This window comes from Capricornis sumatraensis, chromosome 2 (genome assembly GCF_032405125.1).
Source record: "Capricornis sumatraensis isolate serow.1 chromosome 2, serow.2, whole genome shotgun sequence".
In the NCBI taxonomy this organism is placed as follows: domain Eukaryota; kingdom Metazoa; phylum Chordata; class Mammalia; order Artiodactyla; family Bovidae; genus Capricornis; species Capricornis sumatraensis.
In genome coordinates this window covers 123524947-123597035 of record NC_091070.1, presented here as the reverse complement: position 1 = coordinate 123597035, position 72089 = coordinate 123524947, and the positions used below count along the sequence as shown (strand labels likewise).

The 72089-nt window shown below is 37.9% G+C and overlaps 1 protein-coding gene and 1 pseudogene across 1 annotated transcript; both read left to right on the top strand.

Annotated features, from left to right (window-relative positions):
- Positions 1 to 16438: 16438 nt before the first annotated feature.
- LOC138069256 (olfactory receptor 5J3-like) lies at positions 16439 to 37201 on the top strand (annotated as a pseudogene).
- Positions 37202 to 47552: 10351 nt separating this feature from the next.
- LOC138072583 (olfactory receptor 5J3-like) lies at positions 47553 to 48497 on the top strand. Its single transcript, XM_068963591.1, has one exon. The coding sequence runs from the start codon at positions 47553 to 47555 to the stop codon at positions 48495 to 48497; it is 945 nt and encodes a 314-aa protein (XP_068819692.1).
- The last annotated feature ends 23592 nt before the right edge of the window (positions 48498 to 72089 follow it).

Here is a 72089-nt window from a genome sequence, read left to right as displayed (position 1 = left end):
AGTCTCAGAACCATATAGGCTCAGATAGCATTACCCAACATTATTGATCACATGATTCACTAGATTTATTCTAAAAACAATTTGTTTGGAATAACTTTGAGATATTTCCAAAAATCATCTCCATTTACAAAGAATCATATTTTCCATATTTCAAAGAAAAGATTGCAGTCTCTGAAAATTTTTGAAAAGAGAAAATCAAGACTGGTTTTAAGTGCTGTTACAATTGGTGTATAGTTTTCCAAAGGGCCTGTTATACCTTTTGAATACAGATGATCAGCTTTATGTAAATTTTCCTTCTTTGACCCCCCTTTTTTTTAATCTCAGTGGTATTTCCCCTTTATTTCTTGGTACTCAACTGAGAGGTCCTCAGACTTCCCTTTTGCTCTATCTTATTCAGCTATTATATCCCAGTTATTAAAAGAAAGAATTTGAGGTTCCATTTTTTATAAGAAATCACCTTTATTAGCATGTATAAGAATATGATGCTTCCCAGGTGAGGCAGTGATACAGAATCTGCCTGCCAATGCAAGAGACACAAGAGACATGAGTTTGATCCCTGGATTGGGATGATCCCCTGGAGTAGGAAATGGCAACCCGCTCCAGTATTCTTGCCTGGAGAATCTCATGGAGGGAGGAGCCTGGCGGGTTAAGGTCCACGAGATTGCAAAGAGTCAGACGTGACTGAGCACACACACACACAAATATGATAATTGTCAGAAAAAGGATATCATCTTTAACTGCAGTCACTTTTAACTTTTCAAAAATTATTTTTATTTTTTAAACTTTTAATTTTATTTTGGGGAATAGCTGATTAACAAACAATGTTATGATAGTTTTAGGTGAACAGCAAAGAGACTCAGCCATACATACACATGTATCCATTGTCTCCCAAACTCCCTTCCCATCCAAACTGCCACATAACATTGAGCTATGTGCTATACAGTAGGGTAAGGTTGAATTTTTAAAATAAATTTTCTAACCATTTTTCATTTTGTCTACCTACACTTCCTTTAAGTGTTACTCTGTTGGGTAATGAGACTATTATGAGTTGCACTAAGTGACAGAGGTTGAGTAGCAGAAAAAAAAGCACACTGTAGAAAACATGGCTACATTACTTAATCGTTGTTATGACCCTGTTCAATTATCTAAGCCCTAGTTTCCTTATTTGTAAAATAGGGTTAATAATACTTAGTCTGTCTTCCTTACAAGATTTCTATAAGTCACAGTTGTTAAATGAATCTAAATATATCTTATCCCCGCCCTTCATTATTTAATAGCATTCAGTGTCCCTTTTCTTCCTTAATCTTTCCGATCTTTTTTGTCTGCTCATCCCCTTGCTTATTCTTCTTGTGTTTCACCTACTCCATTTTTTCATTATTGAGGGTCAGCAATCAGAACTTCATACACTATTCCAGGGGCTTTTATCTCTGACAGCACTGTAGTATTTCATTTCTAGTTCCCTCTTTGTTGAGGATTAATATTTTATTTTAAGACATCAATGCAATGCATGGTTCTACTGAATCATCTACACATGGTAAGAACATGTGAAATGTTTCTGAAGTTTATCTCAATACCTGATAAAGAGTTCGATTCTTAGCTTCCTGATAGTTTCATACCATTCTTGGGCTTAGAGATTAAGTTGTACACCATCTACTGTGCTGTAGAATAAACCTGAAGATGTTAAATTAGATCAGTGCAAGCACAGGTCCTCAGGACTTCCCAGGTACCACTAGTGGTAAAGAACCTGCCTACCAATGCAGGAGAGATAAGAGACGCGAGTTCGATCCCTGGGTCGGGAAGATGCCCTAAATTGGGGCATGGCAACCCACTCGAGTAGTCTTGCCTGGAGAATCCCATGGACAGAGGAACCTGGCAGGCTACAATCCATAGGGACTCAAAGAATGGGATATGATTGAAGCAACTTACACACACAAGCACAGGTGGCCAACAAATCCTCAATCACAACTTCTCCACTCTGAGAAGCATTCCTTTACTTATTCTGTGCCAATGTCAAAGTGACAATAGCTCCAAGGTGGTTCAATTTTTAATACTCTTTGATACAAACTTTTCAAAGACATTTTTAGAACCAGAATAGTTTTCATTTACTAATTATCAAGGATATATTGGATGATTGATAAATTTCTGTTAGCTGAATCATGGGTTTCTCTCAGTTGTTTGCCTCGTTCCTTACTTGGAAAATAATAAATTAGCAAGGTATGGTTTTGTTTTGCAGAAAGCACATTGCTCTTGTCCCAGTAGGCTACTTCTGTTAAAGTATTGGACAACTGAGTACACTAACCATCTTGCTTTAGAATGAAAGGAAGTATGGCAATTTGCAATACATTGAATTCCCACAGGAGTTTTCATAAATGAAAATTATAGATGCAATTCTCCAGATTCCTAACACACTGTTTAATATAACAAATTACAAAAGTGGACTAGAGATTCCCTGATTTTCATTCGTAACATTCTATCAAACATCTAGGCAAGAAATTTACTGCTGATTTTTCACATAGAACACTTACTGATTGCTTTTCTTTTTCTGATTGCTATGTCAGGCTCACTTTGGTGAAATAAATATCACAGGGAAAGGCTAAAGATATCCAAGTCCCCAGGCAACACCAAGTGCACTTTTTTTAAAAAAATTTACTTATTTTTAATTGGAGGATAATTGCTTTATATACTGTGTTGGTTTCTGCCATACATCAACATGAATCAGCCATAGGTATACATATGTCCCCTGGCTTTCCTTGGTGGTGGTGCTTTAGTCTCTGTTGTGTCTGACTCTTGTGACCCCATGGACTGTAGCTCACCAGACTCCTCTGTCCATGGAATTTCCCAAGCAAGAATACTGGAGTAGATTGCCATTTCCATCTCCAGGGGATCTTCCCAATCCAGGAACTGAACCTGGGTCTCCTGAATTGTAGATGGATTCTTTATCGACTGAGCTACATAAGCAAATGAAGCCATCATTACACCAAGATAATGAATATTTTCATCATGCCCAAAAGATTTCCTGTGCCAGTGTCACTTTCCCAAACCCGAGCAACCATTGATCTGATTTTTAAAACTATAATAAGTTTTCATCTTTTTAACAAATTTTTATAAATGGAATAAAACAGTAGTCTTTTAAAAAAATAGAATGGATATTCTATTGTGGGGATATACCACAATATATTTAACCATCTACTTGTTGATAAATATTTAAGTTGTATTTAAGTTTTTTTCAGTTTGGGGTCTTTACAAATAAAGATGCTATAAATAATTCATGTACTAGTCTTTGAGGAGACATACATTTTCTTTCTCTTGGGTAAATACCTACAAGTGATTTACTGGGTATTATGGATGAATCTTCAAATAATTATGTTGAGTATAAGAAGCCAGATTTTTTAAAAAAGACTACTGTATTATTCCATTTATAAAAATTTGTTAAAAAGAGAAAAACTCATTATAGTTTAAAAAATCAGATCAACTTAAAAATAACTTAAGAAGCTGCCAAACTGTTTTGTAAAGTGGCTGTTATTTTACATTTCTATTAGCAGTGTATTAGAGTTCCAGTTGCTACACATGCTTGACCAAACTTGGCTTGCTCAGTCTTTAATATTAGTCATACTAGAGGAGGTATATTAGTGTCTCATTTTGGTTTTAATTTACATTTTCTTAATGACTAATGATGTTGAATATATTTCATGTACTTATTTGCTATCATACATCCTCTTTGATGAAATGTTCAAATGTTTGCCCATTTTTTGATTGGGTTGTTTGTCTTCTTCTTGTTGAACTGAAAAAGGTTTTTGAATTCTAGATGCAGTCCTTTCTTGGATATATGTTTGCAAATGTTTTCTCCCAGTCTGTGGCTTTGCTTTGAGTTTCCTTTAGTGTCTTTTTGAAAAGAAAAATGATAAAATTTGGATGAAGGCAAATACATGAACATTTTCTTTTATAGCTTTTCCTTTTTTGTATCCTATTTATGAAATATTTGCCCAGCCAATGTCATTAAGATTTCTCCTATGCTTTATTTTGTGTGTATGTGTTCAGTTGCTCAGTCATGTCCGATTCTTTGCAATTCTCTGGACTGTAGCCCGCCAGGCTCCTCGTCCAAGGGACTTTTCAGGAAAGATCACTGGTGTGGGTTGCTACTTCCTCCTCCAGGAGATTTTCCCAACTCAGAGACGGAACTTGCATCTCCTGCATTGCAGACAGATTCTTTACCCACTGAGCTATAATTTTAATAATTTTGAATCTTATAATTAGGACTATGATCCATTATAAGATCATATTTTTACATAGTACACAAAAATTGTTTTCATTATTCTAGGTTTTTAGAATTTCCATATAAATTTAAAAACTGTCAGTGTCTTTTTTTTACTTTCTGTTATTTTGATTGAGATTAGGTAGAATCTATAGAGAAATTTGGGTAGCTAATTAACATCTAAACAATATTGACTCATCTTATACATAAATTAATCCTCATCTTTGTTCTTTTCAAAACAGTTTTGGCTGTTTGGAATCTTCTGCATTTTCATATAACATTTAGTATTTGTTTACAGTTTCTGCAAAAACTTGCTGGAGCTGCATAAATTCTATAGATCAATTTGGAAAGAAATGCTGTCTTAACAATAGTGAGCCTTCCAATGCAAGAATATTGACTGAATCTCCATTAATTTAGACGTTGAAAAAAAACTTTCTGCAATGTTTGTAACTTTCTGTGTATAAGATTTGCACTTCTATTAAATTTATTTCTAAACTTGGTATTCTTTTCAATGTTTTTATAAATGAAATATATTCAATTTTATTTTCAAATTATTAATTGCAGGAATATAAAAATATTTTTGTGTATTGATCATGTATCCTGTGCTCTTGCTGAACTCATTTGTTAGTTCTAGGAGTTATTTTGTTGCTGTTGTTGTAGTTTTTTAGATTCTCTAGGATGTTCTATGTAGACCATCATGTCATCAACACCTAGGCAGTTTTGCTTTTTTGTTTCTGATCTGCATGCCTTTTCTTTTCCCTTTCATTTTGTGCCAGCTAGAACCTCCAGTATAATTTGAATAGAAGTGGTGAGAGTGGACATCTTTGTCTTTTATCTGGTCCTAGAAGTAAAACCTTCAGCCTTTCTCCATTAAAACTAATGTTTCCTGCAGGAAACATTTTGTAGATGGCTTTTATCAGGTTGAGGAAACCTATCTTGCTCCACACTTGCTGAATTTTTATCATGAATAGGTATTCAGTTCAGTTCAGTTGCTCAGTCCTGTCCGACTTTTTGTGACCCTATGAATCATTTGTCAAATGTTTTTTCTATATATATTGTGATAATCATGTGGGTTTTGGCTATACTGTTCCAATATGGTGTATTACATTAATCAATACTTGGATGTTAAACCAACCTTGCATTCCTGGGATAAATACCACTTGATCATGGTGTATAATCATTTTTATATGTTCTTAGATTTTGTTTTCTAATATTTGCATCTATATTCATGATACTGGCTTGTAGTATTCTTTTCTTGTGATGTTTCTGCATAACTTTGGTATGATAATGATACTGACCTTATAGAGTAAGTTGAAAAGTGTTTCTTCTGCCTCTATTTTCTGAAAGAGTGTGTGGAGTAGTGGTATTATTTCTTTTTGAGTATTTGATACAGTTTGCTAGTGAGTGTATATAGGCCTGAACTTATCTTTGTGAAAAGACTGTTAACTAGGTATACTAAGGTATTTTATTTCTTCTTGAGTTAGTTTTGATAGTTTGTGTTTTTCTACAAATTTGGCCACTTCATCTAAGTTTTCTAATTTGTTAGCATAAAGTTTTTTCATAATTTTCCTTTATCATGATTTCAAGTTGACATATTTTCTTTTCTAATACAGATATTTAAAATCATAAAATTTCCTCTAAGTATTATTTTAGCAGCATCTCACAAATATTGGTGTTGTGTTTTCATACTTATTTTAAAATACTTTATAGTTTATTTCATAATTTCTTTGATTCACACATCATTTAGAAATATGTTTCTTAATTTCCAGATATTAGTGGAAATTTTCCAAATATTTTATTCTGTGGTTAATCTCTAATATAATTCCATTTTGGTTAGGGAACATACTTTGTATGATTTCAATCCTTGAAAATTATCATTATTTTATGGCTTAGTATGCAGTGTATCCTGGGGAATATTCCATGTACATTGAAAATAATGTGTATTTCTTCTGTCATTGCATGAAACATTGTAAGCTCCAAGAAACATTTTAATAGGTCAAAATTGTCATTAGTCTTCTATGTCCTGGTTGCTTTGCTGTCTAGTTGTTCTATCCATTACTGAAAATGACCTTTCCAATTATTATTGTATCATCTATTCCCCTCTTCAATTCTGTCAATTTTTGTTTCATATATTTTGGGGCTCTGTCAAGTACATACATATATACATATATTTACATATTTATAGTTATTATAACTTCCCTCTGAATTGAACTTTGTTTCATATAGAATGTCCCTCTTTGTCTTCAGAAGCTTTTTTTTTTGTCTTAAAGCCTATTTTTCTTGATAATAATCTAGTCATTTCAGTTCTTTTAGTTACTGTTTGCATGGTGTTTTACTTAGTGATTAGAAATATTTTCCATTATTTTACTTTAATCTATTTGTGGTTTTGAATCTAAAGTATGTCTCTTGTATAAACACACTTTCTATATAATTAGATGTATAAAATTGGATCCTAATTTTAATCCATCCTGACAACTTCTACCTTTAATTTGGAGTGCTTAATACACTTACATTAGATGTACTAAATAAAATGGTAGGATTTACATTGCCATTTTGAAATTTTTTTATATATTTGTCATTCTTTAATTATTGCCATCTTTTGTTTTATATATTTGTCTTTCTTTAATTATTGGCATCTTTTGTGTAAATATTATCAAGTGTATATTTAAATTCTTTTTCTTTTACTTTGGTAATTTGCTTTTTTACAAATTAGACTTTATTTTTGGAGATGTTTTAGTTTCACAGCAAAATTAATTGGAAGGCACAGACACTTTCATATACCTGGCCTTTTTACTATATATTTTAAAGCTATTTCCTTAGTGTTTGCTATGAGGATTGCAATATATATCTCAACTTAAATCAAACTATCTCAGATTAATACTAATTTATTTCCAGTGGTATACAGAAACTTTGCTTCACTATAACTCTCTTACTTTCCATTGTAAGCCCATTAGTGCAGATTTGTAATTATTATTTTACACAGAAGTCAAAATCAGTAAAGAGGAGTACATTTAAAATATTTTATAAGATTTTTTGTATTTACTTATTAAATACCTTTACTGGTGCTTTTATTTCTTCACGAGGATTTGAGTTGCTCTCTAGTGTCCTATCTTTTAAGCCTGAAGAACTCTCTTTAGTACATCTTGTAGAATAGGACTCTTTGTGATTAATTAACTCTACTTTGTTAATCTGAGGATGTCTAAATTTCTTCATTAAAATTTTTTTAACTTTTTCTTTTAAAATAATTGCACTTTTAAAAAAAAGTTATAATGATAGTACAGAGAGGTCCTATGTACCCTTTGACAAATTTTCCTAATTGGTTACATCTTATATGATTATAGTATGATATCAAAACCAGGAAACTGACATTATACATTATGATGTATGTGTCGAGTTCTGTGTTATCACACGTAGAGATCTGTGTAACTACCACTACAGTTAAGTTACAGAACTATCCTATCACCACAAGTATGTCCCTTATGTTACTTTTCAATAGACATGTCCTTCTTCCTAGACATTCTTAACTTGGGCAACCACTAATCTGTTCTCCATCTCTATAATTTTTCCTTCTGAGAATGTTATATAAATGAAATCGTACCATATACAGCCTTTTGAGATTGCCCTTTGGGGCTCAGAATAATGCCATTAAGGGGCTTCCCAGGTGTCTCAGTGGTACAAAATCTGTCTGCCAATGCAGGAGACACAAGAGATGTGGGTTTGATCCCTGGGTTGGAACGATCCACTGGAGTAGAAAATGGCAACAACCCACCCTAGTATTCTTGCCTGGAGAATCCCATGGAGACAAGAGCCTGGCAGGCTACAGTCTATGGGGTCACAAAGAGTCAGACAGGACTGAGGATGCATGCAGTACAATGCTATTAAGATCAATCCAAGTTGCCATGTGTATCAATAATTCATTTTTTGTTGCTGAGCAGTATTCCACAATTTAAGTTAACATGAAAGAGTTAGTCGGTTCTTTGTGACCCCATGAACTGTAGCCTGCCAGACTCTGTCCATGGAATTCTCCAGGCAAGAATAGTGGAGTAGGTAGCCATTCTCTTCTCCAGGGTATCTTCCCTATTCAGGGATTGAACCCAAGTCTCCTGCATTACAGGCAGATTCTTTATTGTCTGAGCCACCAGGAAGCCAATTGTAGAATATTTTGGTTATTTACAGTTTTTGGCTACTGTAAGTAAAACTGCCTTCAATGATCATGTACAAAGTTTAATGTGGATATTAGTATTCATTTCCCTAGGCTAACTGTCCCAGGGAGCAATTTCTGGCTTGTGTAGAAAATGTATATTTAGTTTCTAAAGAAATTTTTAAACAATTTTTCAGAATGGTTGTGTCATTTTATATTTCTACCAGAAATATGAGAGAGATCTATTTTCTCCACACTTTTGCTAATTTTTGGTACCATTATTTTTTATGTGAGCTATTCAACAGGTGTGATGTGATATCTCATCCTTGTCTTTATTTGTTCTTCCCTGGTGGTTGATGGTATTAAATATGATCTCTGATTAGTATAACCTCTTGTGAAATGTTTCTTCATGTATTTTGCCCATTTTCTAATTAGAATGTGTTTTCTTTACTGTTAAGTTTAAGACTCTTAAAAACATATTCTGAATCTTCTGTCAGCTAATGGTTTGAAAATATTTTTTCCATATCCATAACTTGTACTTTAATCCTTTAATCATTCTCAGAATAAAAGTTTTTAGTTTTGATGATCAATTTATCATTTTTTTCTTTTATGGATCAGACTTTTTATACCATGCCTGAAAAGTCTTCAACAATCATAGGTCCCCCAATTTTTCTCTTACTTTTCTCTACATGTTCACAGTTTGGTGGTTTAAATTTAACTATATGATCCATTTTGAGTTAATTTTTAAATAAGGTGTGATTTAGGCTGAGGTTCAGTTTAGAGGCTTTTTTTCTTGTTTGCCTGTGGATATCTAATTGCTCCAACATAATATTTAAAATTTTTATTTTATATTGGAATATAGTTGATTAACAAAGTTTTGTTCACTTCAGGTGTACAGCAAAATGATTCAATTAAACATATATCTATTGTTTTTTCAAGGGACTTCCTTGGTGGCTCAGTGATAAAAGAATCCTCCTGCCAAGCAGGTGATGTGGGTTTGACCCCCGGGTCAAAAAGATCTCCTGGAAGAGGACATGTCTACCCACTCCAGTATTCTTGCCTGGGAAATCCCAAGGACAGAGCAGCCTGGTGGGCTACAGTCCATGGGGTCACAAAGAGTCAGACATGACTGAGCAACTAACACACTTATAAACAAGATTAAGTTGCTGATCTTTCAATTTAAAATGCATTTCTAGTGTCCTTCATTTGTCCTCTCCTTTTCTCACAATTCCTTGTTTTGATATCATATTTGTGCGTAGATAATTTCCTACCTTTACTGTATGTTTGCCTTTACCAATAAGCTTTTCCATTCATAATTTTCTTGTTTCTAGTCATGGCCTTTTCTTTTCCACCTAGAGAAGTTCCTTTAGCATGTTATAAAACTGATCTGATGTTGCTCAGTTCTCTTAGCTTTTGCTTGCCAGTAAATGTTTTGATTTCTCCATTGAATATGAATGATAGCCTAGAGTTTTCTTAGTTGTGGGTTCTTCCCTTTTATTAAGTATATTGTGCCGTTCCCTTCTAGCCTGCAAAATTTCTGCCGAGAAATCAGCTGATAACCTATGGGAGTTCCTTTGTGTGTTACTTGTTGCTTTTCCCTTGTTGTTTTTAGTATTTTTGCTTTGTCTTTAATTTTTATCAGTTTGATTACTATGTGTCTTGATGTGTTCCTCTTTGGGTTTCTTTCCTGGGATTCTCAGCACTTTAGGGAGTTGAATAACTGTCTCCTTTCCCATATTAGGAAAAGTTTCTGGGACTTCCCAGGTGGCACTAGTGGTAAAGAATCAGCGTGCCAGTGCAGAAGATGCAAGAGACGTGGGTTTGATCCCTGGGTCAAGAAGATACCATGGAGTAAGAAATGGCAACCCACTCCAGTATTCTTGCCTGGAAAGTTCCATGGACAGAAGAGCCTGCCAGGCTCCAAGTCCATGGTCCCGCAAAGAGTTGGATATGACTGAGAGACTGAGCACGCACATTAGGAAAGTTTTCAGCTATTATCTCTTCAAATACTTTCTTAGGTCTTTTCTCTTTCTCTTCTCCTTCTATGACTTATATAATGCAAATGTTGGTGCATTAAATGTTGACCCAGAGGTCTCTCAGACTGTCTTAATTTCTTTTCATTTTTTCTCTTTATACTGTTCTGCATAAGTGGTTTCCACCATTCTGTCTTCCAGCTCGCTTATTTATTCTTCTGCTTAACTGATCCTTCTACTATGTTTTTCATTTCAATTACTGTATAACTCATCTGTTCTTTAGATTCTCTAGGTTTTTATGTTAAAGATTTTTTGTAACTTCTCAATCTATGCCTCTATTCTTTTTTCAAGATCTTGGATCGTCTTTACAATCATTACTCTGAATTCTTTTTCAGTAATATTGCCTATCTCTAATTACTTAGTTATTCCTCTGGGGTTTTATCCTGTTCTCCATCTGAGATCTTTTCCTCTGCCATGTCATTTTGTCTAGTTTCTGTGGCTGTGGTTTCTGTTTCACAGGCTGAAAGACTGTAGTTCTTGCTTCTGCTGTCTGCCTTCTGGTGGATGAGGCCATATAAGAAGTTTGTGCAGACTTCCTGGTGGGAGGGACTGGTTCCTGCCCACTGATGAGTGGAGCCTGGTCTTGTTTCTCTGGTGGTCTGGGCCATTCAACACAATTTATTTGAAAGACTACTTCCTCCATGAAATTTCCCTTGTACTTTTGTCAATAATCACTTGTGGTTAGTAGTGTGAGATTGTCTGGCTTCTCTATTATGCTCCATTAATCTATCCCTACACCAATTTATGGGGTTGCAAAGAGTCGGACACAACTGAGCAACTGAACTGAACACCAACACAACATAGTTTGGTTATAGGGTAGAGTTCTTCCCATTTTATTCTTCTTTTCAAAATGTTTTAGCTACTTCAGTTCATTTACTTTTCCATTTAAATTTTGAAATAATCTTGTCTCTTTACAAAATTTCTGCTGGAATTTTGATGAAGTAAAGTGAAGTGAAATTTGCTCAGTCATGTCCGACTCTTTGCGACCTCATGGACTATACAGTCCATGGCATTCTCAGGCCAGAATACTGGAGTGGATAGCCGTTCCCTCCTCCAGGGGATCTTCCCTACCTAGGGATCAAACTGGGGTCTCCTGCATTGCAGGCAGATTCTTTACCAGCTGAACTACTAGTGATTTTGATGGGAAACACATTAAACCTGTTTATCAGTTTGGGGAGAAGTGACATCTTTACTATATTGAGTCTTCCAATCATGAAAACAATATATCCCTCTACTTTTGTAGATCTTTATTTCTTTCATACTCATTTTTTTAGTTTTCATCATAAAAGTCTTTGTATATGTTTGGTTAAATTTTACAGCTAAACTTTTTTTTTTGGAAAAATTGCAGATGGTATTTATTATATCATTAATTTTGGTTTCCACTTGCTCGTTGATAGTACATAAATGTAATTTATTTCTGTTTGTTAATCTGTGACACTGCTCATTTCACTTATTAATTTTAGGATGTTTTGTTAACTTTTTTGTACTCAGATCATTGTATCATCAGAAAATAACAGTTTATTTTTTCATTCCCAGTACACCTGCTTTTTGTTTCCTTATCTTGCCTTGTTGATCTGACTAGAACTTCCAGTGAAATGTTGAATAAGGGTAGAGAGTAGGCATCCTTAACTTGTGCCTAATCTTAAGGGGAAAGCATTCAGTCTTTGACCACTAAGTATGTTAGATGTAGTTTTTTTGTAGCTTCTCATTATCACTTGATAAAGAGGAAGGTGAGTAAGGTTCCCTTTATTTCAGTTTTTTTTTGCCCTGAGAATTTATCATAAATGTGATTGAATTTTGTCAAATGCCTTTTCTGCATTGATTGATAAAATCTTGTAAATTTTCTGCCTTTCTGTTAACATGGTGAGTCACACAGGTTGATTTTCAATATTGTGCCACTAAAAAAAACCCACTTGGTATTAAGTGTATAATTCTTTTTATATAAATATTTCTGAATTATATATGCTAATGTTATTAACAATTTTCCCATCTATATTCATAAAGTATATTGATCTATAGTTTTCTTTCATTGTGATGTCTTATCTAGTGTTGGTGTTAGAGTAATACTTCATAAAATGAATTGCTAAGAGTTCCCTCCTCTTCTATTTTCTAAAAGAATTGTATGTTAATTCTTCTTTAAAAGTTTGGTGGAGTTCTCCAGTAAACATATATGGGAAGAGAGCTTTTTTATTTTGTATTTTTTTAAGTTAGAATTTAATTTCCTTCATAATTATAGATGAGACTAATTATTTTTAAAATATCACATAGGCCACGTAGTTTATACTTCTTCAGGAACTGACCCATTTTTATCTAAGTTGTCAAATTTATGCTTGGAGTTATTTGTAGTATTCCCTTACTGCCTATTTGATGTTTGCAGGGTCTGAATAATGTTCCTTGTTACATCACTGATATTGGTAATTTCTGTCTTTCTTTATCAATCTTTGGAGACAGGAATGGCAACCCAATCCAGCATTCTTGCCTGGAGAATTCCATGAACAGTGGAGTCGGGCAGGCTACAGTTAATGGGGTCACAAAGAGTTGGACACAGTTTTGCTTGTGTGTACTGAAGTTTGCCAGTTTTATCAATTAATTAAAAAAACGGTTTTTTAAAATAGATTTATCTATTATTTCCTGTTTTCAGTTTCACTGATTTCCATTCTTTGATACTTCATTCTTTCTTCTTCAGTTCAGTTCAGTTGCTCAGTCATGTCCGACTCTTTGCAACCCCATGAACCACAACGCTCCAGGCCTTCCTATCCATCAGCAACTCCTGGAGTCCACCCAAACCCATATCCATTGAGCTGGTGATGCCATCCAACCATCTCATCCTCTGTTGTCCACTTCTTGTCCTGCCCTCAATCTTTCCCAGCATCAGGGTCTTTTCAAATGAGTCAGCTCTTTGAATCAGGTAGCCAAAGTATTGGAGTTTCAGCTTCAACATCAGTCCTTCCAATGAACACCCAGGACTGATCTCCTTTAGGATGGACTGGTTGGATCTCCTTGCAGTCCAAGGGACTCTCAAGAGTCTTCTCCAACACCACAGTTCAAAAGCATCAATTCTTCAGCGCTCAGCTTTCTTTATAGTCCAACTCTCACATCCATACATGACCACTGGAAAAACCATAGCCTTGACTAGATGGACCTTTGTTGGTAAAGTAATGTCTCTGCTTTTTTAATATGCTGTCTAAGTTGGTCATAATCTTCCTTCTAAGAAGTAAGCGTCTTTTAATTTCATGGCTGCACTCTCCATCTGCTGTGATTTGGGAGCCCCAAAATATAAAGTCTGACACTGTTTCCCCATCTATTTGCCATGAAGTGGTGGGACTGGATGCCATGATATTAGTTTTCTGAATGTTGAGCTTTAAGCCAACTTTTCACTCTCCTCTTTCACTTTCATCAAGAGGCTCTTTAGTTCTTCTTCACTTTCTGCCATAAGGGTGGTGTCATCTGCATATCTGAGGTTATTGATATTTCTCCCAGCAATCTTGATTCTAGCCTGTGCTTCCTCCAGCCCAGAATTTCTCATGATGTACTCTGCATATGAGTTAAATAAGCAGGGTGACAATATACAGCCTTGACGTACTCCTTTTCCTATTTGGAACCAGTCTGTTGTTCCATCTCCAGTTCTAACTGTTGCTTCCTGACCTGCATATAGGTTTCTCAAGAGGCAGGACAGGTGGTCTGGTATTCCCATCTCTTGAAGGATTTTCCACAGTTTATTGTGATCCACACAGTCAAAGGCTTTGGCATAGTCAATAAAGCAAAAAGAGATGTTTTTCTGGAACTCTCTTGCTTTTTCGATGATCCAGTGGATGTTGGCAATTTGATCTCTGGTTCCTCTGCCTTTTCTAAAACCAGCTTGAACATCTGGAAGTTCACCGTTCACATATTGCTGAAGCCTGGCTTGGAGTATTTTGAGCATTACTTTACTAGCGTGTGAGATGAGTGCAATTGTGAGGCAGTTTTACTTAGGGTTTATTTTGCTCTTGTTTTTTCAATTTGTGTGTATGTGTAGACTTTAGATTAATAATTTTAGACTTTTTGTAATTAAGTATTTAGTGAATGAATTTCCCACTCAGCACTGCTTTAGATGCATCCCAGAAAGTTTGATATGTGTATCTTTATGTTTATTTCATTCAATGTATTTTCTTTGAGACTCCTACTTATGGACTATTTAGAAGTGTATTGTTTGCTCTTCAAGTGCTTGGAAACTTTACCATTATCTTTCTGATATTAGTTTCTAATGTGATTCTTTTGTGGATGGAGAACATACTCTGAATGATTTCAATTCTTGTAAATGTACTAAAGTTTGTTTTATACTCAAGATATAGTCTATCCCAGTATATGTTCTGTGGGCACTTGAAAGGAAGGTGGTATCTGATTTTGGATGGGTTGTTCCATATGTTTATGTTAGATCCTGTTGTTTGATTATGTTCCTGAGTTCTGACTTTCTGTCTGGTTGTTCAGTCAGTTGTTGAGAGATAACTGTATAGGACTTGCCTATTTTTCCTTTTAGTTCTAACAGTTTTTGTTTAATATTTATCAAAGCTCTGAGTTTTTTGGTGCATGCACATTTAGAATTACTTGGTCTTCCTGATAGATTGACTCATAATGATGTAATATTCCTCTCAACTTCTGGTAATTTTCTTTTCTCTGAAATATAATAATACAGCCATTCCTGCTGCCTTTTGGTTATTATTGCCAAGGAATATTTATTTTCATTCTTTTACTTTAAATGTCTCTTTGTTGTCACTTTTAATGCAAATTCTTATAGACACATACAGTTAGGCCATGTTTTTAAATCTACTGGACCAATCTGTCTTCTACTGATATACATAGGCCAATAGAATTTAAATGTTATATACTTTTTTATATGTTAAGGATTAATTTTGTCATATTATTTTTTGTTTCATATTTGTTTTTTCTCTTGTTTACTCTTCTAGAGGTTTTTCCCATGCCTTGAACTTTTCAAAATTCCACTTGGATTGACCTACAGTGTTTTGAGTATATCACTTTGTATAACATTTGTAGTGGTTGTCTAGACTGAGCTACTGAGCACACACACAGAGGTATAACATTATATACACATAACTTATCAGTCTACAGGTATCAATGTTTTATCAATTCAAGTGATACACAGAAATCTTACTATGCTTAACATCCTTTTATTCTCACCCATATATTACACAATTATCTTAAATATTTCCTCTATATATGCTAAAAACTATTTAAAAACCTAGGACAACAGCAGCCCCTCAGCCTGTCATAGCAGGAACCAACACCCATCAGCAGACCTTCACCATCCCTGTGACTGGTTGGCCCTGGTTTCACCCACTGAAGGGCAACACAAGTTTTGGGACATCCCAAACCTTACAGCCTGATGTGTCAAGTACTGGCCCTACCTACCAGCAGTCTGAATGACCCATGGACCTGCACCAAGGCCCCAGAGCCCATCTCTACTCACCTGTGGCCAGAACTAGCCCCAGGACCTGGCTTAACATACTGGTCAGCAGACGCCAGCCCTGGGACTTCCTGGAACCTGAATCCACTGACCAGTAAGCCAGCACTAGCTTGGCAGCTTCCTGGGGTTTCACTGACAGCTGCCTTAAGACCGAGCCCCACCAACCAGTGATTTGCAGCCCCGTACAGGCAAGACCTGGAAACCAACTAGACCAGGGCCAGCTATGCTTATTAGACCACTCACAGTAGTCAGCAAGCCACAAAAGAAGGACCCATACAACCCACATAGTGGACACCTCTAGTTCAAATGACCAAAGAGGAGTGCACTGCTGGGGTACACAGAATATTTCCTACAAAATGTCATTTCTCCAAAATTGGGAAATAGAATCAACATACTAGACACATAGTGATAGCAACAGCAAGCTACATAAACTGAGATGACAGAGGAACATATTCCAAATGAAGAAACAAGATAAAACTTCAGAAAAATAACTAAGTGAGGTGGAGACAGGAAATCTACCTGAGAAAGAGTTGAAGGTAATGATTGTAAACATGATCAAAGAACTTCGGAGAAAAGTGGATGCCCACAGCAAGACGTTAGAAGCTTGCAATAAAGAATTAGAAAATGTAAACTGAACAGAGATGAAGAATACAACACTGAAATAAAAATATACTAGAAGGAATAACAGAGAAGGCAATGGCACCCCACTCCAGCACTCTTGCCTGGAAAATCCCATGGACAGAGAAGCCTGGTAGGCTGCAGTCCATGGGGTCTCGAAGAGTTGGACACGACTGAGCAACTTCCCTTTCACTTTTCACTTTCATGCATTGGAGAAGGAAATGGCAACCCACTCAAGTGTTCTTGCCTGGAGAATCCCAGGGATGGGGGAGCCCGGTGGGCTGCCGTCTATGGGGTCGCACAGAGTCAGACATGACTGAAGCGACTTAGCAGCAGCACCAGAAGGAATAAACAGGAGACTCAGTGATACAGAGGTATGAATCAGTGAACTGGAAGACAAAGAAGTGGAAATCACTGAAGATGAGTGGAAAAAAGAATAAAAATAAATGAGGGCAATTTAAGATACCTTTAGGATAACATTAAGTATTCTGCCACTTTTGTTATAGGAATCCTAGAAGGAGAAGAGAGAAAGAAAGGAATAGGAAACATTTGAAGACATAATTGACTATGCCAAAGCCTTTGACTGTGTGGATCACAATAAACTGTGGAAAATCCTTCAAGAGATGGGAATACTAGACCATCTGACCTGCATCTTGAGAAACCTATATGCAGGTCAGGAAGCAACGGTTAGAACTGGACATGGAACAACAGACTGGTTCCAAATAGGAAAAGGAGTATGTCAAGGCTGTATATTGTCACCCTGCTTATTTAACTTCTATGCAGAGTACATCATGAGAAATGCTGGACTGGAAGAAACACAAGCTGGAATCAAGATTGCCGGGAGAAATATCAATAACCTCAGATATGCAGATGACACCACCCTTATGGCAGAAAGTGAAGAGGAGCTAAAAAGCCTCTTGATAAAAGTAAAAAAGGAGAATGAAAAAGTTGGCTTAAAGCTCAACATTCAGAAAATGAAGATCATGGCATCTGGTCCCATCACTTCATGGCAAATAGATGGGGAAACAGTGGAAACAGTGTCAACTTTACTTTTTTGGGCTCCAAAATTACTGCAGATGGTGACTGCAGCCATGAAATTAAAAGATGCTTACTCCTTGGAAGAAAAATTATGACCAACCTAGATAGTATATTCAAAAGCTGAGACATTTCTTTGCCGACTAAGGTCCGTCTAGTCAAGGCTATGGTTTTTCCTGTGGTCATGTATGGATGTGAGAGTTGGACTGTGAAGAAAGCTGAGCACTGAAGAATTGATGCGTTTGAACTATGGTGTTGGAGAAGACTCTTGAGAGTCCCTTGGACTGCAAGGAGATCCAACCAGTCCATTCTAAAGGAGATCAACCCTGGGATTTCTTTGGAAGGAATGATGCTAAAGCTGAAGCTCCAGTACTTTGGCCACCTCATGCGAAGAGTTGACTCATTGGAAAAGACTCTGATGCTGGGAGAGATTGGGGGCAGGAGGAGAAGGGGCCGACTGAAGATGAGATGGCTGGATGGCATCATGGACTCGATGGACGTGAGTCTGAGTGAACTCTGGGAGATGGTGATGGACAGGGAGGCCTGGCATGCTGTGATTCATGGGGTCGCAAAATGTTGGACACGACTGAGGGACTGAACTGAACTGAACTGAACAGATGCACCCAACATAGGAGCACCGCAATATGTAAGGCAAATGCTAACAAGTATGAAAGGGGAAATTAACAGTAACACAATAATAGTTCAGTTCAGTTCAGTTGCTCAGTCATGTCCGACTCTTTGCGACCCCATGAATCTCAGCACGCCAGGCCTCCCTGTCCATCACCAACTCCTGGAGTTCACTCAAACTCACGTCCATTGAGTTAGTGATGCCATCCAGCCATCTCATCCTCTGTCGTCCCCTTCTCCTCCTGCCCCCAATCCCTCCCAGCATCAGAGTCTTTTCCAGTGAGTCAACCCTTCGCATGAGGTGGCCAAAGTACTGGAGTTTCAGCTTTAGCATCATTCCTTCCAACGAAATCCCAGGGTTGATCTCCTTCAGAATGGACTGGTTGGATCTCCTTGCAGTCCAAGGGACTCTCAAGAGTCTTCTCCAACACCACAGTTCAAAAAGCATAGACTTTAATTCCCCACCACACCTATGGATAGATCAACTAAACAGAAAATTAGCAAGGAAACACAGACTTTAAATGATACAATGGGCCAATTAGACCTAGTTGATATCTATAGGACATTTCACCCCAAAACAATGAATTTCACCTTTTTCTCAAGCACACACAGAACCTTCTCCAGGATAGATCACATCCTGGCCATAAATCTAGCCTTGGTAAATTCAAAAAACTTGAAGTCATTCCAAGCATCTTTTCTGATCATAATCTGGTAAGATTAGATGTCAACTACAGGGGAAAAACATCTATTAAAAATACAAACAATGGAGGCTAAACAACACACTTTTGAATAACCAACAAATCACAGAAGAAATCAAAAAAGAAATCAAAATATGCATAGAAATGAAGGAAAATGAAAACACAACAACCCAAAACCTATGGGAATCAGTAAGAGCAGTGCTAAGGGGAAGGTTCATAGCAATAGAAACTTACCTCAATAAACAAGGGAAAAATGAAATAAATAAGCTAATTCTACACCTAAAGCAACTAGAAAAAGAAGAAATGAAGAACCCCAGGGCTAGTAGGAGGAAAGAAATCATAAAAATTAAGGCAGAAATAAATACAAAAGAAACAAAAGAGACCATAGCCAAAATCAATAAAGCTAAAAGCTGGTTCTTTGAGAAGATAAATAAAATAGACCTACCATTAGCCAAACTCATCAAGAAAAAATGGAGAATCAAATCAACAAAATTAGAAATGGAGAAATCACAACAGACAACACAGAAATACAAAGGGTCATAAGAGACTAACATCACCAACTATATGCCAATAAAATGGACAACTTGGAAGAAATGGACAAATTCTTAGAAAAGTATAACTTTCCAAAATTGAACCAGGAAGAAATAGATCTTAACAGACCCATCACAAGCACAGAAATCAAAACTGTAATCAGAAATCTTCCAACAAATGAAAGCCCAGGACCAGACGGCTTCACAACTGAATTCTACCAAAATTTTAGAGAAGAGCTAACACCTACCCTATTCAAACACTTCCAGAAAATTGCAGAGGAAGGTAAACTTCCACTCATTCTATGAGGCCACCATCACCCTAATACCAAAACCAAACAAAGATGCCACAAAAAAAGAAAACTACAGGCCAATATCACTGATGACCATAGATGCAAAAATCCTTAACAAAATTCTAGCAAACAGAATCCAACAACATATTAAAAAGATCATACATCTTGACTAAGTGGGCTTTATCCCAGGGATGCAAGGATTCTTCAATATTTCCAAATCAATCAATGTGATATACCACATTAACAAATGAAAGATAAAAACCATATCATTATCTCAATTGATGCAGAGAAAGCCTTTGACAAAATTCAACATCCATTTATGATAAAAACCCTCCAGAAAGCAGGAATAGAAGGAACATACCTCAACATAACAAAAGCCATTTATGATAAACCCACAGCAAACATTATCCTCAATGGTGAAAAATTGAAAGCATTTTCTCTAAAGTCAGGAACAAGACAAGGGTGCCTACTCTCACCACTACTATTCAACATGGTTTTGGAAGTTTTGGCCACAGCAATCAGAGCAGAAGAAGAAATAAAAGGAATACAGGTTGGAAAAGAAGAAGTAAAACTCTCACTGTTTGCAGATGACATGATCCTCTACCTAGAAAACCCCAAAGACTCCACCAGAAAATTGCTAGAGCTAATCAATGAATATAGTAAAGTTACAGGATATAAAATTAACACACAGAAATCCCTTGCATTCCTATGCACTAACAATGAGAGAACAGGAAGAGAAATTAAGGAAACAATTCCATTCACCATTGCAACAAAAACAATAAAATACTTAGGAATAAATCTACCTAAAGAAACAAAAGACCTATATGTAGAAAACTATAAAACACTGATGAAAGAAATCAAAGAGGACACAAATAGATGGAGAAATATACCATGTTCGTGGATTGGAAGAATCAGTATAGTGAAAATGAGACTACTACCCAAGGCAATCTATAGATTCAATGCAATTCCTGTCAAGTTACCAACGGTATTCTTCCAAGAACTAGAACAAATAATTTCACAATTTGTATGGAAATTAAAAAAAAAAAAAAACTCAAATAGCCAAAGCATTCTTGAGAAAGAAGAATGGAACTGGAGGAATCAACCTGCCTGACTTCAGACTATACTACAAAGCTACAGTCATCAAGACAGTATGGTACTGGCACAAAGACAGAAACATAGATCAATGGAACAAAACAGAAAGCCAAGAGATAAATCCACATACCTATGGAACCTTATCTTTGACAAAGGAGGCAAGAATATACAAAGGAGAAGAGACAATCTCTTCAACAGGTGGTGCTGGGAAAACTGGTCAACCACTTGTAAAAGAATGAAACTAGAACACTTTCTAATACCATACACAAAAATAAACTCAAAATGGATTAAAGACCTAAATGTAAGACCAGAAACTATAAAACTCCTAGAGGAAAACATAGGCAAAACACTCTCGGACATAAATCACAGCAGGATCCTCTATTACCCACTTCCCAGAGTAATGGATATAAAAGCAAAAATAAACAAATGGGACCTAATTAAAATTAAAAGCTTTTGCACAACGAAGGAAACTATAAGCAAGGTGAAAAGACAGCCTTCAGAATGGGAAATAATAGCAAACAAAGCAACTGACAAAGATTTAATCTCAAAAATATACAAGCATCTCCTGTAGCTCAATTCCAGAAATACAAATGATCCAATCAAAAAATGGGCCAAAGAACTAAACAGACAGTTCTCCAAAGAAGACATACAGATGGCTAACAAACACATGAAAAGATGCTCAACATCACTCATTATCAGAAGAATGAAAATCAAAACCACAACGAGGTACCATCTCATGCTGGTCAGGATGCTGCTATCAAAAAGTCTACAAACAATAAATGCTGGAGAGGGTGCAGAGAAAAGAGAACCCTCTTACACTGTTGGTGGGAATGCAAACTAGTACAGCCACTATGGAGAAGAGTGTGGACATTCCTTAAAAAAAAAAACGAACTAGAACTGCCATACAACCTAGCAATCCCACTGCTGGGCCTACACACTGAGGAAACCAGAATTGAAAGAGACACATGTACCCCAATGTTCATCACAGCACTGTTTACAATAGCCAGGACATGGAAGCAACCTAGATGTCCATCAGCAGATGAATGGATAAGAAAGCTGTGGTACACGTACACAATGGAATATTACTCAGCTATTAAAGAGAATGCATTTGAATCAATTCTAATAAGGTGGATGAAACTGGAGCCTATTATACAGAGTGAAGTAAGCCAGAAAGAAAAACAGCAATACAGTATAAAAATGCATATTTATGGAATTTAGAAAGAAGGTAATGATAACCCTGTATGCGAGACAGCAAAAGAGACACAGATGTACTGAACAGTCTTTTGGACACTGTGGGAGAGGGGAAGGGCAGGATGATATGGGAGAATGGCACTGAAACATGTAAGATATCATATGTGAAATGAATCGCCAGTCCAGGTTTGATGCATGATACAGGGTGCTCAGGGCTGGTGCACTGGGATGACCCCAGGGGGTGGGATGGGGAGGGTGGTGGGAGGGGGCCTCAGAATGGGGAACACGTGTACACTCATGGTGGATTCAAGTCAATGTATGGCAACACCAATACAATATTGTCAAGTAAAATAAATAATTTAAAAATAAATAAATTTTTTAAAAAGAATGCATTTGAATCAGTTCTAATGATGTGGATAAAACTGAGCCTATTATACAGAGTGAAGTAAGTCAGAAAGAAAAACACCAATACCGTATATCAATATATATATATGGAATTTAGAAAGATGGTAACAATGACCCTTTATGTGAGACAGCAAAAGAGACATAGATGTAAAGAACAGACTTTTGGACTCTGGGAGGTGAGGGTGGGATGATTTGAGAGAATAGCACTGAATTATGTATACTATCATATGTGAAATAGATAGCTGGTCTAGGTTCGATGCATGAGACAGGGTGCTCAGGGATGGTGCACTGGGATGACCCTGAGGGATGGGATGGGGAGGGAGGTGGGAAGAGGGGTTCAGGATGGGGAACACATGTATACACATGGCTGATTCATGTCAATGTATGGCAAAAAACCACTACAATATTGTAAAGTTATTAGCCTCCAATTAAAATAAATATTTTTTTTAAAAATTGAGAAGAAAAAAATCATCTGATCATCTCAATCAATACAGAAAATTTTTGATAAAATTCTATATATATTTATGATTTTAAAAAACCTCTTAACAAAATGCATATAGAGGGAACACATCTCAACATAATAAAGACCTTATATTAAAAGCCCATAGCTAATATACTCAATGGTGAAAACCTAAAAGCATTTCCTGTAGCATCAGAAATAGGAAAATGATGCCCACTCTCACCTCTTTTATTCCCTATAGTACTGGAAAACATAGTCACAGCAATCAGGTAAGAAAAAGAGAAAAGTAATACAACTTGGAAAAGAAGAAGAAAAACTGTCACTTTTTGAAGATTGCATGATACTATACATAGATGATCTTAAAGATACCATGAAAAACTATTATAGCTTATCAATAAATTTGGTAAATTTTCAAGGTACAAAATTAATATACAAAAATCTGTTGCATTTCTATATACTAACAATAAATAATCAGAAAGAGAAATTAAGGAAACAATCCCATTTAAAATCACATTTAAAAGAATACAGTATATAGGAATAAACATACCTAAGAAGGTAAAATTCCTACACTCAAAAAACTGTAAGACACTGATGAAATCTGATAACATAGATAGAAAGATACATCACATTCTTGATTTGAAGAATTAATATTGTTAAAAGGATACTATCCAAGGCAATCTACAGATTCAATGCAATCTTTATCAATTACATTTTTCAGAGAACCAGAATACTTTAAAATTTATATGAAAACACAAAAGACCCCAAATAGCTAAAGCAATTTTGAGAAAGGAAAATGGAGCTGGAGAAATCAGGCTCCCAGGCTTTAAACTATACTACAAAGCTTCAGTCATCAAAACAGTATGGTATTGTTACAAAAGCAGAAATATAGATCAATGGGAAAAGATAGAAAATCCAGAGATAAGCTCATGTACCTATGGTCAATTAATCTATGACAAAAGAGGCAATGGAGGAAAGGCAGTCTTTTCAATAAGTGGTGCTGAGAAAACTGGACAACTATATGTAAAAGAATGAAATTAGAACACTCCCTGGTATTTCCCTAGTGGTCCAGTGTTAAGACCCTCTGCTCCTAATACAGGATGCATGGGCTCCATCCCTGGTTGGGGAATTAAGATCCTGAACACTGCACTGGACAGCCAAAAAAAAAAAAAAAAGAACACTATCTAACACCATACACAAAAATAAACTCAAAATGGATTAAAGACCTAAATGTAAGATCAGATACTATAGAACTGTTAGAGGAACGCACAAGCAGAACACTTGCTGACGTAAATCGCAGTAATATCTTTTCTGATCCACCTCCTAGAATGATGAAAATAAAAACACAAGTAAACAAATGGGACTTAATTAAACTTAAAAGTTCTTGCACAGCAAAGAAAAACATAAACAAAACAAAGAGACAACCCACATAATGGGAGACAGTATTTGCAAATGATGTGACTGACAAAGGATTAATCTCCAAAATATACAAAGAGCACATGCAGCTCAATATTAAAAAAACAACCCATGCAAAAAAATAGGCAGAAGATCTAAATAGTTGTTTCTCCAAAGAAGGCATTTGTTGTTAAGTTGCTAAATTGTGACCGACTCTTTTGCAACTCCATGGGCTGTAGCCCACCAGGCTCCTCTGACCATGGGATTTCCCAGGCAAGAATACTGGGCTATGTTGCCATTTCCTTCTCCAAGGGATTTTCCTGTAGGATTGAACATGTGTCTCCTGCTTTGGCAGGCATGTTCTTTACCACTGACCATCAGGGAAGCCCATACAAATGGCCCCAAATCACTAATTATAGAGAAATGCAAATCAAAACAATCAGGTATCACCTCACAGCAGTGAGAAAGACCATCATCAAAAAGTCTATAAATAATAAATACTAGAGAGGGTATGGAGAAAATGGAATACTCCTACACTGTTGGTGGGGATGTAAATTGGAAGAACCATTATGAAGAACAGATGGCATTTCCTTAAAAAACTAAAAGTGAAACTAATGTATGATCTAGTAATCCCACTCCTGGGCATATATCTGGAGAAACTGTCATTTGAAAAGATACACTGCAATATTCATTGCAGCACTGTATAATACAATAGCCAAGATGTGGAAACAACCTCAATGTCCATCAACAGATGAGTGGATATAGAAGGTGTGGTGTGCATATACAGTTTAGAAGTATTCCACTTCTCAGAGAAAGACAAACATGTGATATCACATATTAATATGTGGAATCTAATAAAAATGATACAAATGAACTTATTTACAAAACAGAAACCGACTCCACAGCTCTTGAAATCAAACTTATTACCAAAGGGGAAACATAGGAGGAAGTGGCAAATTAGGAGATTGAGATTAATATATATAGACTTCTACATATAAAATAGATGACTAATGAGGATCTACTGTAAAGCACAGGGACTCTACTTAATATTCTGTAATAACCTATATAGATAAAGGATCTGAAAAAAAAGATATTTATACATGTATAACTGATTCACTTTGCTGTACACCTGAAACTAACACAACACTGTAAATCAGCTATACTCCAATAAAAAATTTTAATTCTGTTTTAAAATTTTTAATTGAAATATAGTTGATTTATAATATGTTAGTTTCAGGTGTAAAGCAAAGTGATTCATATATATAAATTTTCTTTTTCAGATTCTTTTCCCTTTACAGGTTATTACAAAATATTGATATAGTTCCCTGTGCTATACAGTAGGTCTTAGTTGGTTATCTATTTTATAATATTATGTATATGTTAATCTGTAACTCCTAATTTATCTGTCCCCAACAATCACCCCTGCTATCCACTTTGGTAACCACAGTATGTTTTCTATGTCTGTGATACTGTTTCTGTTTTGTAAATAGATTCATTTGTATCATATTTTTAGATTCCACATATAAGCAATATCATATGATATTTGATTTAAAATGGGCAGAGGCTCTAAATACACATTTTTTCAAAGACATCAAATGGCCAACAGGTACATGAAAAGGTGCTCAAGACCAATGATAATCAGGAAAATACAAATCAAAACCACAATGAGATGCTACCTCACAACTGTTGCAATGATTATTATAAAAAGACCAGAGATGACTAGTGTTGTCAAGGATATAAAGGAATTCTTGTGCACATACTACTGCATGTCAATTGTATCTCAATGAAACTAGAAGAATAAAAAAACAGCTATAGAAAAAAAATCAATATATTTGTAAAGTGTATTTTGCCACATAACATATTCACAGGCTCCAGGAATGAGGGCATGAGCCTCTTTGGGGTGCCATTATTTGGTTTACCACATAAGTGTACAGGTGAAAATGCTCATCCTATCCTTGACTCTTATACTCCATGGTACTATTTTAATAACAAGTTTAATATACATTTAATGGTTTAAACAGTTATTTATTATCTCACAGTTTTGTGGGACAGAAGGTCGGTACAGCATAGTTCAGCTGGGTGCTCTGCTTCACTGAAGTACAGGCACAGCGTGAGGCTGGCTCAAGTTGAAATCACTGTGTGTCACTGGGCTGGGTTAGAGACTCTGGGGAAGATTCCACCTTCACATATATTCAAGTTGTTAGCAAAAGTTAGTTTCTTATGATCTTAGGACCAGTTGTTACCTTTCCTTAACACATGGCCCCATTTATCTTCAAGCTAACAATGACATGGAATCCTACTTGTGATCTGAATCTCTGAATTCACCTTCTACTGTGAATTTTAAGTGCACATGTGATTAGATTCACGCTTCCCTGGTGGTTCGGGGTAATCCACTTACAGTTCAGGAGACACGGGTTTGATCCCTTGGTTGGGAAGGTCCCCTGGAGGAGGGGCATGGCAACCCACTACAGTATCCTTGCCTGGAGAATCCCATGGACAGAGAAGCCTGGCGGGCTATAGCCCATAGGGTCACAAAGATTTGGACATGACTGAAGCAACTTAGCACACACACATGTGGTTAGATTAGGCACACTTGAATATACAGGATAATCTTTATATCTTAAAGTCAGGTGATTAATAACCTTAACGACATCTGCAGATCCCCTTCTTGCATAGACTAGCATATTCTCTCAAATAACAGGTTGCAAAAGATCATGAAAGCTATTTCATACCCAGTAAACTTAAAATTTGGTATTGTGACTTCCTCCCAGGCAAGGAGGAGGTTGAGAAGAAAAGTATTTCGGTTCTAGTTTAATTTATCAACTACTGTTTCTCAATGCCAGTGCTTAAAACTGAATTTCTTTGTTTCCTTCCTTAATTCTAACAAAAGTTTTATAGAGTACATATGGATTAAAGAGAGATAAATCCCTTGCCTAATAGAAATTACAGACTGGTAGGGGAATCAAATAAACTAATAGGTAATAGTGAAGGCATGGCAAGTAAACACAGGAGCAAAAGAGGATGGGGAGTGCAGGGGAATGCATATATCCTAGTCTTAAAGTGTCAAACTACACCATCTAAAAGAGATATCATCTACCCCATGTAATAAAGGATGAGTAAGTGTTAGTTCTCCCAGTGTTTGCCCTAGTATCTTGTTGTCTTTTTATTTCTTAATTTTCATTTCAATTAAGAAAGAACTTAAAGAAATAAAAAATCATTGTGTGGTCACTGGATTTATCTTCCTAGGATGTTCCAACCATCGTGAATTATAAGTGTTGTCCTCCCAGCCTTCTTGATCATTTACCTCTTAACTCTTCTGGGAAATAAATTCACATTAACAATGGCCAGAGTCAGTCCTGCCCTCTGCATTCCAATGTTTTATTTTCTCAGCACCTTGTGTTTCTTGGACATCTGCTACTCATCTGCCACCATTTTGGTCATGCTGGGGAACTCCAAGGGGAAGAAGACCACCTTGTATGAGGGCTGTCTTTCCCAGACCTTACTCCTTGTGACCGGTGCTGGTGCCGAGGGTGTCTTGTTGGCTACTGTGACTTACAATCACTATGTAACCATTTGCCACCTTCTTCAATATCTGCTTCTCACGAGTCTGAAGGTCTGTGTGTATTTTGTTGATTGGAACTCGACTGTGTGGGCTAGAGGATTCTGTGAAACACACAGTGCTGACACTCAGTGTGGACTCAACAAGATCATCCACTTTCTCTGTGATGTACTTTTGCTCCTGAAGCTCTCCTGCCCTGACTCCTCTCTCAGTGAGTCTGTGCTCCATGTGGCCAGTGCTACCACTGGCCTGAGCCCCTGCCTATTCATTGCAGTGTCCTACTGCTTATCATCTCTGCCCTCCTTAAGATTCCCTCTGCTCAGGGCAGGAACCAGACCTTCACTATCTGTGCATCCTACCTCTGCGGTGGTCTTTTATGGAATAGCCAACTTTAACTATGATAGACCCAATACAGGCTATATCCTGGACATCCTGGTCTCTGTGCTCTTCTCTGTTGTGATCCCCATGATTAACCCTGTCACTTATAGCCTAAGAAACTAAGAAATCAAGGGTGCCCTGAGGAAGTGGATGGAGAAGGTGGATTCTCTAGTTATATCAGTGAATAGATCAATATTTTTCATTCTGGAAAATCTTTTCTTTTTCTCTTTTTTATAGTTTTTCACATTTATTTGTATGATAATTCTTTATTAAAATATTATTTTAAGTAATTCTTTTTAAACAATTTTAAAATTGTGTGCATTTAAGGCATACAACATGTTGGTTTGATACAGATATACATAGTGAAGTGGTTGCTGTTGTTGCTGTTTAGTCACTAAAAGTTGATCTCTTTTGCAACCCCATGGACTGTAACCTGCCAGGCTCCTCTGTCCATAAGATTTCCCAGGCAAGAATACTGAAATGAGTTGCCATTTCCTTCTCCAGGGTATCTTCCCACCCCAGGGATCAAACCTGTGTTCTTTACCACTGAGCCACCAGGGAGGCCCAAAGTGATTACTACAATTAACATACCATCTCCTCAAAAAGGGAACATTGTTGTTGGGAATGTAAATTGGTGCAGCCACTATGGAAACACTATAGAAGTTCCTCAAAAAACTAAACAGAGTTGCCATATGATCCAGTCATCCCACTTCTGGGCATATATCTGGATAAAACTGTAATTTAAAAAGATACATGAATGAGACTTCCCTGGTGGTCCAGTGGCTAAGACTCCATGCTCCCAATGCAGGAGACCTGGGTTTGATCCCTGGTCAGGGAACTAGACCCCACATGCCACAACTAAGAGTTGGCATGATGCAACTAAGACCCAGCACAGCCAAATAAATAAATAAGAAAAAAAAGAAAGAAACATGTGCCCCTCTGTTCATAGTAGCACAATTCACAACAGCAAAGATATGAAAACAATCTAAATGTTCATTGACAGATGATTGCATAAAAATGTGGTAATATATACAATGGAATACTACTCAGCCATAAAAAAGAATGAAATAATGCCATTTGCAACAACATCAATGAATCTAGAGATTATTATACTAAGTGAAGTAAGTCAGAAAGAGAAAGATAAATACCATGCGGTATTACATATGAAATCTTAAAAAAAAAAAAAAGACGCAAATGAACCTATCTATGAAACAAACAGACTCACAGACATAGAGGAGTGACTTGTAGTTGCCAAGGCAGAGAGAAGGTGGAAAAGGGGTGGATTGGGAGTTTGGGATTAATAGATGCAAACTAATATATGTACGATGGATACACAACAAGGTCCTACAGTAGAGCACAGGGAACTATACTCAGTATCCTGTGATTAACCATAATGGACAAGAATACGAAAAAGAATATACATGTATAAATAACTGAACCACTTTGCTGTACAACAGAAATTAATACAATCAACTATACTTCAGTAAAACAAAAAACATATCATCTCCTCATATAGTTACCATTTCCTTTGCAAGAAGAGCCCCTGAAATCTACTCTCTTAGCATATTTTCAATGTTCAATACATTATTATTAAGTGTAATCATAATGAAACACATTAGATCTCTAAACTTACTCATCCAAACTACACAACTACAACTTTGCACTCTTTGACCAATATCTCCCCATTTTCCCCACCACACTTCACCCCAGCTTCTGGTAACCATCATTTTACTCTCCACAAGTTCAACATCTTTAGATTCTACATGTAAGTGAGATAATGCCAGTATTTGCCTTTCTGCACCTGGCTTATTTAGCATAATGTCCTCTTGGTTCATCTGTAGTCTCAAAAATGATACAATTTTCTTCTTTGCTTTTTAAGGCTGAATATATCTATTGCATAGGAACCTGGAATGTTAGGTCCATAATTGGAAGTGTTCAAATAGGAGATAGCAGAGTAAGCATCGACATTTTAGGAATCAGTGAACTAAAATGGATGGGAACAGATGAATTTAATTCAGATGACCATTATATCTACTACTGTTGGCAAGAATCCCTAAAAGAAATGGAATAGCCCTCATAGTCGAGAGGCTGAAATGCAGTACTTGGGTACAATCTCAAAAATGAGGGCAAGTGGGGGCTACTCTTTGTTGCAGTGAGCAGGCTTCTCATATGCAGTGGCTTCTTTTGCTGTGGAGTGAGGGCTCTACGTGTGTAGGCTCTAGTAGTTGTGGTGCTGAGACTAATGGGCTCTAGAGCCTAGTCTCAGTAGTTGTGACACACAGACTCAATAGCTCCATGTCATGTGGGATCCTCCCAAAGCAGGGATAGAACTCATGTCCCCCAACCAGCAGGTGGACTCTCAACCACTAGACCACCAGGGAAGCCCTCTTTGCCTATTTCTTAATTAGTTTTTTTTTCTCACTAATGAGTTCTATGAGTTCCTTATATATTTGGATATGAGCTTCCTAGTCATATGTATAATTTGAAAATACTTTCTCTTATTCTGTAAATTTGTCTCTTCTGTTTGTTTTCTTTGTCGTGCAGAAGTGTATTTAGCTTAATGCAAATCCATTTGTCTATTTTATTTTTGTTGCTTGTGCTTTTGAGGTCATATCTGAAAATCATTGCCCAGACCAATGTCAAAAACTTTTGCCCAGTTTTCTTCTTGTAGTTATACAGTTTCAAGTTTGACATTTAAGCTTTTAATCCTTTTTAGTTGATTTTTATATATGGAGTGAGGTAAGTGTCCAATTTCATTGTTCTGTATGTGGATAGTTGGTTTTCCTAATACCATTTATAGAAGATACTGTTCTTCTCTGTTTTGTGTTTTGGTACCTTTCTCAAAGATCAGTTCAGTTGCTCAGTTGTATCCGACTCCCTGTGACCCCATGAACCACAGCACGCCAGGCCTCCCTGTCCATCACCAACTGCCTGAATCCGCTGCACTGAATATGCCAGCAAATTTGGAAAACTCAGCAGTGGCCACAGGACTGGGAAAGGTCAGTTTTCATTCTAATCCCCAAAACAGGAAATGCCAAAGAATGTTCAAACTACTGCACAATTGCACTCATCTCACATGCTAGAAAAGTAATGCTCAAAATTCTCCAAGCCAGCTTCAATAGTATGTGAACCATGAACTTTCAGATGTTCAAGCTGGATTTAGAAAAGGCAGAGGAGCCAGATATTAAATTGCAAACATCCGTTGGATCATAGAAAAAGCAAGAGAGTTCCAGGAAAACATCTACTTCTGCTTTATTGACTATGCCAAAGCCTTTGACTGTGGGGATCACAACAAACTGGAAAATTCTTAAAGAAATGGGAATACCACATTACCTTACCTGCCTCTTGAGAAATCTGAATGCAGATCAAGAAGCAACGATTAGAACCAGACATGGACCAATGGATTGGTTCCAAATTGGGAAAGAGTACACCAAGGCTGTATATTGTCACCCTGCTTATTTAACTTACATGCAGAGTACATCATACGAAATTCGGGGCTGAATGAAGCACAGGTTGGAATCAAGATTGCTGGGAGAAATATCAATAACCTCAGGTATGCAGATAAGGAAATCAGTCCTGAATATTCATTGGAAGGACTGATGCTAAAGCTCCAATACTTCAGCCATCTGATGCAAAGAACTGACACACTGGAAAAGACCCTGATGCTGGGAAAGACTGAAGGCAGAAGGAGAAGGGGACAACAGAGGATGAGATGGTTGAATGGCATCACTGACTCAATGGACGTGAGTTTGAGCAGGCTCCAGGAGCTGGTGGTGGACAGGGAAGCCTGGCATGCTGCAGTCCATGGGGTTGCAGAGAGTTGGACATAAGTGAGTGACTGAATGAACTGAACTGAATGTGATGCCTTCAGCTTCTTTTTGCTCAGCATTGCTTTGGGTATTTGGTGTCTTTAGTAGTTTCATACAAATTTTATAATTATTTGCTCTATTTCTGTGAAAAATGCTAGTAGTATTTTGGTAGTGATTGTAATTAATCTGTAGATAACTTTGCATAATATGGATATTTTAGCAATATTAGTTTTTCTAATCCATAAATATAAATATATTTCCATTCATTTGTGCCTTCAATTTTTTCATCAATGTTTTATAGTTTTAATGTTCTGGTCTTTCACCCCTTAGGTAAAATTTATCCTAGGTATGTTTGATGCTATTGTAAGTAGAATTGTTTCTTAAACTCTTTTTCATTTCATTTGTTATTAGTATATGGATATGAAACTAACTTTTATAGGCTGATTCTGTACACTGAATCTTTATTAAATTATTGTTTCTGTTTTTTGGTGAAGTCTTTAGCATCTTACATGTATAATATTATATAATCTGCAAACAGTGACAATTGTACTCCCTCCTTTCCAATTTGGATGTCTTTTCTTTCTTTTTCTTGCCTAACTGATCTGGTTATGACTTTTAGTATTATAGTGAATAGAAGTGATAAGAGCTGTCATCCTTGTCTTGTTACTGATCTTAAGAAGAAAAGCTTTCAGCTTTTCACTGTTGACTATGTTAGCTGTGGGCTTATCAATATAGCTTTTATTATGTTGAGGTACATTCCTTCCATATCTAATTTGTTAAGACTTTTTATCACAAAAGTGTGTTGAATTTTGTCAAATACTTTTCCTACATCCATTGAGATGATCATATAATTTTTGTTCTTCATTCTATAATGTGGTATATCACATTTAATAATTTGCATATATTAAACCATCACTGCATCCAAGAATGAATCCAGCTTGCTCATGGGGTATGATCCTTTCCACTGTGCTATTAAATTTGGCTTGCTAGTAGTTTTTTGAGGGATTTTATGTCTATGCTCAGAAGGATATTGACCTGTAATTTTCTTGCAATATCTTTGTCTAGCTCTGGTATCAGGGTAGTGTTTGCCTTGTAAAAATGAGTTTGGAAGTGCTCTCTTCTCTTCAATTTTTTGGAAGAATTGAGAATTGGTACTGATTCTTCCTTAATCTAAGAAGATCTTTTTACATTTAGAGACTCAACTCTTCACTCTGTCTAATGTTTATATTCTAATTTTGATGAGGTAAAATACTGCAAGATTTTTAAACATATAGCTTTCTCCCCTTCTGTGCCCTGCTGCTGCTGCTGCTGCTAAGTCGCTTTAGTCGTGTCCGACTCTGTGTGACCCCATAGTCGGCAGCCCACCAGGCTCCCCCGTCCCTGGGATTCTCCAGGCAAGAACGCTGGAGTGGGTTGCCATTTCCTTCTCCAGTGCATGAAAGTGAAAAGTGAAAGTGAAGTCACTCAGTCGTGTCCGACTCTTTGAGACCCCATGGACTGCAGCCCACCAGGCTCCTCTGTCCATGGGATTTTCCAGGCAAGAGTACTGGAGTGGGGTGCCATTGCCTTCTCCGTTCTGTGCCCTACAGAGCTCTTTGATGGTCTGCATTTTTCTCCTTAGAAGCCACATCAACAGTGTCATCACCAGGTCATGGCAATGGCAGAACTAGAAACCAGGGGACGTGAAGACATAAGGATGCTGGTGAGAAAGAAGGGAAGCACCATGTCTAAGTGAGCAGACTAACTAGGATGATTTCATGCCAAGAGAGCAGATACACTGTTAGTACTATAGTTCCAAATACATGTTCAATTGAGCATGCAACAAGAAGAATCTAGTTCTAAGATCCAAGGCCATGGCTACCAGAACAAGCGGACAAAATTCCCTTGTACTTTGTAGAATCCCAACCTGAACTGAACTGAACCTGAATAAACCTAAATCCATGCATCTCTTTTCTTTCCCTAAAGGAAAGGAGGAGAAGGCAGTCTTTCAGGCTTTAACTTTCACTCGCATCCTAACAAAAAAAAAATCTTTCACTAAAATTCACCCACAAATGTCCCCAAAGAGATAAGAAGCTGGTTGCATGCTGAGAAAAGATGATTGTTATGACTTTAATGCATGCACAAGAGAATTAATTGCTCTTCATTCTACAGTTTCTATTCAGACTTTTGCCTTGGATCTGCACTCTGAGGAGTCCCAGAACAGCTGCTTAGAGAAAGATTACATGGTACTCCCAAAAGGTCAGTCCGCAGGTACTTATAAATGTCCATGCTAGATAAATGAGTCCCTAGAGAGACCACAGAAGGATTTTCAACTCTTGCAGTAGACAGTGAACATGTTCAAGGTAGCTCCTAGAATGGAAGCCCTCCTCATGATGCATGGCAGTCAACAGCCCGTTTTACAGAGACTGTCTTTCCAGCCCAGGAACTAGAAAGAGAGCAGCAAGCCCTTTCTAAAACTTTCGGCAAGAGTCAGTGGTAAGTTGTTCATTTACCATCACAATCGAGAAAAATGCTGCCAAGTGTCAGGATATATATACTTCTTAAAAGCATATTATAAAATATTAAACACATTTTCAATACCAGTTTCATGACATCTGTGTAATGACATAAATTTAGTATCATTTTTGTGTGTCTATGTCTATAATGCTAATAATAAAACCAGAATTGAAATGACTGTAGTGATCATTTATTTGAAAGCCTGAGAGGTTCTTGAATTCCTTAAGTAAGATAATATGAAGGAGAAATTTGTTCATGGCAAATAATATATAATGCGTAGTATTACTCCTATTCTAATTTTGAGAAGATAGAAATAATTTTCAGGGGGAAAGCATATCTCCTAGGCTATGCCATAGTATGACATTAAAGGCACGGAAAATATTTGTTTAAATAAAATGTAATTAAATTTGCATAAAGCATATTTGGAACTCCTTTTGTTCACTACCTTGGGGATTTTCATCTTTACATTGCAGCACACTGAGGTTTGGGAGATGTGTTGCAAGCAACATATCTTTATTAACTATAAGAAAGTCTTATACTTTGTGAATCATTTGCTTCTCCCATAGTCCCTTTCTTTTTAGAAATCTCATAGATTCAGGGTGATTCCTAGATATTTTCATTCTCATTCATTTGCCATTGAGATGATTTATAGGTTGGGAAAGAATGAAGCAGAGTTGCTTCAGTGTTGGGAACTGAGCCATTGGTCTCCACTGGAACCACTGCTTTTATGGGAAAGGATAACACTAAGACCACCACAGTCCAAGAGGCCATGGCACCACATTTATGTCCCCAAATAATGTTTGTTTTCTCAGGTCAGAAAGCTGTTTGCATCAGAACCACTAGGACAGAAATGTCCTCCTGATTCGGCTGAAATGTTCCATCACAACCTCTTCCTTCTCTCTGGGCCTGACTGTAGTGCTGGATTTTGTGTTTTTCTTTTTCCACTGACTTCAACCTAAGTTGTCTGTGAGTGGTCTTTGTACCCCAAGCTTGGTTACCCTGTTCACCTTCAGTAGGCAGAGGGATCAGATGCTACTGGGAGTATTAAGCCTGGGTCAGTGACCCAAGGCTCCCTCTCTTGGAGAGGTCATCAGTGGAGGCCAGCCCTTCTCCTCTCTGACAATCTTATTCATGAGAAGGAACTCAGGTTTTTAACAATGGCTCTGTGCTATCCACGGGATAGGCTGGTGGACAGGTACAATTTCCTGTCAAATTTCTGTAGAGCCACACTCTTCTCAAACCTAAGACTAAATGCATTGGTTAAGAAATGACCATCTAGATCACTTTTGAGGCAGAGATATATGTTGAAAAATCCTTGCCAGATAAAACACCTCCTATTCTCATGCTGGGGATGTTCAGGGATAGGGATAATGGTAGAAAAGTAAAAAAGCCAGTCACTCAACTCTTTCTGTAAGGGTAAATCCAAGAAATTGGTTTGGCCAATGTTATCAGTAACTTTTTTGTTTTTGTGGGGTTTTTTATCTGTGTGCTGAATTGTCAAGAAATTTAAAAGGTGTGGATATTTTTCCTATTTGGCTCTCTCTCTCTCTTTTTTTTTTTAATTTTCATAGAATGCTCTAGCAGTATGAACTTTTGATTACAGCTTTCACGGTCAGATGGATGGGATTAAATTCCAAACTATGATAACAGTAGCTGTGTAACCTTAAGCATCGGTTTCCTCCTTTATAAATCCTAATAAAATAAATAAGCTTGTTGTGATAAATACATGAGATTATGTAGACTAAGCATCCTACCCAGTACCTGGTACAACATAAGTACACCATAAACAGTAGTTAGACTTTTGTTATTGACAATTATAAGACTTTGGGTAAAACTATGCAAGGATGGAAAGGAAGTTGGGATTATCTGTATTCTGGCTTCTTTTATATGGTCAATCATATATGCATATAAACAAAGGACTAGAAAAACCCACACAAAACTGTTAACAGTGGTGCTGGGCAGATAGAGGTGTAAAGGCAAAGATATTCCATTTTCATTTGATATGTCTTTGACTCAGGGAAATTTTTAGCATATGTTTTTAAAATTTAGAATCCAATAAAATTTTAAATTTAAATAGATAATGAGGAGACCTGCCTGTATAAGTCTTTGTAACTTCCTGTGGTTCTATAAGTATTGCAAAATAGAGTTTTCTAAAATGTAAAAGGTAAATATTAAGTAAAATATGGGATCTATTTATCTACCTCTGATATAACATTAGGCTAGGAAGGCTCTCAGTCATGTGAATGTTACCATCCCAAAGGATGTTCATAAATGTGAAATACGGATTTTCCAGGTAAAAGATAGGCAAAAAGGAAAGAGTACTTAATATCTTAAGTATGACCCAGTCATAGGAATATGAAATTTTCAAGGTTCAAATAATGCCATGTTTTCAGATGTGTAATGACATTGGTAGAACAATGGAGTCGGAGGGCTGAAAGGAACGTTGTAAATGATCTTTACTTAAGACTTGAATCAATCATCTTTGCAGGAGATGTAGCAATCTAGCCTTTCCTTGAACAGCTACCATGATGGGATCTCATTGCTCTTTATATATGATAAAATGCTTGCTTATCTAGGCAAAGTTAAGTTAGAGAAACAAGAAGTTGCAAAGCTAAAGAAGACAAAGGAAGAGCAGATATCAAACAGGCCAATTAAATACAAGAGTGAGGAGATTTCACTTCAACAGGTGTTTGTCAAAGTGGCCAAGTGGACTATCAAGAAATATTTGAAATGAAGCAGGCAAACAGAGTGTGAACCAGTATCTCATCCTTGATCCATTAGTAGGGGAAGGAATACCGCTCAGTGGTAACACTGAGGCTCTGAATTCAGATCACCAGGATAACATTTTGAAGGCTTGAGCTTCTGGAGCTATTAACAGTACTTTCAATTTCATGGAGTAATTCATGAAGAGTGCCTGGCACATAGGACATGATTAAAAATTAAATGAGAGACATAGTGATGGTATTTACAGTGTAGACAAAAGAAGAAAACACAGTATTCTCTTTGAGGCAGCCTTGACTGACAATCAGAATTTAGTAGGAAGGATTCCAAAGCTGAACAGGTAAGAACAAGGTCATGCTTCCATCATTACCATAGGCTGAGATGAAAGGGAACTTCATTCATCTTACCTGATGGAAATACACGTGATTTATATGCACATAAAATTTGAGAAGCATTTGCCTATTTGATGACTTCTGAATATTTCATCTGGTTTCCTCAATGCCTATACAATAGGAAGGGTGCAAAAAGAAACCTGGGGCAAAGCAAAAATAGTTTATATTCCATAGCAATAAATTAACTTTGACATAGACACCCCAGATCTTCCGGATTTTCTTTTAGAAAAATTATCCTGAGTATATTTACTAATCATTGTGTGACTGTGTGTGCATATTTTAAGTAGGTGGGCAATTTACTAGGCCACATGAAAATGGCATTTAAATTTTTAATCATTGCTTTGTATTACTAGAAATATGAAGAGGTGTTTTCCTTATGTGCTCTAAAGGTTTTCACAATTACAACCAATTACCCTTGTTTATATTATGTCCATTTTGGTTCCTAAATAAACCCCTAAGGTTAGTCAACAAAACACTTCATGAGTGTTAGCTATTATTATCTAATGTGTGTCTCTACTCATTTGTTTGGGAAAACAGTTAAATTCAGGTATGTAAAAGTATTACTTCTTTTCAAAGTACTTCATTGAGTTTTATTTTTTTCCTTGGGTGTGTTATACTGAACTTATTTTATAGTGAACTTATTTTAATCTTTAAAGAAAAACACACCTGTTTTAAACTAAATTCAGTAAAATTTCTTTCAAGATACACATTTTTGTATATAGAACCAGCATTAAAAATCTCCTCCTCATCCTATTGATACTATAAAACCTATCCTTAATGAAGAGTAGAAAGTTATTACCATAAAGCAGAGAGTTTGAGACTATCTGTTTGTGTGCAATAGCATGGAAACTCCAAGAGGCAAGGATTCGAGGGGTTCACATAAACTCTAGTGTGGAAGTGGTGCCTATTTATGGTGGATTTTGATGTTGATGAAGATTCACAATTGTTACCTTATACAATGTGAGCATCAGGAGTATGGAAAATGAAATAAATATCACTCTTTGACCCATACTCCTAGCTCACAAAAAAATTAGACTAGCCTGTCAGACCAAAACACACACAAAAAATCTTACCATGGTTCTGATTCCACTATATTTATATATCTTTCCCCATTAATATACTTCTCAGGGATGGACTTCAAATAATTGTAAAATATTTTTTAAAAGCAGTGTGTGCAACTTCAGAAACCAAATTTCTAAAAATCACTAAACATTTAAAATTCACTTTTGTAATTTAGCTATATACAAATGATGCATTACTTTTCTCTTTGTGGGGTCTCCTTCCATGAAAGATTTAATTTCTTTCTATGAATAAACCTAAATATTTACCTACAAAAGAGGTTGTTTATCTACGTTTTTAATATCATGACTTAAGAGAAAATGCTCATTACTGATTTTTAATGAAGTGAAATCTATCTATGCAGTTGATAGAGAAAGTAAATAACAGAACATACATATCACACAAGAAGTTTCTTAAAGAACATGCAAATTGTCAGCCCAACTCTAACACTGCTTTACTGTGAAAGGATGCCTACAGCCAACCTGGAGAGAGTGTTGAGTATCGGTAAACCTTCTTGGATACATCTTCCATCATTCTGTGAATTTGGGGGGATCACAGGAGTCCCACCCTAGCCTTCTTCTCTTACTTAGTCTATTCTCCTTGGTTGATTTCATGTACACCTATGGATTCAAAAGCTACCTTCAAGACAAGACTCCCAAATCCATTTCTAAACAGATTTAGCCTGTCTCCTGAGGTTAAATCCTTTATTTTCAACTGCCTGTTGGGCACTTCCACATGGATATCCCACAAGTACCTAACACTCAACATTACTCTACTTACCTAATCTATTGTCTCATCTCCCCATGCCTAGTGCACCTCATTTATTTCCTATTTTAATGAATGATCTCAGCCTGCCCAAACTGATTCAAATCCTTACCATCCATCAACTTCAAAGTGCTCCAAGTATGTCTCCTTCCCTGTGATTAACTGCTTCATGGATTTTCTCCAACCTCCAAAACTCTACATCTTCAGTTACAGTTTCATTCTCATACAGTTTTAGTTTTCAGACTTCTCTCTTGGACCACCAAAGGTGTTTTAACTGAGGGCACATGAACGATGAAGGACTCGGGATGGGTTTCACAATTATATGACCCCACTGGAATTGCATGGAAGGTTCTGTGCATGGGCATACATGCATTTTCTGGATCTAGAGACTTTCATCAGTTTCTAAATCCTAGGCTATGACCTTCCAGATGTCTCTTGCTTCCAGTCTGCCCTCACCTAAAACATGGTCTGTGGGCCATTGCTGATACTCTGTAACCAATCCTATCTGTTCTCACACCAAAGCCTGGAAGCCTTGATGTCTGGACTCCTTGAGGCCCATGAGGGAAGGCAGGATATTTTCTGAGACCCTCGTTGAAGGACTGTTCAGTTTTTGGTTTTTTCCCAAGAAGCTGTCTCAGAGGCAGGTCTAATAGGGCCTCCACAAGCCAGTCCTAGTGCCAAAAGCAGCTGCTTCCCCAACACCTCCTCTGAGGTAGCTAATGAGGTTGTCCTTTAAGTATAAAATCACTAGATTTCTTAGAACTAATGATGGAGTTTGGTAGTAACCAGTCAGGGCTGACTTACCAGGTATCTGCAACTAGCAGGAACTTCCAGGGGTTGGGGAGGTGGCTGTAGGTGAGGTGGCTGCCAGCAAAGCTCAGAATCCTGCAGTTTTCCTTCTTCTGGGATGCTCTCAGGGAAGTTCACTAGGGTCCCCGAGACCTCTGGATCCTTACTCCTATAAACAGGAAGACAACAGAGGTCCCATAAGTTTGTTTGCCCTTTGCTGAACAGACCCATGCTGTCTGTTTTACTTGAGATTTCTGCCATCAATATTGCCTGGGATGCAAACCTGTGTATGGGACATTGTTCCTGCACATGGCACCTCCCTCAATCACACACACACACACACACACACACACACACACACACACACACATTGTGAGCATTATTTTTCATCAATGGTCCAAAACCCATGGGACTAACAACCAGGTTCACTCCAAGTTAATCACTGTGAATCATAAATCATTTTTCTTGTGTATGCCGGAAAAGGCAAGACTGCAGACAGGGAAACAAATCTGAAGGCAGTTACAATGGTTCAGATAAAAGGTGATAAGTTTCTGAACTGTAACTGTGGTAGAAGGAAAAGTAGAAAGATGAGAAAATGAAAGAAAATATTTAGGCGGTCTTAGTGATTGGTTGTACTTGGGTCTGACCAATATGGTCAGAAATGAAAATTGCATGAAAAATGTCTCCTGTTTTTATCTTTTTCTTATTTTATTTTTAAAAAGGGAATTATATTTCACACACAATAAAATGCACAAACCTTAAGGTTCAGTTCAGTTGCTCAGTCATGTCCGATTCTTTGTGACCCCATGAATTGCAGCACGCCAGGCCTCCCTGTCCATCACCATCTCCCGGAGTTCACTCAAACTGACGTCCATAAGGTTATAGGTTGAGTAATTTTCAGATGGGCTTCCCTGGTGGCTCAGAGGTTAAAGCGTCTGCCTGCAATGTGGGAGACCTGGGTTCGATCCCTGGGTCGGGAAGATCCCCTGGAGAAGGAAATGGCAACCCACTCCAATATTCTTGCCTGCAGTATCCCATGGATGGAGGAGCCTGGTGAGCTACTTAGATATATGCATCCATATAATCACTATTCAAGTTAAGATATAGAATATTTCCACCACCTCAGAAAATTTCTTTCTACTCCATTCCCAACAGTGTTATTCAGAGGTTACTACTATGCTCATTTTATCACCATAGATTAGTTTTGACTATTTGTGAACTTCTTTTAAATGGCTACTATGGTACAAATTAAGTCTTTATTTAAAAAAAAAAGTTTTAGATTCATTCAGTGTTTATACATGTATCAGTATTTTAAATAACTGGGTAGTATTCCAAAGTATGAATATACCACAGTTTTGAATCCATTCTCCTGTTCATAGGCAGAGTGTTTATATCTAGTTTATATTATTATGAACAAGTTGGCTTAGATCACTATTAACCATGTGAGCACATGCACCTACTTTCCTCACATATGTGCCTAGGAATGGTGTTTCTGGGTCATAGAGTAACTGGATGTTTGACTTTATTCAGTTCAGTTCACCCAGTCGTGTCCAACTCTGCAACCCTGTGGAGTGGAGCATGCCAGGCTTCCCTGTCCATCACCAACTCCCGGAGCTTGCTCAAGCTCATGTCCATCAAGTCAGTGATGCCATCCAATCACCTCATCCTCTGTTGTCCCCTTCTCCTCCTGCCTTCAATCTTTCCCAGCATCAGGATCTTTTACAATGAGTCAGTTCTTTGAATCAGGTGGCCAAAGTATTGGACCTTCAGCATCAGTCCTTCCAATGAATATTCAGGACTGATTTCCTTTCTATTGTTTTCCTCTATTTCTTTGACTTTATTAGAAACTTCCAAATAGTTTTCAAAAGCAGTTATACAGACTTCTGAATTCAACTCAGAGATTTAGAGAGCTGGAGTGTTGCTTCCAGTAGTGTAACAACAACAGTAAAGCTGGACATAATGCAAATTAATGACTTTTCTTGAAGGCTTTAGGGAATAGAAGTTGCAGGGCAAACAACTAAACAGAAAACTGGGGAGGCATAGACTCTTGCAGGGAGAAACAGGAACCAAACTTTTTTTTTTTAATCTGGAGCAGAATCTATCAGATGCCATGCAAGTTGATAAGACTCAATTTCTTTGTGAATTTAATGAATTACAAAACACTAAGTGGGGGCCTAGTGGCTCAATGGCAAAGAATTTACATACAATGCAGGGGACTCAGGTTCAATCCCTGGGTTGGGAAGAACCCCAAGAGTAGGCAATCGCAACCCCCTCCAGTATTCTTGCCTGGGAAATATCTTGGATAGAGGAGCCTGGCAGGCTACAGTCCATGGGGTCACAGAAGAGTCAGACACGACTTAGCCACTAAAGGACAAACAGTAGGCCCGCATGAGAGTGTGAAGTCCCTAGGTACCATAGAGAGGAAAGTTTGCACCCTCTTGCCTTCCTCCCCGAGCTCCACCAAATGCTCACAGCGAAGAGCAAGAGGCATTGAGAAAGCTTCCCTAAATGGGGCTGTCTGGAGGAAGAAGTTGGAGGGAACAGCAGTGAATGCAAAAACTTCTTCCAAAACCATTTACCATATTTTTTCCTACAGAAGTAAAACTGCAATCTGCAGGCAAAAGTGAACAAAAAAAAACTGTCACCTTAGGACATTGTGGAAAACCATTGTAGCTGGGAAGGGACAGGGACAAAAATTCCACTACTCAGGGAGAGGCAGGAATATGTGCAAGGACCAACACTACAGCTGGTAGAGGGGCAGGATCACTTGGAAAGGCCATACCCGAAGACCCAGGTTCACAGTACCTCAGATTAAGGCATAAGTGTAACATCAGAGGAAATCTCCCCACTCCCCCACCTCCCACCCCACTCTCCCACCTCCCACCCCACTCCCCCACCTCCCACCCCACTCCCAGTTCCCCACCCTCCACCCCCCAACAAACAATGAGTGAAATGAACAGTGGAATACAATTGCTACAGTGGAATCAAGAAAAAGATTATCTCTGGGGGCAGTAGTATGAAAGGAAGACACACAGCAGGTAGGGAGAGTAACAACTGAGAAAAATAAAACCTCTGGCAAAGTGGCTTAACCATAAGTGTAAGAAATAAGTGGAGAAATTTGAAGCCTATAGTGCACTTAAGGTAACCATAGCAACCATAAATTCCAAAGTCAGGCCAACTCCTCAATAGATTAACCCCTAACTTCCACACTAAAGCTGTAGCACAAGGGAAGGCTCATCTCCAAGCCTCATCTCCCCCAAATTTACCTCTGTCTCTACTGCCTTAATTTTCATTTTCATAACAAAAAGTTATGAGGTATATTAAAAGGCAAAAAAATTCTAAAGAGATAAAACAAACATCAGAATCAGACTCAGATATGACAGAAATGTTAAAACCAGACAAGGAATTTAAAATAACAATGATTAATAGATTAAAGCATTCAATGAAAAATGAAAATAAAATGCAAAATCGGGATAATATAATCAGAGAGATAGAAACAATAAGAAAAGATCAAATAGAAATGCTAGAAACAAACATAGTGACAAAGAGAAAGAATGACCTTTATGGGATGATCAGCTGAAGAATCCGTGAACTTGAAAATATGTTAAAGAATTTACTCAAACCAAAAGACAAAGAGAAATAAAAATAAAAATCATCCCTCCCCATATTCAGAGTATCTAAGAGCTATCTTACAGTACCAAACATAAACATAATTGGAATCTCAGAAGTGAGATTATTAAAACACACACACACACACACACACACATCTCAATAGATGTAGAAAAAATTCAACAAAATTTAACATTCAACAAAACTCTCAATAAAGTAAGTATAGATGGAACTTCCTTAACTGTTAAGGGCATCTTAAAAAAAACAAACACCCTCCCTTAACATCATATTTAATGGTAAAATGCTACAAGCTTTCCCCACAAGTTCAGGAACAGACAAGGATGTCCTTTCTAACCCCTCCTAACTCACATTGTTTTAAGTTGAGTTTACCTGATGTTGATGTATCTTAAGTTATTGTCTGTGTAGATATAGTTTTTTGTGAAGTGTGTATTCATGGCTCCTGATTTTCAACTGGGTTGTTCATTTGTTTTTTGTGTTTTTGTTACTGATTTATAGGCATTTAAAATATATTTTGAATGCTATTGCTTTGTGAGATAAATATATTTTCCCAGTCTTTATACTGCTCTTTAACCTTTAATAGTGCTTTTTGAAGAGCAAAAGTTCTTAATTTTGATAAAAAGTAGGATTATCAATTTTGCTCAAGTTGAAAATTAAGATTATTAATTTTTCATACCTATATTCAGTTGCTCCAGCTCCTTTTATTGAAAAATCTTTAATATATTGAATGGCTTTGGTAGTTACACTGAAACTCAATTGCCAGAGTATGTTATGGGTCCATTTCTGAACTCTGTTATGTTCCACTGACCTATTTGTCTTTCCTTACAATAATGCCACACTATCTTAATTATTTATAATTATTAATTCTTGAAATATGAAAGGGTAAGTTCTCCAACTTTATTTTTATCCTCCAAGATATCTTGACTATTCTAGAGCCATTAAAGTTCCATATAAACTTTAGAATCAGTTTGTAAATTCCTCAAAAAGGACTACTGAAATTTTTATTTGGGTTGTATTGAAACTATAGTATGATATTTATCTCTAATTTCCCTAAGCAATATTTTGTGCTTTACAATGAAGAGATCTTGCAAATTTTTTGCTAAACCTATTACTACATACTTGTTGATAATTAGAGCTATTGCAAATAGTATTGTTTTAAATTATATTTCCAGGGTTTATTAATTATAGAAATATAATTAATCTTTGTATATTGACTTTGCTTCCTGAGATTTTCTTAACTATTACTTCATTAATTCCTTTTGATTTTCTACATACACAATCATGACATCTGTAAATAAAGGTAGGTTGACATCTTTCTTTCAAACTTTTATGCCTTTTACTATTCTTGCCTTATTGCATTAGTTAGGACTTCTAGTACAATTTTGAATTGAAACTCTGAGAATGACCATTATTGTTTAATGTGTTACACAGAATGTGTCACTATTAAGTATAATACAAGCTATATATTTTATCAGGTTGAGGAAGTTCCATTTATTCTCAGTTTGTTATATGTTTATTTTTTATTATGAATGGGTATTAAACTGTGTCAAATGCTTTCTTTGGCATTTATTGAGATGTTTACAATTTTTCTCCTTTATTCTGTTAATAGAGGATGGCAATGATTACTTACATTCCTGTAATAAGCCAAGACACACTCTTGTATATTATCTAAGTATCACTGGATTTGATTTGATGGTATTTTGTTCAGACTTTTTGTGTCTGTGTTCCTGAGGGATATCAAGTTATAATTTTCTTCTCTTATAAATACCTTATTACATTTTAGTGTCAAGATTTTGTTCTTATAAAACAAGTTGGGAAGTATTCCCTGATTTTATTGCCAAAGAGATTTTGTAATACTATATTATTTCTTCTTAAAATGTTTGGTAGAATTCACCACAAAACAATCTGAGCCTGGAATTTCTTTTTAGAAAAGTTTTTAATTGCAGATGAAATTTCTTTGATAGATTCATATCATTCAGTTTTGTGTTTTTACATAATAATTCTTAGTAAGAATAAAGATAAAACATGGTTTATTTTTATTTCTCCCATATAAGTTATCAATAGCAAGATATTATCAAGATTTCCTCCAATGTTTTCTTATAAAAATATCATAATTTTAGCTTTTTCATCTTTAAACATTTTGAGTTAATTTTGTATATTATATAAGCTAAGGCACCACTTCATTCTTTTGCATGTAGATATTCAGTTTTCCCAGAACCACTTGTTGAAGAAACTTTTTATCCCATTAAATGGTTGTCGCACTCTTGCTGAAAATCAATTAAAATGTATGTGTGAGTTTATTTCTAGGCTCTTTATTCACTTCATTGGTCTATATGTCTGTCTTATGCTAGTATAATAATACCATTGCTTTGTAGTAAGTTTCAAAGTCAGGAAGTGTGAGTACTCCAACTTTACTGTTTTTTGCCAAGATTGTATTGACTATTCAGGGCCTTTTGCAATTTTGTATGAATTTGAGGATTGGCTTTTCCATTTCTATTGGGAAAATCTAATAGAATTTTGATACTGATTGGGTAAAATCTGTAGATCATTTTGGAATACTAACATCTTAACAATGTTAAGTCTTCTTAACCACAAACATGGGCTGACTTGCCATTTTTAATGTCTTCTTTAATTTCTTTCAGCAATGCTTTGTGGGTTTCGGTATAAAAAGTATTTTCACCTCTTTAGGAAGACTAATGGCACCCCACTCCAGTACTCCTGCCTGGGAAATCCCATGGACTGAGGAGCCTGGTGGGCTGCAGTCCTTGGGGTCGCTAAGAGTTGGACACAACTGAGCGACTTCACTTTCACTTTTATGCATTGGAAAAGGAAATGGCAACCCACTCCAATGTCCTTGCCTGGAGAATTCCAGGGACGGGGGAGCCTGGTGGGCTGCCGTCTATGGGGTCACACAGAGTCGGACACGACTGAAGTGACTTAGCAGCAGCAGCATTATAAGTACTTAATTCTTGTAGATATTATTATAAATAGAAATGATTTTTTAAATTCCTTTTTAGATTGTTCATTCTTAGTGTACAGAAACACAAAAGATTTTTGCAAGTTTAATTTCACTGAATTTGATTATAAGCTCTAGTACCTTTCTTGTGGTTTCTTTGGTATTTTCTCTATATGAGATTATCTCCTCTGTGAATAGATAGTATTACTTCTTTCTTTCCTATTTGAGAAATTGTACTCCTAATAGTCTAAAAGTATAAGCAAATCTCAAGATTTACATAACTGGAAAAAACCTACAATGGAGTACACTGAAAAGTAGCATTGATTCTGATTCAGCAGGTGATTAAATTCTTGATATTTTTCTACATCTTCCTAATTTTTTGTAATGAAATTGTATTTCTTAGAAAAAATTAAGATGCTTACTAAAAAGGGCAATGATAGGAGATAGGTATTGCCAAAGTAGTGAAAAATTAGTTCTTTCCAGTGAAGGGGTTAGTGGATTGCTGGTTTTACCAAGTTTGCATTTATTTTCACATACCAGTAGCCCTGCAAATGTGTGGGTTGTCCCTGGGCCTGAGTTGGGTAGATCTGCTAAATGAGAAGTTCTGGTTTCTCTGAAGACACTTCTGCACACGCCCTTCCACAGTCTAGGCTGTCTATTTCCAACAATATTTCACGTGGCCCTATAAGGTTTCAAGCCCATTTGGGGTGCTCTTTGTACTTTTCCCATTATGGCTTCTTTTTTTTCATTGTTTTATAGCTGCGGTGCCACCTGAAATGAACAATCAAACAGACGTCACTGAATTCATCTTCTTGGGGTTTTCCAACCATCCCAATCTACAGAGTTTGTTCTTCCTGGTATTCCTGGTCATTTATCTGACAACTCTTTTTGGGAACACACTCATAATAATGGCCACCAGGGTCAGTCCTGCCCTCCACATCCCAATGTATTATTTCCTCAGCAACCTGAGTTTCTTGGACATTTGCTACTCATCTACCACTATCCCAGGTATGCTGGTGAACTTCTTCCAGGAGAAGAAGACTATCTCCTATGAGGGCTGCCTTTCCCAGATTTTCTTCCTTGTGACCTGTGCTGGCACTGAGGGTGTATTATTGGCATCTATGGCTTACGACCGCTATGTAGCCATCTGCCACCCTCTTCAATATCCAGTCCTTATGAGTGTGAAGGTCTGTGTCTGTTTGGTGTCTGGGTCCTGGCTATGTGGGCTGGTGAATTCTGTGACACACACAGTGTTGGCAACCACACTCACTCTGTGTGGGCCTAACCAGATCAGTCACTTTCTCTGTGACATCCCATTCCTCCTGAAGCTGTCCTGCTCAGATACCTCTCTCAATGAGTTTGTGCTCCATGTGGCCAGCGCCACTATTGGCCTGAGTCCCTGCCTGCTTACTGCTGTGTCCTACGTACTCATCATCTCTGCCATCCTTAGGATTCCCTCTGCTCAGGGCAGGAGCAAGGCCTTTTCTACCTGTGCATCCCACCTCACTGTGGTGATTATCTTCTTTGGAACAGCCAACTTTAACTATGATAGACCAAATGTAGGCTACAACCTGGATATGGACATCCTGGTCTCTGTGCTCTTCTGTGTTGGGACTCCCATGTTTAACCCCATCATCTATAGTCTGAGAAACAAGGAGATCAAAGGTGTCCTGAGGAAGCTGGCTAAAGAATGCTGGTTCTCTAGTGAGATCAGTGGTTAAACAGTTTCATTCTGGAAAATTTCTTAATTGGAGAAAAAATTTAGTATTCCAGCTACAATTTAAACAGCACTCTTTTTATATATGATCTCTTGACAACTGTGATGACTGATTCCATCAGGACAAATAGGTACAACTGTGCTGAGCATGTCACACACTGTGATCCTAAATACTGTGTGTTCTCCAATCCACTGATAACTTAGAGCATTTTGAAACATCCTAGATAAACCCCAGTATACATTAGCAGTCACTGCCCATATCCTCCCAAATTTGAAACACTAGAAAACCACTATTCTGCTTCCTGGGTCCATAGATATCCTTATTCTGGATGTCTCATATAAATAAAATTCTACAACATGCGCCTTTTGTGTCTGGCTTCTTGGGAAGTTCATACATATACCATGTTATACTTCATTCCTTCTTCTCATTGGATGATTTCCATTTTACAGATATACCACATTTTACTTACTGACTCAATAGACATTTTAGTCATTCTCACTTTTTACTATTATGAATAATGCTGCTATGAACACTCATGTTCGAGTTTTAGGGGAAATATTTGTCAGAGTCTATAGTTTTGAGTGGTATTGCTGGATCACATGATAAACTTTAAAAGGACTGTTAAATTTTTTCAAAGTAGAGGCACTATTTTACATTATCAAGGGCAGTGTATGTGGGTTCTAATTTCTCCACATCCTGACCGACACGTTATGTCCTTTTTTTATAGCCATCCTAGTATGATTTGCACTTCCCAGATGCCTAATGATTCTAAGATGTTTAATAAGCAACATTACTACTTCACAGGCAAGTTTGGCCTCGGAGTACAAAATGAAGTAGGGAAAAGGGTAACAGAGTTTTTCCAGGAGAACGCACTGGTCATAGCAAACACCCTCTTTCAACAACACAAGAGATGACTCCACATGAACATCACCAGATGGTCAATACTGAAATCAGATTGATTCTATTCTTTGCAGCTGAAGATGGAGAAACCCTATACAGTCAACAAAAGCAAGACCAGAAGCTGACTGTGGCTCAGATCATGAATTCTTTATCGCAAAATTCAGACTTAAATTGAAGAAAGTAGGGGAAACCACTAACCATTCAGGTATGACCTAAATCAAATCCCTTACCATTATACAGTGGATGTGACAAATAGTTTTAAGGGATTAGATCTGATAGAGTGCCTAAAGAATTATGGACAGAGGTTTGTAACATTGTACAGGAGGCGCTGATCAAAACCATCCCCAAGAAAAAGAAACGCAAAAGGGCAAAATAGTTGTCTGAGGGAGTCTTACAAATAAGAGAGAAAAGAAGTGAAAGGCAAAGGCAAAAAGGAAAGAAATACTCATCTGAATGCAGAGTTCCAAAGAATAGCAAGGAGAGACAAGAAAGCCTTCCTAAGTGATCAGTACAAAGAAATAGAGGAAAACAATAGAATGGGAAAGACTAGAGATTTCTTCAAGAAAATTAGAGACACCAAGGAACTATTTCAGGCAAAGATGGACACAGTAAAGGACAGAAATGGCATGGACCTAACAGAAGCAGAAGATATTAAAAGGTGGCAAGAATACACAGAAGAACTATACAAAAAAGATCTCCATGACCCAGATAACCACAGTGGTCTGATCACTCACCTAGAATCAGACATCCTGGGCTCTGAAGTCAAGTGGGCCTTACTTGAAGCATCACTACAAACAAACCTGGTGGAAGTGATGGAATTCCAGCTGAGCTATTTCGGATCCTAAAAGATGATGCTGTCAAAATGCTGCACTCAGTATGCCAGCAAGTTTGGAAAACTCAGCAGTGGCCACAGGACTGGAAAGGGTCAGTTTTCATTCCAATCCCAAGATTGGAAAGGCAATGCCAAAGAATGTCCAAACTACCACACAGTTGCACTCATCTCACACACCAGCAAAGTAATGCTCAAAATTTTCCAATTTAGGCTTCAACAGTACGTGAACCACGAAATTTCAGATGTTCAAGCTGGATTTAGAAAAGGCAGAGGAACCAGATATCAAATTGCCAACATCCGTTGGATCATCAAAAAGGCAAGAGAATTTCAGAAAAACACTTATTTCTGCTTCATTGACTACACCAAAGCCTTTGACTGTGTGGATCACAATAAACTATGGAAAATTCTTCAAGAGATGGGAATACCAGACCACCTCACCTGCCTCCTGAGAACTCTGTATGCAGGTCAAGAAGTAACAGTTAGAACTGGACATGTAACAACAGACTGGTTCCAAATTGGGAAAGGGTTACATCAAGGATGTTTATTGTCACCCTGCTTATTTAACTTATATGCAGAGTATATCATGCAAAATATCAGGCTGGATGAAGCACAAGCTGGAACGAAGATTGCCAGGAAAAATATTAATAACCTAATACATAGAGATAACACCATCCTAATGGCAGAAAGTGAAGAAGAACTAAAGAGCCTCTTGATGAAAGTGAAAGAAAAGAGTGAAGAAGTTGGCTTAAAATCCAACATTCAGAAAACTAAGGTCATGGCATCTGGTCCCATCACTTCATGGCAAATAGGGAAACAATGGAAGCATTGACAGACTTTATTTTCTTGGGCTTCAAAATCACTGAAGATGGTGACTGCAGCCATGTAATTAAAAGATACTTGCTCCTTGGAATAAAAGCTATGATAAACCTAGACAGTGTATTAAAAAGCAGAGACATTACTTTGCTGCGAAGGTCCATCTAGTCAAAGCTATGGCTTTTCCAGTATTCATATGGATGTGAGAGTTGGACCATCAAGAAGGCTGAGCACCAAAGAAGAGATGCTTTTGAACTGTGGTGTCAGAGAAGACTGTTGAGAGTCCCTTGGACTGCAAGGAGATCAAATCAGTCAATCCTAAATGAAATCAACTCTGAATGTTCATTGGAAGGACTGATGCTGAAGCTCCAATACTTTGGCCACCTGGTCCGAAGAGCTGACTCATTGGAAAAGACCCTGATTCTGGGAAAGATTGGAGGCAGGAGGAGAAGGGGATGACAAAGAGTGAAATGGTTGGATGGCATCACCTACTCGATGATATGAGTCTGAGCAAGCTGTGGGAGTTGGTGATGGACAGGGAAGCCTGGCATGCTTCAGTCCATGGAGTCACAAAGAGTCGGACATGACTGAATTGAACTACTTCATGTGTAGAAAAACTTACCTTGCTAAGGAAGTTTTTGAGCTATAGATACTTTTTACTCTAATTTTGGTGAGGCAAAATACTGCAAGATTTTCAGACTTTGAGTCTTTATCCTATCCGTGCCCTACAGGGGTGTTTGATGACTCTGACTTATTCTTTTTTAGAACCCAAATCTACAGTGTCATGACCAGGTCATGAGCAATGGCATAACGATACCTCAGGGGACATGAAGATATAAGGATGCAAGTTAGTTGAGAGCAACCAGAGACAGTCCTTTCAGGTAGCCATCCAATAGCCACCTAATCCCACCAAACAGTTTACCAGCTTTGCCCCTAATGTGCCCACCAATACTCTAGAAACAGTCAGGAGGCCATAAAAACTTGCCACCAGCCAATTCAGGAGACTTTCCCTATTTCAGTAGGTCCACACCTCAGACTACCCTGTACTAAAGGTTTTTAGCAGCCACTGGATTCATTAACTGCTCATAAATATTCAATGAATACATACATCTAATTATAAATGACTGAATTATGGGAAGAACATGCACAGTAGAGCATCTTGTTATAGAACCTGTAGCTGTCATAGCTCAGTCGGTGAAGAATCTGCCAGCAATGCAGATCTGGGTTCGGTTCCTGGGTCAGAAAGATCCCCTGGAGAAGAAAAAAGGCAACCCACTCCAGTGTTCTCGCCTGGAGAATCCCATGGACAAAGGAATCTGGCAGGCTACAGTCCATGGGGTCACAAGAGTAGGATACAACTTAGTGACTAAACCACCACCAGCTGTCAATCAAGGCTGTCAGTCAATGACACTCCTTACCCCACAGATTATACAAACAACCCTGCCTTAAAAACCGTGTACCCTAGCCCTCCAGGGCCATTGCCTCCCTTGGTATGGCCCACTTCTCTCTTGAGGTGTTCTCTCTGTTCTTTCTTCATGTGTGCTCAGTCCTGTCCAACTCTTTGCCACCTGTTCTTTCTTTCCTTACTGTTAATAAGCTTTCTTGCAATGGGTAAGACCTTGACTCTTCTTGCATCCTTACCAAGAACTAAGGCCTGCAGGAGGGTCTCCAGACCCTCCTTCCACTAACAGAAGGAAGGATGCATCCTGCTTAGGTGAGCAGACCTAACTGGGAGTGCTTAGCACCAAGAGAGGAGAAGGCAATGGCAACCCACTCCAGTACTCTTGCCTGGAAAATCCCATGGGCGGAGGAGCTTGGTAGGCTGCAGTCCATGGGGTCGCTGGGAGTTGGACACGAGTGAGTGACTTCCCTTTCACTTTTCACTTTCATGCATTGGAGAAGGAAATGGCAACCCACTCCAGTGTTCTTGCCTGGAGAATCCCAGGGACGGGGGAGCCTGGTGTGCTGCTGACTAATGGGGTCACACAGAGTCAGACACAACTGAAGCGACTTAGCAGCAGCAGCAGCAAGAAAACAGATAGGTTGCTAAAACAGTAGCTCCAGATACACACTCAACAGGCAGATCATGCAGCATGAGGAGTCCAATCTAAGGGGGAAACTCCCCATACTGTTGGAATCCAAACAAATATAAGCCCACGGGAGGATAAGCCAGTATCATAGGCTTCTGCCAGCCATGACTTCTTAATAGAAATCTAGTATTGAACTTCACTTAAAAATATCCCAGCTAAGAACAAGATGGCAGAGGAGTAGGTGAACGTGGAATATCTCTCTCTCCACAGATACATCAGGAATATGCCTTCAGACACAGAAGCGCGTGCAGAACACTAGCTAAGAGCAGACAGGATTACCTGACCAGCACAAAAGAATATATAGATCCAGGCAAAACTCGGTAGGATGAAGGAACTAGGGGGGAAAACGGGAGTGTTAGTAGGACTGCACCTGCCCTTGGTGGGTCTGATCCCCACACTGGGGCAACTGTCAGAGTCAGAAGAGAAACATTTAAGGCTGAAAGGGAAACAGCTGATCTGTGGCGGCCTAAATGGAATGAGAATCAGACAGTCCTTGCCAAAGCCATACATACCCTAGAGAGCGCAGTGGCTGAGCGGTGTTTAGGGATTATGGAGTAATCCCAGGGGCAGGCTGCTGTTGACTGTGGAGAGACTGATCAAGGGGATGTGAGAGAGGAGGTTGTGATGGGAAATGCCTGTGAAGGAAAGCCAGGCAACAATGGGAGCAGGGCGATGCTGCTGAGTCACCCGTAGTGGGTGGAGCCATCACCGTAGCCTCTCCCCTCATGCACCCCCCATGGCATTGGCAGCTGAACAACAGAGAGGCTGGCCCATCAAACACCTGACACACTGAACTACAGGGTAGGACCCCAGGCTGGGGGTCCCTCTGTGGGCCTGATGTGCGGAAAAACAGAGAAGGACCCCTGGAAGGAAGCCCTCTAAGTGGGCGGGGCTTCAGAGAAAGACTGCCCAAAGAGGCCTTCTGATCACCAGCTACAAGAAGCTCAAAAAAAGAGACTCTGATAGGGCCATAACTCCTGAGGCAGAGGCAATCCGTGTCCCTGCACACCTGCTGCCAGGGTCCCCACAAGCCAAGCAGTTGTGCTACCTTCATCCTCAGCTCTCGCTGGAGCAGAGCTGTCACAGGCAAAAAAAAAGTCTTGTGCATATGCACACAGGGTTGCTTTGGTAGTATCTGACTCTGAGACCCTGGGGGCTGTGGCTTGCCAGGCTTCTCTGTCAGGGAATGGGGTTCTCCAAGCAAGAATACTGGAGCGTATTGGCCAATACTCGTTGCCATACCCTTATCAGTTCAGTTCAGTCGCTCAGTCGTGTCCGACTCTTTGCGACCCCATAAATTGCCGCACACCAGGCCTCCCTGTCCATCACCAACTCCCGGAGTTCACCCAAACTCCTGTCCATCGAGTCAGTGATGCCATCCAGCTGTCTCATCCTCTGTCGTCCCCTTCTCCTTCTGCCCCCAATCCCTCCCCGCATCAGAGTCTTTTCCAAAGAGTCAACTCTTCACATGAGGTGGCCATACCCTTATAGAGCACTATGTTTCCTACTGCCCTACATGCAAACTCCTCTGAGTACCTGGTGCTGCCAGAACCCCTGAGACTCAAGCAGCTGCACCACCTCCATACCTGGCCCTCACATGAGCAAACCCAAGTCCTCCAGGGCAGCCTCAGGAGCAAATCCCAGTGGACGACCCATATCCAGAGGTGGAAATAAAACCATAATTGAAACCCAGGGACAGTGTGACTAAGGAAGAAGATCCAAAACCCTCCCAACCAGCTGCACAGGCTGCAGATTAAATCCACATGATCAACTAGGCAGACTCTGTGTCTGTGGAATATATAAAAGGTCATTAAGAGCTCCCACAAAAGAAAATGCACTAGTTCTGATAGCTGTGGCTATTGGAGGCAAGAACACAGAGGAGTAGGAGCAGATTAGAATCTGAGCTGCCCCCACAGCAGGTCCAGAGATAACACAGTGTTAGAGTGAATCCTAGGGAGGTGAGGCGGACTGTGACTCCCAGCGAGGGAAAGAACTCTGACAGCAGCGACTCAAGAGAAACATTTATTATTCTTATGTTTTGACTTGTTCTGTAGATTCTTTTGGACGTTTTTTTCTTTCTCCTTTTTCCTCTTTCCCCTCCTGTTGTAGTTGTCAATTTTATTGGCACTATGAAGTCTAACTTAGCTTTTGAGCTTTTATTTTTTTTTCTCAGTCACATATTTTGTTGTTGTTATAAACCTCTGCCTCTTTATTGGGCATTTGCAGTACTGGGGAGGGTTTTTATCTCTTTTTTTAATTTTAATTTTTTAAACCTATTATCATTTTTCTATATTTATTCCTTTGTTTGCTTTTCCTACTGTTCCTTTTCCCTTGCAGTTAATCTTTAATATATATAAATCTTCTTTATCTACTATTTTACTTTGCTTATCTATTCTTTCTTTCCTTTCTTTCCTTTAGTCTCAACATATTTGTTACTTTTATTTTCATTGCTTTATACCCCAATTGGCACCTTGCTTTAGTTTGGTTTTCCAGTTTGTTCTTTAGTTAGTTTTGTTCTGGTAGACATAATTTTTGGTTCCCTTTGTTCACCAGGTCAATCTATTGTACTTTATTTTTGTTGTACTGTTTTGATTTTGCTTATGGGTGTATATGTAGATGTGTATATTCAGTCACACTTTTTATTGTTGTTATACACCTCTGCCTCCACATTGGGCCTTTGCAGTTCTGTGTTTTCCTTTTTTATCCTTTTCTCTTTCGTCTTCCATTTTTCTCTATTTTATAATTTTAATTTTCTTAAACCTGTTATTTTTGTCTACATTTACTCCTTTGTTTGCCTTTCCTACTGCTCTTTTCCCCTTGCAGCTTTAATCTTCAATCTATATAAATTTTATTCATCTACCTCTATTTAACTTTGCATAGCTATTCTTTCTTTTCTTTCTTTCCTTTCCTCTCAACATATTTGTTAGTTTCTTTTTTTCATTGCTTTATACCCCAGTTGGCACCTTGCTTTTGCTTTCCAGCTTTTGCTTTAGTTAGTTTTGTTCTTAACTGGTAAATATAATTTTTGATTTCCTTTGTTCACCAGGTCAATCTATTATACTTTATTTTTATTGGACTGCTTTGACTTTTCTCATGGGTGTATATGTATATGTGTATATTCCATTATTTTCATTATTATTTGCCTGATTTTGTAACTGCCATTTGTCTGGGGTTCATCTTTGATTTCCTGTTTTTGGATATTTGTTTTAATCTTACTTAATGCCATAACAAACCACTTGTGGAATCTTCATTCCTGACCAGAGATCAAGCCCTGAGCCTTTGAAGTGGGAGCACTGACTCCAAGACCCTAGACTACCAGAGAACTAACCTTAGAGGGTATCAAATAATGAGAACTCACACAAAAGAAACCACTGTAATACAAGACCCGGCATCATCCAACCACCAATAGCACCCTGTACAGGACACCTCATCTAAACAAACAAAACAAAAATACAAACCAAATCATCAGCAGACAGGATTACCATCTCACTCAGCCTTGCCCATCAGAGGAAAAAGTGAAAGTGAAGTCACTCAGTCACTCAGAGAGACCCCATGAAAAACAAACAAACAAAAACTCAGCACAAATCTCACCCTATAAGAAGCTTACACAAACTAATGGACCAACCTTATAAGGCAGAAACCAAAAGGAAGAAAGAATTCAACCTTGAAGCCTGGGAAAAGGAGACCTGAAACACAATAAGTTAAAAAAAAAAAAAGAAAATGCAGATAAATACTACACGAATGAAGGAACAAACTAGAAACACAGAAGTCCAAATAAATGAAGAGGAAATAGGCAAACTACCTGATAAAGAATTCAGAATAATGATAGTAAAGATGATCAAAAACCTTGAAAGCAAAATGGAGAAAATGCAAGAATCAATTAACAAAGACCTAGAAGAATTAAAGAACAAACATGCTAAGACAAACAACAAAATTAATGAAATTAAAAATACTCTAGAAGGGACCAATAGCAGAATATCTGAAGCAGAAGAATGAATCAATGAGCTGGAAGATAAAATCATGGAAATAACTTCTGTAGAGCAGAATAAAGCAAAAAGAATGAAAAGAATTGAGGATAGTCTCAGAGACCTCTGGGACAATATCAAATGCACCAACATTCAAATAATAGGGGTCCCAGAAGAAAAAGAGAAAAAGAAAGGGTATGAGAAAATTTTTGAAGAGATTATAGTTGAAAATTTCCCCAATATGGAAAAGGAAATTGTCAATCAAGTCCAAGAGACACAAAGAGTCCCATACAGGATAAACCCAAGGAGAAACACACCGCGACACATACTAATCAAACTAACAACTACTAAGCAAAAGTGAAGTGAAGTCGCTCAGTCGTGTCCAACTCTTAGTGACCCCATGGACTGTAGCCTATCAGGCTCCTCCGTCCATGGGATTTTCCAGGCAAGAGTGCTGGAGTGGATTGCCATTTCCTTCTCCAGGGGATCTTCCCAACCCAGGAATCAAACCCAGGTCTCCCGCATTGCAGGCAGATGCTTTACAAGCAGCAAGGGAGAAGCAACAAGTAACATACAAGGGAAACTCCACATGCTAAACAGCTGATCTTTCAGCAAAAACTCTGCAGGCCAGAAGGAAATGGCAGGATATATTTAAAGTACTGGAAGGGAAAAATCTACCACCAAGATTACTGTACCCAGCAAATATCTCATTCAAAACTGATGGAGAAATCAAAAGCTTTTCAGACAAGTAAAAGTTAAGAGAATTTAGTACCACCAAACCAGCTTTACAACAAATGTTAAGCAGTCTTACATAGTCAAGAAACACAAAAGAAAAAAGATCTACAAAATCAACACCAAACAATTAAGAAAATGGCAATAGTAACATATATATCAATAATTAATTTAAATGTAAATGGATTAAATGCTCCAAACAAAAGACACAGACTGGCTGACTGGATACAAAAACAAGACCCATATATATGTTGTCTACAAGAAACCCACTTTAGACATCAAGACACATATAAACTGAAAGTGAGAGGATGGAAAAATATATTCCACGCAAATGGGAAGCAAAAGAAAGCTGGAGTAGCAATCCTCATATCAGACAAAATAGACCTTAAAATAAAGACGATTACAAGAGATAAAGAAGGACACTACATAACGATCAAGGGATCAATCCACGAGGAAGCTATAACAATTGTAAATATCCATGCACCCAACATAGAAGCACCTTAATACATAAGACAAACACTAACAGACATGAAAGGAGAAATTGACAGTAACACAATAATAGTAGGAGACTTTAACACCCCACTCACACCAATGGACAGATCATCAAAACAGAAAATTAATAAGGAGACACAAGTCTTAAATGATACATTAGATAAGATGGATCTCATTGACGTCTTCAGGACATTCCATCCAAATGCAGAAGAATACACCTTCTTCTCAAGTGCACATGGAACATTCCCCAGGATAGACCACATTTTGGGTCACAAATCAAACCTCAGTAAATTTAAGAAAATTGAAATCATATCTAGCATCTTCTCTAACCACAATGCTATGAGACTAGACATCAATTACAAATTTAAAAAACAAAAACTGTAAGAAACACAAACACATGGAGATTAAACAATACATGTCTAAATAACCAACAGATTACTGAAGAAATCAAAAGGGAAATCAAAAAATTTCTAGGAACAAATGACAATGAAAACACGACAACTCAAAACTTATGGATACAGCAAAAGCAGTCCTAAGAGGGAAGTTTATAGCAATACAATCCTACCTCAAGAAATAAGAAAAACATCAAATAGACAGCCTAACTTTACACCTAAAACAACTTGGAAAAGAACAACAACAACAAATTAGTAGAAGGGAAAAAACAATAAAGATCCAAGCAGAAATAAATGAAAAAGAAATGAAAGAAACAATAGCAAAGATTAATAAAACTAAAAGCTGGGGTTTTGAGAAGATAAACAAAATTGATAAACCTCTAGTCAGAAAAAAAGAGAGAAGAATCAAATCAACAAAATTAAAAATGAAAAAGGAGAGGTTACAACAGACAATGCAGAAATACAAAGGATGATAAGAGACTATTATGAACAACCACATGACAATGAAACGGATAACCTGGAAGAAATGGCAGATTCTGAGAAACAGTCAAGCTTCCAAGACTGAACCAGAAGAAACAGAAATTATGAACAACCCAATTACAAGAACTGAACTTGAAGCTGTGATCAAAAATCTCCCAAAAAACAAAAGCCCAGGACCAGATGCTTCACAGGAGAAGCCTATCAAACATTTAGAAAAGAGGTAATGCCTACCCTTCTAAAACTCTTTCAAAAAATTGCAGAGAAAGGAACAGTTTCAAACTAATTCTACAAGGCAACCATCACCCTGATACCAAAATCAGACAAAGACAACACACAAAATGAAAACTACAGGCTAATATTACTAATGAACATAGATGCAAAAATTCTCAACAAAATTTTTGCAAACAGAATTCAGCAACACATCAAAAAGCTCATACACCATGATCAAGTTGGGTTTATGCCAGGAATGCAAGGATTCTTCAATATATGCAAATCAATCAATGTGATATACCATATTAACAAATTGAAGGATAAAAGCCATATGATAATCTCAATAGATGCAGAAAAAGCCTTTGACAAAATTTAGCACTGATTTATGATTAAAACTCTTCAAAAAAAATGGGCATAGAAGGAACCTACCTCAACATAGTAAAGGACATATATGATAACCCTACAGCAAATGTTATTCTCAATGCTGAGAAACTGAAAGCATTCCCCCTAAGATCAGGAACAAGACAAGGGTGTCCACTTTCACCACTATTATTCAACATAGTTCTGGGACAGCAGACAGCAATCAGAGAAGAAAAATAAAAGGAATGCAGATCAGAAAAGAAGTAAAGCTCTCACTGTTTGCAGATGACATGATACTGTACATAGAAAACCCTAAAGATAGTATCAGAAAATTACTAGAGCTAATCAGTGAAGTTAGCAAAGTTGTAGGATACAAAATCAATACACAGAAATCACTTGCATTTCTATACGCTAACAATGAAAAATCAAAAAGAGAAACTAAGGAATCAATCCCATTCACCATTGCAACAAAAAGAATTAAATATCCAGGAATAAACTTACCTTAGGAAACAAAAGAACTGTACACAGAAAATTATAAGATACTGATGAAAGAAATCAAAGATGACATAAAACAGATGGAGAGATATTCCATGTTCCTGCGTGGGAAGAATCAATATTATGGAAATGACTATACTACCAAAGACAAACTACAGAATCAATGTGAACCCTAATCAAATTACCAATGGCATTTTTCACAGAACTAGAACAAAAAATTTCACAATTCATATGGAAACAAAAAGACCCCAAATAGCCAAAGCAGTCTTGAGAAAGAAGAATGGAGCTGGAGGAATCAACCTTCCTAACTTCAGATTATACTACAAAGCTACAGTCATCAAGACAGTATGGTACTGGCACAAAAACAGAAATATAAACCAATGAAACAAGATAGAAAGCCCAGAAATAAACCCATGCACCTATGCTGCTGCTGCTGCTGCTGCTAAGTCACTTCAGTCGTGTCTGACTCTGTGCGACCCCAGAGATGGCAGCCCACCAGCCTCCCCTGTCCCTGGGATTCTCAAGGCAAGAACACTGGAGTGGGTTGCCATTTCCATGCACCTATAGGTACCTTATTTTTGATAAAGGAGGCAAGAATATATAATGGGGCAAAGACAGCCTCTTCAATAAATGATGCTGGGAAAACTGGACAGCTACATATAAAAGAATGAAATTAAAACACTTCCTAACACCATACACGAAGATAAACTCAAAATGGATTAAAGACCTAAATGTAAGACCAGAAACTCTTGGAAGAAAACATAGGCAGAACACTCGATGACATAAATCAAAGGAATATCCTCTATGACCCACCTCCTAAAGTAACGGAAATAAAAACAAAAGTAAACAAGTGGGACCTGATTAAACGTAAAAGCTTTTGCATAGCAAAGGAAACTATAAAGCAAGGTGAAAAGACAACCCTTAGAATTGGAGAAAATAATAGCAAATGAAACAACTGACAAAGGATTAACTTCCAAAATATACAAGCAGCTCATATAACTCAATACCAGGAAAACAAACAATCCAATCAAAAAGTGGGGAAAGACCTAAACAGACATTTTTCCAAAGACAACATACAGATGGCTAACAAACACATGAAAAGATGCTCAACATCACTCATTATTAGAGAAATGCAAATCAAAACCACAATGAGATATCACCTCACACCAGTCAGAATGGCCATCATCAAAAAGTCTACAAACAATAAAGGCTAGAGAGGGTGTGGAGTAAAGGAAATGCTCTTGCACTGTTGGTGGGAATTTAAACTGATATAGCCACTATGAAAGACAGTATGGAGATTCCTTAAAAAACTAGGAATAAAACCACCATATGACCCAGCAATCCCACTCCTAGGCATATACCCTGAGGAAACCAGGGTTGAAAAATACACATGTATCCCATTGTTCATTTCAGCACTATTTACAATAGCTAGAACATGGAAGCAACCTAGATGCCCATTGACAACTGAATGGATAAAGAAGTTGTGGTACCTAAACACAATGGGATATTACTCAACCATAAAAAGGAATACATTTGAGCCAGTTCTGATGAGGTGGATGAACCTAGAACCTATTACACAAAGTGAAGTGAGTCCAAAAGAGAAAGAGAAAGATTGTATTCTCATGAACATATATGAATCTAGAAAAATGGTTCTGAAGAATTTACTTACAGGGCAGCAATGGAGAAACAGACATAGAGAATAGACTTATGGACATGGGGAGAGGGGAGGAGAGGGTGAGATGTATGGAAACAGCAACATGGAAATTTACATTACCATATGTAAAATAGATAGCCAACAGGAATTTTCTGTATGGCTCAGGAAACTCAAACAGGGGCTCTGTATCAACCTAGAGGGATGGGAAGGGGAGAGAGATGGAAAGGAGGTTCACAAGGGAGGGGATATATGTATACCTATGGCTGATTCATTTTGAGGCTTGACAGAAAATAACAAAATTCTGTAAAGCAATTATCCTTCAATTAAAAAATAAATTTAAAAAAATTAAGTTTAAAAACTTTCCCAAAAAGAGATAGGAAGTTGATCTCATCTTTGCATGCTGGGAGTAGATGAGTGTCATAACTTTAATGAATCCACTGGAGAATTAATTGCTCTTAATTTCTCCAGTTTCTAGTCAGGCTTTTACCTTTGAGCTGTGTTTGCACTCTGAAGAGTCCCAGAACAGCTGCTTAGAGAGTGATGACATGGGTAATCCCAAAAGGTCAGTCCACAGGCATTTACAAATGTTCATTCCAGAAAAATGAATTCTAGACAGACCAAAGAAGGACTTTGAACTCTTGCATTAGGCAATGGGCATACTCAAGACACACCTTATGATGCACAGCAGTCAACAAACCTGTTTTACAAAGTGTCCTTTTCACTCTGGGAACTACAGTGAGAGCCGCAAGCCCTGCCACCAAAACCAGAAATCCAAGGCTTTGGGCAACAGTCAGTGGTAAGTAGTTCATGTACTATCACAATCGAGAAAAACTGCCCATTGTCAGAATATACCTACCTCTTCAGAGATTATAAAATATGGGGTATATTTTCATGATCATTTTGATAGCATTTAGGTAATTATAGGAGATGGCAATGGCAACCCACTCTTGCCTGGAAAGTCCCATGGACGGAGGAGCCTGGTAGGCTGCAGTCCATGGCGTCGCAAAGAGTCGGACACAACTGAGCGACTTCACTTTCACTTTTCACTTTCATGCATTGGAGAAGGAAATGGCAACCGACTCCAGTGTTCTTGCCTGGAGAATCCCAAGGACAGGGGAGCCTGGTGAGCTGCCATCTATGGGGTCACACAGAGTCGGACACGACTGAAGTGACTTAGTAGGTAATTATATTTTAAAACATTTTTTTCTGTGCATATCTCAATTTTCAACAATAGCACTTATAGAATCAGAGTAGAATTATTTCATGGATTATCTATTCTAAAACCTGATAGATGTTTGAATTCCTTAAGTGAAATAATAGGAGTGGAAAATTTGCTTATAGTAAATAAGATAGAATGCAAAGTATTATTCCTCTATTTTTGACAAGCAGGACAGAAAGGAACAATTTTCAGGGAGGAAACACAGGGACACATTTATCCTATGATATATTACAATGTGACAACTGGTACACACAAAATATTTGTTTAAATTAATATAATTAAATTTCCATAATGCATACTTGGAAAAATTTTTATTCAGTAACTAGAGGTTCTTACCTTTATGTTGCAACACACTGATGTCTGGGAGATGTGCTGCAAGCAACTTATTAACTGTAATAAAGCCTTGAAATTGAACCATTTACTTCCCCTACTGTCCTTTTTTTTTTTGCAAAAGAAATCTCATAGATTCAGAGTTATTCCTTGATAATTTCATTCTCACTTTTTTGTCATTAAGATGATTTATTGATTGGGATAAAAAGAAGAGTTTCTGCTCTCTGTTGGAAACTGAGCCATAGCCACCACACGGCCCCCATTGGAACCATTGCTTTTATGGGAAAGGAGAACACGAAGACCGCCACAGGCCAAGGGGCTGTGGTGCCACATTTATGTCCCCGCATAGCGTTAATTTTCTTAGGCCAGAAAGCTGTTTGCACCAGAATCACTGGGACAGAAATGTCCTCTTGATTTGGCTCCTTCTTGATCTCTTCTTTCTCTCTGTGCATGACCACAGTACTGGATTTTATATTTTTCCTTTTCCACCGATTTTAACCGCAGTTGTTTGTAAGCAGTCTTTGTACCCACCATCCCCCCCCAACCAAGGCTTGGTTCCCCTTCCAGCTTCAGCAGGCAAGGGGATCAACTGCCACTGGGAATATGAGGTTCCATGATGGTGGGTCAAGGACCTTAGGCTACCTCTCCTGGAGAGGTCATCAGTGGAGGCCAGCCTTTCTCCACCCTGACAATCGCATTTATGAGAAGGAAGTCAGATTTTAACAGTGGCTCTGTGCTGTCCATGAGATAGGTTGGTGGACAGGTGCAATTTCCTGTTGGATCCCTGTAGAGTCACCCTTTTCTCAAACCTAAGACTAAATGCACTGGTTAAGAAATGACCATCTAGATCACATTTGAAGCAGAGATGTATGTTGAGAAATCCTTGCCAGATAAACACTTCGTGCTCTCATGCTTGGGTTGCCAAGGGGTAAGGATAATTGGGTGGAAAAGTAAGTAGTCAATTATTTGAGTCTTTTTATTTGAAGAATTGTAAGAAATTGGTCTGACTGATATTATCATTAATGTTGGGTTTTTTTCATACTTTTAAATCTGATTTGACTGAATTCTCATGAAATTTTTAAAGTGTAGATATTTCCCCTCTTTGGTTCTCTCTCTCATTCCATGGAATGTTCTAGCAGGACAGAAAACTGGAAAGATTGTAGCCTTCAAAGTCAGATGGTGTTTGCATTAAATTCCAGGCTCTAGTTTAGTAACTGAATGACCTTAAGTATCAGTTTCCTCGTTTGCAAATCCTAATGCTTTCTAAATACAATTGCTGTGGTTGATACATGAGATTATGTGTACAAAGCACCCTGGTACATCATAAATACTCCATAAACAGTAGCTACTATTATATTTGGGGCTACTGTTATTAACAATTATAGGACTTTGGGTAAAACTATGAAAAGGAAGCTGGAATTATTTATACCCTGGCTTCTTTTATATGGTCAATTATACATAAACAAAGAACTAGAAGGACATATGTAAAACTGTTAACAATGGTGTGGGCAGAGGGTTGTGTGAAGGTGAAGACATCCCATTTAAATCTTATGTGCTTTTGACTTATGTAGAATTTTTCAGAGGGTATGGGTTACATTTGAAATTTAAAGTTCTGTAATTTCCTGTTTGAAAAATGTAATGACTGGACTCCCTGTACATTTCTTTGCAATTTCCTGTGTATCTATAATTGTTACACAATAGAAAATTTGAAATCTTTAAGATAAATAATAGAAAATAATGGACATATATATTACTAACATATTTTATTATGTAATATTGGAGCCAAGGAGGCTTTCAGTCATTGTAAAATCTTTACCAAACTGAAAAGATGTTCATAAATGCTAAAAGGGAATTTTCCTAGATAGGTGAATACTAGGGAGTGCACTGATATATTGGGCTTGACCTAGTCATATTAAATATGAAATTTTCGTCGATTCATGGGGTTGCAAAGAGTCAGACACGACTGAGCAACTGAACTGAACTGAATCATGCCATGTTTTCAGATATGTGATGATGATTTTGTGAAATAAGAAGCTACAACGTTTTTAAAAAATGGATATAAGGTCTTGATATTCATACATGTCATTTAAGCAGAGAGGTGAAGTTTCAGTTCAATAAGCCAAGTGGATTATCATGAAATGCTTGGAATGAATCAAGTAAGTAAAGTTGTGAGCAGATCCTGAATATTCATATGTTAACATGGGGAAGGAGTGCTGCTCAGTGGTCAAAGCTGAAGCTCTGAATTCAGACTACTAGTATGATCTCTTGAAAGCCTTAGTTTTCTCGGCAAAAATGGGGTTAATAATAGAATTAACACTTTCAAGTTGCTTTGAGAATTAATGAGCTAAAGCATGAAGAATGCCTGACATATAGCACATGCTCAACAAGTGTTAAATGAGAAGAGCAGTGATCGTATTTGAAATGTGTGCAAATGAATAGGAAATGCTGTGCCCTGTTTTGGAGTAGCCTTGACTGGTGAGTCACAAACTTGGTAGAAAGGTTTCTAAAATTAAGCAGGTGGCAACAACTAGGTCATCTTTATATCATCACTATAGGTTGCTTGAGATTAGAGAGACCTTACAGGTATATCAGTTTGGGTCTTTGTTTTGGAAATAAGGAAAAAGAAGCCTTAGTCATGCTCTGAAAGTGTCAGTTGCTAGTCGTGTCTGATTCTGTGACTCCATGGACTGTTTGCAACTGCCAGGTTCCTCTGTCCACGGATCAGGCAAGAATACTGGACTGGGTTGCCATTCCCTTCTCCAGGGGATCTTCCCAATTCAGGGATTGAACCTGGGTCTCCTGCATTGCAGGCAGATTCTTTACTATCTGAGCCACCTGGGAAGCCTTAGTCATGCTCTGCTGCTGCTGCTGCTGCTAAGTCGCTTCAGTCGTGTCCGACTCTGTGTGACCCCATAGACGGCAGCCCACCAGGCTCCCCTGTCCCTGGGATTCTCCAGGCAAGAACACTGGAGTGGGTTGCCATTGCCTTCTCCAATGGGTGAAAGTGAAAAGTGAAAGTGAAGTCGCTCACTCGTGTCCGACTCTTCGCGACCCCATGGACGGCAGCCTACCAGGCTCCTCCATCCATGGGATTTTCCAGGCAAGAGTACTGGAGTGGGGTGCCATCACCTTCTCCAGTCATGCTCTAAAGAGAAGCAAGCCTATAGGTTTACTCTCTCTGTCTTTAAAGGGATGTATGACTTGGAACAAACATGCGAGGAACAAAACGAAGCAATTCAGGAGGAAATAATCAACTTTGGGCACTCAACCTCCATGCCTTTGCTTCCCGGCACTCCCTGCCCCAAATGACCATTTTCAAAGCTCCACCTGCTTAAATCCTTTAGGGCCCATGACAATGCCAGTTCTTTGAAGAAATTTTCGCTGTCTACTTCCACATATGTTCTTTATAGCCCTTTTTACCTTATCAAACATTTATTAACTGCATACTCTATGAGTGATCCCTAACTAGTTTTTAGCACAGAGTTGAAAAGCCCAGACCATAACCTCAAGGAGCTCATGTTCAAGGTGGAATGACGGGCTTTGAACAAGTAATGAGTGTCCTATTCCTGGAAGTGTTCAAACAGAGGCTATCCAACCAAATAAAAGTAAAATTATAATTTTAAAAGTAAACAAAATGTTACAAAGCTTTCTGCCTCATGCTATAGTTTATCTTCCCAGGAAATGGTAAGTTCATTAAGGACAGGAATCAAGTCTTACTCCCTTTTGGATTCCTTCATAATACCTAACCTAGGGCTATATTGGACCTGATAGAGGAATTAAATTGGTTTGAATTGAAAACTAGCCACTATGAACAAAAGACTGTTGGAAAATACTGAAAGGAAATGAGAATTTCATAGCTTGTAGAATCTTGTAGCTAGAAGGTTCTTACATACCAAAAAAGGTAGTAGTTTACTTGTCTTCCCTTCCCCCTTTATACTAGGAGAAACACAGGTGAGATTTAAAAGGCTAAAAAAAATGTTAATGCTGCAATGAGTTTCTGAGATAAGATATAGAATTTTTTTTTTTTTTTTGGTAAATGGGTTAAGAGAGGACTATTAAACTAGTGGTTAGGGGTTACAGCAGCTCTGCCTATTAGGTGGGAACAGTCTAGACTGGTGGCTCAGACGGTAAAGAATCTGCCTTCAGAGCAGGAGACCTGGTTCAAACTCTGGGTCAGGAAGATCCCCTGGAGAAGGGAATGGCTACCCACTCCAGTATTCTTGCCTGAAGAATTCCATGAACGGAACAGCCTGGCAGGCTACAGTCCATGGGATCACAAAGAGTCAGACATGACTGAGCGACTAACAGTTTCACATTTGCCACTAAAGCACGGTTCCTAGACCAGCAGCGTGGCATCACCTAGGAGCTTGTTGGAAATGTAGATTATTTACATATACATTAAAGTTTGAGAAGCCCTGGCCTACACAATGACCTTTGATTATTCATTCTAGTCCCAGGCACCCATATTATGGGGAACTGTACAAACAGAAATTTGTACCAAGTGAAAATACCTCATATATTCCACAGCAGTAAACTTTGTCCACAAGCACCTGAAGTTGCTTTGACTTTCTTTTAGATAAATTCTCCTACATGCTGATATTTTGTGTGTGTGTTGAGTGTATTTTAAGTAGATGAGCAATTTACTGGGCACATGAAAATTAGATTTCAAAAATTTTATGTGAGTGCATGCTCAGTTGTGTCTGACTGAGACACAAGAAGAGTCTGTGGCCTGCCAGGCTCCTCTGTCCCTGAGATTCTCCAGGCAAGAATACTGGAGTGGGTTGCCACTTCCTCCTCCAGGAGACCTACCCAACCCAGGGGTCAAAATTGGGTGTCCTGAGTCTCCTGCATTGGCAGGCAGATTTTTTACCCCTGAGCCTCCTGGGAAGCCCATGGTCAAAAATTGTAACCATTGCTTTGTTTGGTTGCTTTTAATCATTTGCTTTCAGTATTGAAATTAAATATGAATAGATGTTTCCCATGTATGCTGTAAGGGTTTTCACAGTTATATCAGTTACCCTGGTTTAGTCTATCCCCATTTTGCTTCCTTTGAGGAAATTAACTCCTTAAGGTTAGTCAACAGAACATTTCATTTATTACCTGAACAACAACAAAAAATTCCCCTTTTAGACCTCTAGTCTTTATTTTCCGCAGTCTATATTTTTAAACTTATTTATGTTTAATTTCAGTACCAATTTTCTATTGAAATTTAAATGTTTGAAATGTCTTGAAAACCTGAGATTTAGAATTTTTAATAAAAGTTGTGCTTACCTTATTAATAATATGCCTTGACTTATGATAAGATAATCATTATCATGTAGCAATTTGTTGTTATTAAGAACAATTATTATTATATGACATATTCTTTGGGCCTCAGTTTCTTAGTCTGCAAAATAGGTTGTCTTATGGGTTGTTATGTGAACCAAGAGAATTAATATATATATGCAAAGTTTAGATGTAATTCATGTTAAAAAGTTAGCACCTAATAGGCATTTAATAAGTGTTAGCTGTTATTATCTAATGTGTGTCTCTACCAGCTATTCAGCTTGGGAAACCCTGGTTGAATTCAGATATGTAAAAATGTTTCATCTTCTCAAAGTAACTTATTGAGTATTAATCTTGTTTTCTTATTGAGTAGGTTATACTAAATTTAATCTTTAAAGAAAGACACATTTTTTTTAAAACTGCATTAAGCAAGATTTTTTTTTAAAGCCACATGTTTTTGACTATAGAAACAGGGTAAGAAAATTTATCCTTAAACTATTTTTCCTATATAATCTTCTCCATAAGATTGTAGAAAATGTCTTTTTGGCAAAGAGTTTGAATGATCCTTCAAGCTAGGCTTTAGTGGTATGAGCACAGAGAACTTCCATATACAAGCTAGATTTAGAAAAGACAGAGGAATCAGAGATCAAATTGCTAACATCCATTGGATCATAGAAAAAGCAAGGGAATTCCAGAAAAACATCTACTTCTGCTTCATTGACTATGCTAAAGACTTTGACTGTGTGGATCACTTTAATAAACTGTGGAAAACTCTTCAAGAGATGGGAATACCAGATCACCTTACCTGCATCCTGAAACCTGTATGCAGATCAAGCAGCAGCAGTTAGAACCATACATGGAACAATGGACTGGCTCAAAATTGGGAAGTACATCAAGGAGTACATCAAGCCTGTATACTGTCACCCGGCTTATTTAACTCATACGCAGAGTAAACATGCAAAATGCTGGGCTGGATGAATCACAGGCTGGATGAATCACAAGCTGGAATCAAGATTGCCGGGAGAAATATCAATAACCACAGATATGCAGATAACACCACCCTAATGGCAGAAAATGAAGAAGAACTAAAGAGCCTCTTGATGAAAGTGAAAGAAGAGAGTGAAAAAGCTGACTTAAAACTCAACACTCAAAAAACTAAGATCATGGCATCTGGTCCCATCACCTCATGGCTAATAGATAGGAAAAAAGTAGAAACAGTGACAGACTTTATTTTCTTGGGCTCCAAAATCACTGCAGATGCTGACTGCAGTCATGAAATTAAAAGACACTTGCTCCTTGGAAAAGAAGCTATGACAAACCTAGACAGCACATTAAAAAGCAGAGACATCACTTTGCCAACAAAAGTCTGTTTAGTCAAAGCTATGGTTTTTTCAGTAGTCATGTATGGACGTGAGAGTTGGACCATAAAGAAGGTTGAGCACTGAAAAATTGATGCTTTCGAACTGTGGTGCTGGAAAAGACTCTTGAGAGTCCCTTGGACAGGAAGAAGATCTAACCAGTCAATCCTAAAGGAAATCAGTCCTGAATATTCACTGGAAGGACTGATGCTGAAGCTCCGATACTTTGGCCACCTGATGCAAAGAGCCAACTCATTGGAAAGGACTCTGGTGCTAGGAAAGATTGAGGGCAGGAGGATAAGGGGATGACAGAGAACGAGATGGTTGGATGGCATCATCAACTCAATGGACATGAGTTTGAGCAAACTCCAGGAGATAGTGAAGGAAAGGGAAGCCTGGTGTGCTGCAGTCTGTGAGGTCGCAAAGAGTCAGACATGACTTAGCGACTGAAAAACAAATTCATATGGAACATAATGTAAATCCTGAGAGAGCAAAAACCTGTTGTATCAAACAAAGTGCAATACTTTGGTGTAGTAGAATGGTGTTTATTAATGATGGATTTTGACGGCGTTTCTGGTAAGGAGAAGGAAGATTTAATATAGTTGCTCTGTACTGACAGCATGAGTATCAGGGATTAGGAAAATGGACCGGACATTACTCTACAACCTGCCCCATTTTCCTGCCCCACAAGGAATTAGTCTAGCTGGTTAGACCAAGAAAATTTTTTCATTATGGTTTTGATTTCACTCCCTATCTATAGTGTGTCTCAGGAATATGTTACTAGGGACTTCAAGTAATTAGAAGTCACATTTCAAGGACTCTATACTAAAAACAATGTATGCAACTTCAGAAACCATATTATTTTAAATTCTTGACCCTTGAAAATTCAGTTTTATTACTGGATATCCATAGACTGTGCATCAGTTACCCAGAGTAAACTCCTCTGGGATCATCTTCCATAAGGAATTTCATTTCTTTCTGTTAGGTAGGTAGAATAGGGAAAAGGAGTCCAAAATGGCAGTGGCTAAAAGACAAGGAAGGTCAAGGAAGGTCCGAGGACCAGAGTGAAGACTTCAGGTAGAACAAACAGCACTCCTGGCTAAGCCCCGTTTGCATAGGGCAGGCCCAGGTGGAGGAAAAAACATGTAAAAGGAGGAGCCAAAGCGCTTTCTCTCTCTCCCCTCCACCCCCACCCCCCCACCCCCGCGTGCGTGCGCTCTTTCTCTCTCTCCCTCTCTCTCTCCCTCCCCCGCACGCTCCTCCACTCTTCTCTCTTCCAGTCTTTGGGTTGGCATGCCCTCATGCTTCGAGGATGGATTCTCCTGCTATCTTCTAAATAAAATAGAGCTGTAACACTGATTTGCCTAAGAGCTATAACACGGTTTGTCCAAGACCCGAGAGCTGTGACGCACCGAGGGCTTTAGTGTCCATCGCTCCAAACCTTTGTTGTGACGAGACAAAGAACCGAGGAACATACACTCGCATGACATCTCTATAGGTACATCTAGTCATCGATAAAAGAGATTGGCATAGCAGGATTTAAAAATATGCATTACTAATGGTTAGGGTTTGGGGAATTTTTAGAAAACTTTTTAAAAGAAATGAGAAAGAAAGGGAGGAAAGCTATCTTCTTAGCAGTCACAGGGGTGCTATGAACTCTTGATAATTTCTACCCACACATAAGTATTCTATTCAGGAAGACCATGAAGGCATTATTGAATTGTTGATGTACTGCATCAGTCCTCTCTTTTGGAGTCTGGAAGTTTCTATACTTCTAAGAGGAAATGTGTAGTGAGAATGAAGCATTTGTTATATCCTGACTCCTCCACTCCTTTCTTGAATGTTCTTCTTATCAATTAGTTACTGAAAGTCTCTCCTTGCAACAGAAATGATTTTGGCTGCATGCAGCAGTAAAACGGCAGCTGGCAGCAGGCAGCAGCAAGTGGTAGCTGGAGGCAGGGTCTCAGTTTCCCAGACTGGAACTCCTAACCCCTGGACCACAGGAGCC

Coding starts and splice junctions, on each gene's coding strand:
- LOC138072583 (XM_068963591.1), top strand. CDS start 47,553: ATGAACAATCAAACAGACGTCACTGAATTCATCTTCTTGGGGTTTTCC.